Below are 72089 nucleotides of genomic sequence, written 5' to 3'. Positions count from 1 at the left end.
ATGGGAGGACATAAGTATAGATTTTATTATTGGTCTACCCAAGACATTAAAGGGATTTGATTCAGTATGGGTTATTGTAGATTGACTAACCAAATCAGCACATTTTCTTCCAGTCCAGAATACATATCCCACTATACGGTATGCCAAGATGTATTTAGAGCGAATTGTGAGTCTCCATGGAGTACCCAAGACTATTGTGTCAGATAGGGGTACACAGTTTGTCTCCAACTTTTGGAAACAATTGCATTCTTCATTGGGTACCAAACTTCTGTATAGTACAGCTTATCATCCATAGACTGATGGACAGACTGAAAGAGTCAATCAAGTACTTGAAGATATGTTAAGGTGTTGTGTCCTTAACTATTCCAATAAGTGGGATGAGTGCTTACCTTTGGCTGAGTTCTCATACAACAATAGTTATCAGGAAAGCATTAGAATGGCTCCATTTGAAGCACTCTATGGTCGTAGATGCAGAACATCATTGAGTTGGTCTGAGCCGGGAGAGAGAAGATTCTTTGGAGTTGACCTTGTGAAAGAAACAGAAGACAAGGTTAGGCAAATACAGAGTAATCTAAAGATAGCTCAGTCCCGCCAAAAGAGTTATGCGGATAGACGGCGGAGACCATTGGTATTCAACAAAGGAGATTTTGTATATCTGAAAGTATCACCAATGAAGGGAGTTAACCGTTTTGGTGTTAAAGGAAAGTTGGCACCCCGATACATTGGACCATATCAAATTTTGAAGAGGTATGGAAAAGTGGCATATCGCTTGAAATTACCTAAACATCTCGCAGCTGTGCATGATGTGTTCCATGTTTCTCAATTAAAAAAGTGTCTCCGAGTGCCTGAACAGAATGTTGAAGTTGAAGGAGTGCAACTAGAACCGGATTTAACTTATTCCGAATATCCTATCCAAGTGTTAGATCAGAAAGATCGTGTTACTCGAAGACGGACAATCAAGTTCTACAAAATACAATGGAATCAACATTCAGAAGAAGAAGCTACTTGGGAATCTGAAGATTACTTGTTAGAAAAATTTCCAGAGTTTCTTGCGGCAATATAGAATAATGTTAGTGTACTATGTTGTTACCAATCAAGTTTGTAAAGGAACCTCAGCTGTTTTATGAACAGATTTTGGATATTTTTGGACTGACACATTTCCTTTTCCATTACTTACCCTATGACTTTGAATCTCGGGACGAGATTTCTTTTAGGGGGAAGGATTGTAACACCTCGGGTGTTTAAATACTAAAACAGGACATGTCATCATATGCATTGCAAAGCATTTGGTTATATGGAAAACTTTGATATGCATTCACTAAAACAAGTCTACATTTATGTTATGAGTGTTGCCTTGTATGGTTTGAATTGAGTTAAAAATTTGGTTTGGATTTTAAATTTTCAAGAAAACCTTGATTTTTTAGTATTTAAAGCCTACCCTAAAAAACTCATTTCAAAATCTAAGCATATTTTGGGGTTGAGCCTAAAAGCAAAAGTGTAGAGCTTGTCAAGTTATACAAAGTTTGTTTTTGGAGTTTTCAAAGTTGTTTAGAAAAATTTGAAGTAATTTGAAAAGGCGAGATTCTTTAAATGTTCCCTTTTCGAATTCAAATTTGCATTTCAAAATGTAGACCAAATTTGGGTATGGTTATAAAAGCAAAGTTGTAGAACTTTAAATTTGGAACAACTTTTATTTTTGTAGATTTTTGAGTTGTTACATAAATTTGGGAGTAATTTGGATTTTTAAATCGAATGGCAGTTTGGTAATTCTGATGAACAGTACCAGCGGAAGCCAAATCACCGTCTACGATCTTCCTTCTGCTTCCAGACGCGACTGTGGCCGTCCTTGGCTTTGTGCTGGCATGGGAAAGGCCCCTGCGTGGCTTCTCTTTGCTTCCTGGCCGTCCTATAAAGCCTGTGCAGTCGTCGTTCTTCGTTTTCCCTTCTCTGTTTTCTCCCGTCGCCATCGCCGCTGCTCTGTCGAGCTTTCACCGTCGATTCAGCGCCGTTGCTGTCCCAGCAAAGCCTGTCCTAGCTTCGCCTGATCCTTGTGCACCCAGCCAGCCAGTTTTGGTTACTTGATTTCGCTAGGAACCCCCGTTCGTTGCTCTTCTTCCTCGCGGCCGGCAACACCGCCGTCGTGAGCGTGTCGCCGTGGCCAGAGCTCTCCGGTGCGTATTTGTCCTTGCTCGGCGTAGCTCCAGCTTTGCCTTGATGCCGTGGTGCTTAATACCTTGTTGCTTGGTAGTTTTGTCCACCGCAGTCGCCGGAGCACCGCCACCGTCGACGTTTTGCTCCGCCGTGGTTGCTCGGATCGTCGACCTGCTTCACCGTTGCTTCTCCAGCCCTGTTCTTTGCTCCATCGAGTTTAGGGTGAGCTACTAGTGCTTCCTGTGCACGTCGAATCATTCATCCATTGCTCTTCCGATCCAGCTTTATGCTCCAGTGCGTTCGGTGTGAGCTCCAGGTTCTTTTCCGAGTTGTTTGTGTGAGCTCCAGGTTCTTTTCCAAGTTGTTTGTGTGAGCTCCAGGTTCTTTTCTGAGTTGTTTGTGTGAGCTCCAGGTTCTTTTCCGAGTTGTTTGTGTGAGCTCCAGGTTCTTTTCCGAGTTGTTTTTGTGAGCTCCAGGTTCTTTTCCGAGTTGTTTGTGTGAGCTCCAGATTCTTTTCCGAGTTGTTTTTGTGAGCTACAGGTTCTTTTCCGAGTTGTTTGTGTGACTCCGGGTTCTTTCCGAGTTGTTTGTGTGAGCGGGTGAGTTCAAAATGGAATTTTTCCTTTTTCAGAAATGATTGAATAGTGCTGTAATTTGTTATTTTTGTGTAGATTTATTTAGAGCTCCAAAAATTATGAAAATTTTTGTGTGACCTCTCTGTGATGTATATTATTTAGAAAAAATATTAAATGTTACTTTTCAGTCATTTTTGAATGTGATAAAAATTGCTCAATTAATTAATAAATGAGTTTTCATGATTTTTCTAGGCTTAATTAATTATCCAAAAATTATGAAAATTGTTTTGCCACTTAGTTATCATGTGATGAACTTTTACAAAAAAAAAATTTTAAGTTCAATTGAAATAAGTTTTATGAATATGTTTAATTAGTTGTTAATTGGCATCCATCATCGAGCATCATATTTTGTATCTCACATCATGTTAAACATGGCAATGTTACTACGTGTAGTGAACGAAGGTGAGCACGTGGTAGTTAATCAAGTTGTGGAGGAGGTTAATCCGTCTGTTGAGGTGGGATCGAATACTTGTGTAACGTCGCAGGAGCCGGACTTTTCCATCAACGAAGGCAAGCCCCGGATGCATACAACCCTACCTTGTGTTTTACAAATTAAATTCGCTTTTGCTTTCCGTTACTGCATTAAGTGATTAGGAGTTAAGTGGAAACCTAATTGGTGCATTACCAACCTTGTTTTTCCATATCTACCTTGTTACCAGTTTTAATTTGAAAATGACTAGATATGCTTAGTCATGCTTAGCCAGGTGATTACCTATCACCTGTAGGTTTTAAATGGATCTTTGGTTACTTATGTTATCATGAAATATGAGCATGTGGAGTAATAAATCTAGACCGGGTGGACTCGGTGTGTGTGAGCCACAAGACATGGAGGTCTTGTGAGCGGGTTCTTTCCGCCTGGGTCGATTAAGGCACGTCCGTTGTTGAACTGTGTGCGGTGAGACTTTGTAGTCCTAACCACATACTTTGGTAAGCCTGAACTTGGCGATTCTATTACGAGAATGGCTACTCGCGCACTGGGAGTGGAGAGATGGCGGGAATAGCATGTACCCACGTGGCAATGGGCTGGATTGGTGGAGTACTGTATTCTCGGGTGGCGCGGACCCGTTCTTGTTTAGAGGATCTGAGGGTAGGTTGGTATATGTAGGTCGGGGACCTGCATATATCGTGTGGTCTGGAATCCCCAGCTGGGTTTTAATCGGTTTGAATCGTCGTTGCTCCTCGGTTATGGAGACTCACTTCTCTGTTCATCATCGTAGTATTAATAACTGGAACTCGAATAAGGCTTGTGAAGGTGTTGGATATGAAGTTTCATGATCTCAACATGGATCATGTCAGCTTTGTATATGTTTTTATGAAGTTTTCTATATGAAGAATTTTGTTAAAGAGCTTTTACGCAAAAGAACTTTGATTATTGTTAAAGCTATACCTTGAATCCCTGAGCCTGCATTCCTAAGTCTTCTCAATTTTGTTTCGATTAAGTCTTGTTGAGTACTTTTGTACTCAGGGTTCGTTGACCCCTTGTTGCAGGTGAGCCTCATGAGCAGATCTGTTTTGGATCGTGCTGCATGACTATCGTTCGTTCTGACGATGAGAAGTAAAATGTGTGATCCTTGGGTAGGATGTTTATTTTGTGTGTTATGTATATATTAATTATGCCGCTCCACTACTACTATGGTTTGTAATAATTATCGAACTTAGTTTGTAAGGTTTGAAACAACTGGTTTGTAAACTATGCTATCGTAAGACTTCCGCTGTTTTTACTCTGGTATTGATACTTGAATAAATGTTGTAATACTGCAATGACTCTGTAACGTGATGCTGCTCGGAAATCGTGGATGATTCGGGGTTCCCCGAGGACACCCGACAGTCTTTTTAAGTTAATGGAAACATATGCATAAAATGTCAAAGGTCGTCGGACAGTGACAGGTGCATGTGGGCCCGATAACTTAGGAGGTTCTGCCACGAGGAGGAGGAGGAGGACATACCTCGTCGGCGCCACTAGATCTGCCCGAAGCCGTGTCATCCATGGCCACTGACGCCGGGTCCTCCCAAAGCCGCGTCGTCCATGGCGCGGTGGGGCGCTATCGGTGTTTCGAGTAAACACCAACGAGTAAATTTCTAATATTGCGTGTCTGGCTCGGATGATGTGCTAAAAGGACATGAGGTTTATACTGGCTCAGATGGTGTGCTAAAAGGAGACGAGGTTTATACCACATCTGGTGGGTGGCGCGGCGAACCAGCGTGCCGACCAGCGGCCGTATAGGTAGTAGGCAGCATAGTGATCGCATGTCCGTCACTGTGGGCAATGTGAGTTCCCTAGAATGACAAGTCGCAGGGATGGATTGTGTTGGGACGTGACCGCTCCCTCCACGGTGGTCCAATCGATACGGATGTGGTATTCATCGTAGAATCGGAGGAACTTCTTTCTAGTGAATTGTGTGCCGTTATTCGTGATGATGGAGTTCGGGACCCCAAAGCGAAGGACGAGATCGACCGAACCTCTATCCACTTTGTAAACTTATCTACGGTGACAAGCAAGTGGGTATAGCCCTCGAGCGTTCTTTTGAGAGGTCTGACCAGATCGAGCCCCCAGACCACGAATGGCCATGTGAAGGGGATCGTCTTGAGTGCTTGGGCCGGTAGGGCGGTGTGTCTGCCAAGCATAGTACTAACACCCTTCGTAGGTGCACACGATATGCTCAGCATCGGCCACCGCAGGCAGCCAGTAGAAGCCCTGTCAGAACATGTTTCTGACAAGGGTTCTGGGCACAGCATGATGATCGCAAACCCTATCGTGGGTATCGCTCAGCAACCGCTTCCCCTGTTCGGTGCGGATGCAGCATTGTAGGATCCCGGTATGGCTTCACTTGTAGAGTTTGCCCTCAACAAGGACAAAGGACTTAGTGCGATGCATGAGCCACCGAGCCTCTGTCTTGTCCATCGGCAGCGCGTCATGGAGGAGGTAGTTGAGGTAAGGCGCCCTCCAGTTAACCAAAGGGTCGGGCTTTGTTTCTAGATCCTCGTCGAGCTCCATGACTTTGGGGTTGGATGGAGCTGATGGCTGGTTAGCTTCTGAGCTCAGGGCTGGCGGTCCGCCACCGGCTTGTTTCGGCTCCTCGTAGCGGACCGAGGGCCGGTGCTGATCACTGGCGAAGACGCTGGTCGACATCGGCTCTCGGCCAGACACTGCTTTCACCAGCACATCGGCCGCCTCATTGAGACACCTCAGGATGTGGTTGAGTTTGAGGCCGTCGAACTTGTCTTCCAGCTGGCAGACTTCTTGGTAGTATACAGCCATCTTGGCATTGTGGTAGCTTGACTCCTTCATGACTGGGTTGATGACCAGCTGGGAGTCACCCTAGACATCGAGGCGTCGCATTCCGAGCTCGATGGTGATGCGTGGACCGTTGATGAGTGCCTCGTATTCGGCCACATTGTTGGAGGAGGGAAAATGGATGTGAACCATGTACCTCATGCGTACTCCGTGAGGCAAAATAAAGACTAGCCCTATGCTGGCGCCTTTCTTCATCAACAATCCATCGAAGTACATCATTCAGTACTCCTGGTCGATGACTACTGGCGGCATTTGGACCTCGGTCCACTCCACAACGAACTTAGCCAGCACCTAGGACTTGATGGTCGTTCGGGAGGCATACGAAATATCCTGACCCATCAGCTTGAGCGCCCACTTTGCAATTCTTCCTATGGCGTTCTAGTTTTGGATGACCTCGCTGAGGGGAAAGACATCACGATCATCAATGGATGTGACTCGAAGTAGTGGCATAGCTTTCTCTTGTTGATGAGGACGGCGTACGAGAGCTTCTGGATTTAGGGGTAGCGGGTCTTGGAATCAGACAAGACCTCACTACTGAAGTACATGGGATGCTGTACTTTGAGGGCATGGCCCTCTTCCTCTCGCTCCACTACCAGGGTGGTGCTAACCACTTGCATGGTGGCCGCAATGTAGAGCAGAAGTGGTTCTCTGTCGGTCGATGGGACCAGGATCGGGGCCTTTGTCAGAAGCTGCTTGACCATGTCAAGTGCCTCCTAGGCCTCGAACGTCCATTCAAAGTGGTCGGCCCTCTTCAGAAGTCGATAAAGGGGGGGGACCTCATTCGCTAAGACACGAGATGAAGCGGCTGAGCACAGTGAGGCACCCGGTAACTTGATGTACCCCCTTTACATTCTAAATCGGGCCCATCCTTGTGACGGTCGAGATCTTCTCCAGGTTGGCTTTGATGCCACGCTCGGAGACGATGAAACCAAGCAGCATACCCCTCAGGACCCTAAAAACTTTTCTTGGGGTTGAGCTTAATGCTGTTTGCTAGGGGTCTTGAGAAGGTCTGTTACAGGTTGGCTATGAGTTGGTTAGGCCATTTGGACTCGACCATGATGTTGTCCACATGGGCCTCAACAGTCCATCCGATGAGGTCCCCGAAACACTTGAGCATACAATGCCGGTACGTAGCCCTAGCGTTCTTCAGACCGAATGGCATTGTGACATAGCAGAACGATCCGAACGGGGTGATGAAAGACGTCGCGAGCTGGTCGGACTCTTTCATCATGATCTGATGGTACCTAGAGTACGCATTGAGGAAGCAAAGGGTTTTGCACCCTAAGGTGGAGTCGACTACTTAGTCTATGCATGGCAAAGGAAACAGTTCCTTTTGGCACACTTTGTTGAGACTCGTATAGTCAACACACATCCTCTATTTCCCACTCTTTGTTTATACAAGAACATGATTTGCTAACCACTTAGGGAGGTACACTTCCTTGATGAACCTGGCCGCTAAAAGCTTCACGATCTCCTCACCGATGGCTCTATGCTTTCCCTCATCGAAGCGACACAAGCATTGTTTTACCATCTTGGAGCCTAGCTTGATCTCCATGGCATGCTCGGCCACTTCCCTCAGAATGCCTGGCATGTCCGAGGGATTCCACGCAAAGATACCTTTATTGGCGCAAAGGAAGTCGATGAGCGTGCTTTCCTATTCGGAGGAAAGCGTAGTGCCAATGTGCACCACCTTGCTCTTGGAGCCGCTGGGGTCTATGAGGACCTCCTTAGCGCCCTTCGCCGGCTCAAAAGACCCGATCAACCGCTTGGGGTTGGGTGCTTGTTTGGTGACCTCCTTCCTGATGGCCGCAAGCTCCTTGGAGGCGACAATTGCCTTGGCGTGATCGTAGCACTCGACCTCACACTCGTAGGCACGCTGGAAGGAGGTGCTGATAGTGATGACTCTGCCTGGGCCTGGCATCTTTAGCTTTTGGTAGGTATAGTTGGGGACGACCATGAACTTCATGTAGCATGGACTTCCTAGGATGGCATGGTAGGTTCCATGGAACCCCACCACCTCGAAGGTGAGGGTCCCCATCCTATAATTGGATAGATCCCCAAAGGTGATGGGTAGATCGATTTGCCCAAATGGCATGGTCTGCTTTCTAGGTACGATGCCGTGGAAAGGTGATCCGGTCGGCCAGATGCATGATTAGGCAATGCCCATGGCGTCGAGGGTCTTGACGTACATGATGTTGAGGCCGCTGCCTCCATCCATTAGTACCTTAGAGACCTGCTTCATGCCGATGATCGGGTGGACCACGAATGGGTACCTCCCTGGTTGTGGAACGATGTCCGGGTGGTCGGTCCGATCAAAGGTTATGGTGGACTCCGACCACTGAGGGAAGGTAGGCGTAGCTGGCTTAGCCGTATAGACCTCGAGGCGCGTGAGCTTCTGATGATGCTTGGAGTCATAGGCTATCGACCCCCCTAAAGATCAAGAGGCAGCCATCTAGCATTGAAAAGCCACCACCCTTCCCCTCGGCGTCATCTATGGTCGGGTCGGGGTCCTTCCCATGCTCCCCCTATTGGAGCCTCTGGACAAGAACCACTTCATGAGGCCACGGTCCTTGTATAGATGCTTGATGGGGAAGGCATGGTTCAGGCATGGCCCCTTGAGCAGCTTCTCAAAGTGGTTCGGAGTACCCTCCGTGGGTTTTTGACCCCCTCTATGGTCGGCAGTGGCCACGAGCGAGCCCCCATGCTGCTGCTTGTTCTTCTTTTTGAAGGGACGGTTGGAGGCGCCCTCGCCGGTGTCCTTGTCCCGCTTCGCCCTACCTTTGAGGTGGTCGAAGATCGCTCCGACCGCCTCCTCGCCTGAGGCATGGATGGTGGCAATGTCGAGGAGCTCCTTAGTGGTTCCTGGGCCCTTGTGTCCTAGCTTGTGAACCAGGGACTCACAGGTGGTCCTAGACAGGAAAGCTCCTATAACGTTGGTGTCGACGACATTAGGCAGCTCGTTGCACTGTCGGGAGAAGCGCTGTATGTACCCACAGAGGGTTTCTCTGGCCTTCTATCAGTAGTTTTTGAGATCCTAGGGGTTCCTAGGATGCTTGTACATGCCCTGAAAGTTCCTCATGAAGATCTCTTTCAGGTCCGTCCAACTTTGGATTCTGTTGGGCGGAAGGTGTTCCAACCATGTTCACGCCAAATTGGCTAGGAACAATGGAGGGTTATGGATAATGAAATCGTCATTATCTGCTCCATCGGCTTGGAAGACATTTCAATAATCCTCGAGCCACAGTCCGATGTTTGTTTCCCTAGAGTATTTTAGGATGTTGGTTGGTGGTCGGTACCTTGGAGGAAAGGCAGCATTGAGGATGTGTCGGTTGAAGGCCTAAGGTCCCAGTAGGCCAGGGCTCGGGCTTTGGTCCTCGCCGCTATCATAGCAGCCGGCACGTTGAGGGTGGTAGCCGTGGCTGGCCCCCTCCTCCGCATCGCTGTTGAAAGGATCAAGATGCCCAAGAGGGGGGGTGAATTGGGCAAATTCTAAATTTTCTTGCAATAATCAAATCCTACGGATAGCCCAATTAACCCCTTGTGCCTAGAAAAGTGTTTCTATCAAATCAACGCATAAAACACTTGCAACCTATGTTCCAAACTTACTCTAGCATAGCAATTCTATGAATGTAAAGATAAGTATTGAATTGCTCAAAGTAAATACTTAAAGTAAATGCTCAAAGTAAATGGAGAGAGGAACACGGCGATGTTTTGCCGAGGTATCGGAGAGTCGCCACTCTCCACTAGTCCTCGTTGGAGCACCCGCGCAAGGGTGTAGCTCCCCCTTGATCCGCGCAAGGATCAAGTGCTCTCTACGGGTTGATTCTTCGATACTCTGTCGCGGCGAATCACCCAAAACCGCTCACAACTTGAGTTGGGTCACCCACAAGCTCTACCGGGTGATCACCAAGCTCCCAATCACCACCAAGCCATCTAGGTGATGGCGATCACCAAGAGTAACAAGCACGAACTCTCACTTGACCACACGAAGCCTAATGAGAAGATGGATGCACACTTGTCTACTCTTGATTCACTAATGAGGTTTCACTCTTGGATTCTCGAATCACAAACACCTCACTAGGACCTTGCTCTTCTTGGCACTCACAAACATGTTTCTTAGCTGTTGAAATGAGCAAAAGTGACTCCACTCACGAGTGGAGCTTCTATTTATAAGGTAGCCTGAAAAACGAACCGTTATGAGCTTCTGTGGGGAGACCGAACGCTCCGATCGTTTTGACCAGACACTCCGGTCAGTTCAACCCGCACAACAGTTTTCACATGATGACCGGACGCTATCAAGGTCTGGTCAGTACTGACCGGATGCGTCCGGTCGCTCTTGGATGCTTACTGTAAATGACCGGACGCTGGATACTCAGGGTCCGGTCACCATTGACCGGATGCGTCCGGTCGCACTTTCTCAAGTCTGGACCCTTACTGGAGTCGACCGGACGCTGGCCCTCAGTGTCTGGTCACACGACCTTCCAGCGTCCGGTCACACCAGACTTATTCTTCACGGTCAAATGAACTGACCGAACCCTGCGGCCAGCGTCCGATCGCACTGGAGCCAGCGTCCGGTCAGTATTTGACCCTCCATTCACTTCCAACTCTCGATCATATGTGAATGAAGTTTGCTCCAAAGGATCTTAGGCATTCATAGGAGCTACCTAGAGCTAGTTTTAACAAGTGTGCACCACACCTAACTCACTAGACTCAACTAGGTCAAGCTACCTGTTCATACCCCCCTTAATAGTACAACCAAAGGAAAAAACAAAGTCCTAAACTACTCTAAGTGTCTCTCCAACTTTAATTGACACTTAGAACTAGTTATCCTTAACCTTGTCGTCCATCCTTTGAAAACCAAAACGATTTCCATCGTAGGGGCATGACAACCTCAATTGCCCAATCGATCTCCATTACCATGACCTAACTTAATTGCCTCTGCAAAACACACGTTAGTCATAGTAATCTTGTATTGACATTAATCACCGAAATCCACTTAGGGGCCTAGATGCTTTCAATCTCCCCCTTTTTGGTGATTGATGACAATACCACCTCGAGTATGTTAAAGAGTGAGGTTTTTGAAGGGCTTGGTTCATATAAGCTTTTGTCGATAAGAGCAAAAGAGTTAGGCAAGCTTATATGACCCAAGCCAACACAATGTACTCAAAGAATATGAAATAAGCATGAGTACGAGTAACAAAGCTCATTTGCTTCGAAGGATAAACGCGGAAGCAAAAACAAATGAGCATCACAAATGATATGACATAGAGATAATGCAAAGTAGAAATCACACATGTCAAATATCACAATCACGTAGATAGCACTATCACATATATATAATAGTATGCATAAAAGTAAACACACGAATGCATAAGTAATAGTGTATCACACAAATAAAACTCCAAATGTATATAATAAGCTAATACTATATAACTAGCTCCCCCTAAATGTAGCTCCCCCTGAGACTACATACTCGAACACCCTCTCCCCCTTTGGCGTCAAACACCAAAACCTAGGGGTCGATCGGCGGGGCTGCAGCGGACGAGCCGGGCGCTGAAGAACATGGGGCAAGCTGGAACTGGGCACCATCATCATCTGACCCTCTGTGGCAGGAAGTGTCACTGAAGCGGTCTGGGTCTGAGCTGGGGCTGGTGCTGCCTGTGAAGCAGAGGGATTGCAGCCACTGAGGAGGAGGAGCTAGAGGCACAGCAGGAGATGAGCGAGTACAGTGACAGCTCTGATGATGACTACCAGCCTATACCTCAGATGCCGCCACGCAGACACGATGCAGAGGCCGGTAGCTCCAGCTCTGATACCAATTGAAAGGATCAAGATGCCCAAGAGGGGGGTGAATTGGGCAAATTCTAAATTTGCTTGCAATAATCAAATCCTACGGATAGCCCAATTAACCCCTTGTGCCTAGAAAAGTGTTTCTATCAAATCAACGCACAAAACACTTGCAACCTATGTTCCAAACTTACTCTAGCATAGCAATTCTATGAATGTAAAGACAAGTATTGAATTGCTCAAAGTAAATACTTAAAGTAAATGCTCAAAGTAAATGGAGAGAGGAATGCGGTGATGTTTTGCCGAGGTATCGGAGAGTCGCCACTCTCCACTAGTCCTCGTTGGAGCACCCGCGCAAGGGTGTAGCTCTCCCTTGATCCGTGCAAGGATCAAGTGCTCTCTACGGGTTGATTCTTCGACACTCCGTCGCGGCGAATCACCCAAAACCGCTCACAACTTGAGTTGAGTCACCCACAAGCTCCGCCGGGTGATCACCAAGCTCCCAATCACCACCAAGCCATCTAGGTGATGGCAATCACCAAGAGTAACAAGCACAAACTCTCACTTGACCACGCGAAGCCTAATGAGAAGATGGATGCACACTTGTCTACTCTTGATTCACTAATGAGGTTTCACTCTTGGATTCTCGAATCACAAACACCTCACTAGGACCTTGCTCTTCTTGGCACTCACAAACGTGTTTCTCAGCTATTGGAATGAGCAAAAGTGACTCCACTCACGAGTGGATCTTCTATTTATAAGGCAGCCTAAAAAATGAACCGTTATGAGCTTCTGTGGGGAGACCGAACGCTCCGATCATTTTGACCGGACGCTCCGGTCAGTTCAACCCGCACAACAGTTTTCACGTGATGACTGGACGCTGTCAGGGTCCGGTCAGTACTGACCACGTTCGGTCGCTCTTAGATGCTTACTGTAAATGACCGGACGCTGGATACTCAGGGTCCGGTCACCACTGACCGGACGCGTCTGGTCGCACTTTCTCAAGTTTGGACCCTTACTGGAGTCGACCGGACGCTGGCCCTTAGCATTCGGTCACACGACCTTCCAGCGTCCGGTCACACCAGACTTGTTCTTCACGGTCAAATGAACTGACCGGACCCTGCGGCCAACGTCTGGTCGCACCGGAGCCAGCGTCCGGTCAGTATTTGACCCTCCATTCACTTCCAACTCTCGATCATATGTGAATGAAGTTTGCTCCAAAGGATCTTAGGCATTCATAGGAGCTACCTAGAGCTAGTTTTAACAAGTGTGCACCACACCTAACTCACTAGACTCAACTAGGTCAAGCTACCCGTTCATACCCCCCTTAATAGTACGGCCAAAGGAAAAAACAAAGTCCTAAACTACTCTAAGTGTCTCTCCAACTTCAATTGACACTTAGAACTAGTTATCCTTAACCTTGTCGTCCATCCTTTGAAAACCGAAATGATTTCCATCGTAGGGGCATGACAACCTCAATTGCCCAATCGATCTCCATTACCATGACCTAACTTAATTGCCTCTGCAAAACACACGTTAGTCATAGTAATCTTGTATTGACATTAATCACCGAAATCCACTTAGGGGCCTAGATGCTTTCAGCTATGAGCATCGAGCGTGTCACGCGTGTCACGGTTGCAGCCAAGGCGCTCATACATCAGAACCATGATACATGGCCTGCCGCCTTGCGGTGCCTAGTGGACTGATGCATCCTTGTTAGGTCGCTCTGAGGGCGTGCATTGGCTGGCGTCAAGCTTGCATCACCGAGACAGCGATCTCTTAGCCTACTACGTCGCTGCACGCTTGAGCATCGTGCGAATCTCATGATGGGCCGATGCTCATCGGGCGTCGTGGCCCCCGAAAGCCCACGGATCAAGGCTACCGCAGCAGTGATGTTTTGGCTCACTCGGGCAAAATGTGGGAGGGCTTTATCATCTCGATGATCCTCTGGTTCACGTTGTGAGCCATGGTGTGTGCGCGCCCACTATCTCCATGGCGCTCGATCTCATGATCGAGCTCTACGCATTCCTGCTCGTGCTGGAGTCGTGCTTCCTCGAGCTCTCGATGCCAGGCCTTTAGCTGCTCCACCCATAGGCGGGGTGGGGCCCTTGCATCATCCTTGACCTTGTCGTCGAGGTCGTTTGTCGGGGTAGCCTCCTTCTCACAGACGCTTTTGACGTGTCCTTCGGAGGTACCTGCCATGAAGCATTCACGAGAGGGGTGATCGCTTCCCCTACTAGAGTTAGAGCCGGAGGGTGACTCCGTTTCTCCCACGAGGAGGTCATGGAAATATTCTGTGATGTATTTGGTCACCCCCATGAACTCGTTGTTCGTGGGGGATGGAGGCATGCGTGGCACCACAAGGTGGTCAATGGTCTCTGCGACATTGCGGAGACCGAACGAGAGCATTGTCGGGGCACTCCGGATGAGGTATTCTGGGGAGAGGGGCTCTCCCCCAGTGAGCTGTGCCATGACATTGGTGAACGAGAATGTGAGGTGGCGTAGGTCCTCCTGAGACGGTCGGAGTCCCAAGAAGGCGCCGAGCTGGCGCTCTAGCTTTCTGTAGTCAAAGCCAAGGAGCTGGCTACTTCCGGGGGCGTGGGCCTTCGATGCGTGTAGCCGCAGCTCCTCAAGCGTCTCGATGATCGAGTCAAGGCCGGTGGAGTGAAGAGGCTGAATGACAACGGGTGCCCGTGCCAGCTCTCCCTCCATCATGATGATGAAGTCTAGATCCCCGAAACACACGTGCGCTCTTGGGACCTAGGTGATGTCGTGACTAGCCATCCGAGGCCTGGTGTTGATGTCGAGACGCGTAAAAGGCCCCTACCTGGCACGCTAACTGTCGGTGTTTTGAGTAAACACCAATGAGTAAATTTCTAATATTGCGCATCTAGCTCGAATGGTATGCTAAAAGGACACGAAGTTTATACTGGTTTAGGCAGAATGTCCCTATATCTAGTTCGTTGCTGCTGCTCATGTTACTAGCACTGAAAAGTTCATAGTAGGGGTTACAAACGGGCGAGAGAGAGACAGGTCCCAAGTCTCTGGTGGAAAAGAATGAAGGAGTACCGAGAGCTCGGTAGCTGCTCGGCTATCTGTTCGAGGCTCGATGCTAGTGATTTTGATCTGATGCGGTGCGATGCTATGTGATCTTGTCTGATGCCCCTTAATGGGACGCTCTGCTTCCCCTTTTATAGGCCAAGGGAAAGCATGGGTTACAACGAGAGAAAAGAGGAGAGCGAGAGGGAGAGGAAGTCCTTCAGGGTCGTCGAACCTTTCCTTTCCTTTATGCGGGCCCTACTGACACAGCAGGTGGTGACAGGGACAGCTCTACGTCGAGCGCCTGTCCGCCGATGACGCCATGCCCTGGCATTGTCAACTAGTCATAACGTCCCACTCCACCTTGGCGGGTAACGTGACGAACCAACATGCTGACCAGCGGCCGTACAGGGAGTAGGCAGCATAGTGACCGCGCGTCCGTCACTGTGGACGATGTGAGTTCCCTGGAATGACAAGTCGTGGGGACGGATCGTGTTGGGACGTGACCGCTCCCTGCACGATGCCAGAAGTTTGACATTGAGTTGTACTTTCTGGTCCGTAGTGGTTGGCGGCGGCGTGAGCTTCCGTTAGGAGCCGTGCCCGAGGGATCGGGTGAGGCGGAGCCCGCACTCAGATGTCGGGCGAGGCGGAACCCGCCCTCAGACGTCGGGCGAGGCGGAGCCCATCCCCAGAGGTCGGGCGAGGCGGAGCCCGCGGCCTCGGTGTCAGTTGGAGCTGTAGTCGCACCTTTGACTGTCTGGATGGATTAACGTATAACAACCATTAGCCCCTCCTCTTCAGGTACCCTAGTATTGGTCCCCGACAGGCGCAGGCATGGCCGCCGGGGAGAAGGTCGCCAGAGAGAAAGAGGGGGGGGGGGGGGAGAGGACGAGGAGAGAGGGCGCGTGATGGAGAGGATCTGGGTGTGTGGGGCGTTAAATGCCTGCACGCTCGTAACAAAGACAATGCCTAATTTAATGTGTGGAATTTCTTTCAAAAATTAATATGTGGGATTTGCATTTTTTGTGTTTGCAAACAAAAATCTTTCCTACCATTGAAAATTGTAATTTTGGTTAATTCCTTATTTGTTTTTTTAAGGTTCAACGGGGAAAATCCCCACCTGATTTTATTTGCATTTCAATAATTCCTTATCTGTCATTGTCAGCGATACATGTGTAGAGCCCACGTCTCATGCATCGAGAAAGCTGTAATGGCAAATACGGAATTGACTAATAATATCCCTTTGCAGAACAACTGTTCTCTCTCTAGCTAGCTAGTGCACCCTCATATACACCTTGATTAATCACCACTTGTTAGAGAATTGTGAATGACAAGGGAAAGCACCCGTCATGATGCGTCGTGGCGTGTAATCCATGCATATATACGCATGCCGTTTTCATTTAAAGCTAACTAACAGCAGCTTTCCAGCACTTCATCTATCATGACGGGGAACAAAGTCGAACAAGTTGCGCAATTTTGGCATGTACTCCAGTATAGTATAGATGCAATTGTAATGGCAACAAGTCCAATCACTATATATGATTAATTATTTTGGTTTGGATTTTGATCGGATCAAGAAGAATATATTTTTATATATTAATAATTATATTATGCTACTAGTAACAGTACAAATAAAGGAAAATGCTTGGAACAGTTTGTATTGTTCCTCCCTTTCTTTAGCCAATCTGCGCGGCCAGCCACATGCAAGTGGACTACTTGCGTTGCATTGTGCTTGTGCTTTCCTCCTCGTGCTGCTGGTGCTGGTGGGGCGCTGACTTTTGCTTTGCGCTTTGAATATTGAGGCGGCTTGCTTTCTCCAAATGCAAGCAAAGCATCTGCTACTGCTACTAGTAGTTGACTAGTAGCGTTGGACTTTTGGGTAGGTCGTCCGAACCATCCTTCCTTCCTCCCGAAGCCGAAGCCGAAGCAGCTCTACTACTGGTACTGAAACGCTCTTGTCCAATCCAACCCACTTTGACTTTTGGAACGAAACAAACACTTGGTGGGTGCATGCATTCACACGTACTCGCACATACGCACACGTACCCCCGATGGTGAAATGGTAATGGATTATTCATTGTTGCTATTTCGACGTCATTGGTGGGTGCATGCATGCATGTCGCCACACGTGTGCGACCGAAAGCAAGTCAAAGTACGGCCCGGGGTCAGCGGTTTCAGTTCATTACGTGTAGCCATCGACAGCAGTTGCAACGATCGAGCTAGGATGGAGTAGATACGTACAAGGCTTTACCTCCATTCATTCATATCTGAACGTCAACCTCCACTAATCCACTACCATGGTTTGGCGTGCCAAACCCAAGCTACCACGTCTGCTACTACGTACTCCTACATACTGTACCACCCAAGTCCCCAACCGGCCAGTCTCACGGGACGACCACCAGTTTCCTTGTTCCTTGAAATTAAAAAAAAAATCTCAAATCGTGGCCAGGCATGCATGCGACCTCCTAACTTGAGATCTCTTGGCGAGCTAACTTACGAGATCGCACGCACGTACATACCATGTGGGCGAGTATGTACATCCATTTAGAGTAAGCACAATAATTTGCTTAAAGCCAAGCAAATGCTGATGCGAAGAAAAAAAAGAGACGAGAGAGCCTGGCTCTCGGAGCAAGTTTTAAAAGCTTGGGACCTGTTCGCTTCAGAGACAAGCGTTATAAACAAATGATACAGCTTGTGTCTTTTTACAATTAAAATATTCCTTCTTTTATTAAATGTGCCCTACACATCACTATTTTTTATTTACATGTTGCACCCGGTTTTTCTTCTTCTCTCTCATGTTTGCACATCCATTCAAGCTGCCCTTAATACCTAGCTATATATCTCAAAGACAAACTTTGCACATGTAATTATATTTTTTAGAGGTAGATGACGTAGAGAACCATTTTCAACGGTGGCGATCCATTAACTCATTGGCCTGTGTGAATATGTCCAAGGCCCCATATTAGTGCTACAGTTGGCCATTTGGCCCTGGCACAATGGGCCGGCCCAAGCACGGCACTAATTAGCATTGCCCAGGAACGGCCCCGCCCGACAGCCTTCGTGCCAGTGCTTGGCATGGCCCGGGCACGACACGCTATATGGGCCGGCCCGGCAGCGGCACGGCTCGCTCGTAGGTGGCCGTTGGATCCTCGGCCTCGCTCCCATCGGACCGTTGGATCCAGCCGTTGGAATCGGGGGGTATAAAACCGCCCGGCCGCGTCTCCCTCCGTTGCCCTAATTTATTTGCTCTCACTCTCTGTCTTTCTCGCCTCGCTCTCGGCTCTCCCCCGCAGCGCCGTCTCGCCCGCTCCTCTCTCGCCTCGCTCTCCTCTCTCGGCTAGTCGGCGTTGCCGCGTCGGCGACTCGCTCTCCTCTCTCGCCTCCGACTTCCTCTCTTCTTCTTGCTCTCTGGTGGCCTTTGGAGCCACCGCTGGTCGGCACTGGCACAATCCCTAACCCTAACCCTTGCTCAATCCCTATCCCTAACCCTAACCCTTGATCTCGCTTCGTCCTTGCCGGATCCGTCGTCGGCCTCACCGGATCCATCGGTTTCCTCGCCGGATCCGTCGGATCTCCAGCCTCGCTCCCATCGGACCGTTGGATCTGGCCGTTGGAAAACAGGGTATAAAAACCGTCCCAACGGGCCGGTTGCATCTCGCTCTGTCACAGCGTCGCCCTAATTCATTTGCTCTCCTCTCTCGGCAAGTCGGTATCGCCGCGTCGGCGACTTGCTCTCCTCTCTCACCTCCAACTTCCTCTCTTCTTCTCGCTCTCCGGTGGCCTCTGGAGCCACCGCTGGCTGGCACTGGCACAATCCCTAACCCTAACCCTTACTCAATCCCTAACCCTAACCCTTGATCTCGCTTTGTCCTCGCTGGATCCGTCGTCGACCTCGCTGGATCCGTCCCTCGTCATCTATGCTCGCCGGATCTGTGCCTCGTCGACCTCACCGGCGACTCCGGTGCTCCAGCTTTGAAGGTAAGTCACCATCGACCTAACCCTTGCTCAATCCCTAACCCTAACCCTCAATCTCTACTAACCCTTGCTCTGTTTTGTCTGAAGCTGTTGAGGGACCGAGGTGCCGACGAGTGGCGATGGCTGGATCCGACGACGAGATGCTTGAGGTCGGTTCCAACCAAGAGAGGCGGTTGTGCGGGTTGGCCAGAGATGATGATGAGGACGACCTGTGCGAGGACATCGCGGAGCTGTTCGGCCGTAACGTTCAAGCTCCCATCGTCCTCGAGCCCTGCGATGATCAAGCAGTGGATGGGGAAGAGAATAACGACAAGCGATCACGTCCCTCTACCTCGGCAGTGTGGCTTGATTTCAAGAAACTCTTCAAAACAGTGAATGGTAAGAAGGTCAGGTATGGAGCTAAGTGCATCCATTGCTCTAAGGAATACTCTGGGCTCTCTAGTGGTGGCACTGGTCACCTCACCCCGGCATAGGGATAAATGCCCTAGGAGGCATGAAAAAACTTGCATGTCTCAGTCACATATCTCTTTTAATCCTGATGGTAGTATGCGCAATTGGGAGTATTGTCCTATTGTTGCTCGTACTCAACTGGTTTGATTGCTTGCTAGGCTTGATGTTCCTATCTCTTTGGGAGAATCATATGCATTTGAAGAATACATTAGAACTACTCATAATCCTAAATTTGTTTCAGTCTCTAGGCAAACCACCACTAGAGACATGCTTAAATACTTCTCTGATTGGAAGGCTAAGCTTGTTGAGACTATTAGTTCTGCTAGTGTTAATTGTGTGTGTCTAACCTCTGATATTTGGTCTAGTAATGCCAAAGAGGGCTACCTTAGTGTTGTTGCTTACTACATAAACTCTGATTGGCAATAGAGAAGAGAATGCTTGGTCTTAGGCTTATTGATTGTTCCCACAATGGATAAAAACATTGCTGATCTTGTTGCATCTGTGCTTGCTAATTATGGTTTGACTAGAAAAGTATTTGCTGTTACTTTGGACAATGCATCATCTAATGTATCAACCATGCAAAAACTTAGACCTGTTCTTTCTAAATATCTTGGTATTGAAGTTGTGGTCAATGCATCATCTAATGATAGTGATGATTTAGACAATGCCGTTAATTGTATGTTCTTGCAACAACGTTGTGCATGTCACATTATCAATCTGATTGTTAAGGAGGCCCTAACTGCTCTTAATCCTTTGATTGAAAAATTTAGAATTGCAATATCTTTCTTAAACTCATCTAACTAGAGAATTGCTGCATATAAAAGTTACTGCATTGCCACTGGTGTTAAGCCTAGAAAGTTTCAACTGGACATGGAAGTTAGGTGGAATTCTACATACCTAATGCTTAAGCATTTGTTTTCACATAAGGTCTCATTCACTACTTTCATCCATGCTCAATATTCTAGGGCTGAAGGTGGCCAGTTGCTTTTAACTGATGACCATTGGGCTATGGCAGAAAAAGTGCTTAAATTTCTTGAACTATTTTGTGATGCTATAGTTACATTGTCTGGTGTGTACTATCCTATATCTCCACTCATGATTCATTATCTTGTTAAGATTGCTATGCACCTAAAGAATTATGCTAATGATAATCACATCAGACCTGTGGTTCAACCTATGATAGACAAATATAATAAATACTGGAGGGACATACCTTTGCTTTATTCTTTTGCATTCATCCTAGACCCTAGAGCTAAAATGAAAGGTTTCATTAGAGTGTTTAGGAGGTTGGGTACCCTTACTAGTACAGATTATACTGCTTACCAGGTTGGCACTAGAGCTCGACTTACTGATGTCTACAATAAGTATGAGAAGAAATCTGGAGGTGTTAGGTTAAGGAGGACTGCCCCTCCTAACCTATCTGGTAAAAAAAGGTCTGCTTGGGACGAAATTTATGATGATGATGGTGATGTTGGTGGTTGTGGTGGTATGCATACTACAGCTGCAACTCTAATCATGGCTAGAGATACATCTACAACTGCCCTGCTGCAGGCTGTAAGTTCTTCAGGTTCTAATATTTCTGAACTTATTTCTTACTTGGACTATGACACTGTGAACCATTTAGATGATAATTTTAACATCTTGGACTAGTGGCATCAGCACAAACTCATATATCCAGTGTTGTCAATCATGGCTAAAGATATTTTAACTGTTCCTGTTTCAACCATATCTTCAGAATCCACTTTTAGTATGATTGGTAGGATCATCGAGGAGCAGCGGAGGAAGCTAAAGCCTGAAATGGTGGAGATGCTTACTTGCATCAAAGATTGAGAGGCTGCTAAAGCTCGGCTGCAACACATGGTGGAGGACAAGGAGCTTGAAGAAGCATTTGAAGAACTTTATCTTGATTAGTTATCATTTATGTAATAGGACTGTAATATTATGGACTATGGACTAGACTTTGATGAACTTTATAATTAGAGCTGGGTTGTTGAAGGGTCGAGATGGCGACTAGAGGGGGGGGGGGTGAATAGTCTTTTCTAAAACTTAATCGCGTCGGCTAACCGATACAAATGCGGAATTAAAACTATCGGTCTAGCCAAGACTATACCCCACTATATATGTTCACTAGCACCTTGCAAAGATAACAATTATGCAACAAAGGTGCCGGGCTAGATAGAGCTCTCCTAACCAATTCTAGAAGCAAGGTCACACAAACATATGCCGCTAGTACTTTAAGCAACAAGGGAGCTCCTACACATGCTAGTAAGCAAAAGCACAAAGCTAACTAAGCTCACTAGCAATGCTCAATAACAAGACGACCAATGCCAAATTAGAGAGCGCAATTACTTAGCTACACAAACTAAGTAATGTGACTAACAAGGTTACACAAACCAAATTAGCCACGCAAGGGAGCTACTTCTATGCTACACAAGCAAGAAGGTAATTAGCAAGCTACACAAGCTATCTAATTACAAGAGCAACTACACAAGCTTAATATGTATAAAAGTAATTGCAAGCTTGTGTAACGGGGATGCAAACCAACGGGAAGAATAAGGTTGACACGATGATTTTTCTCCCGAGGTTCACGTGTTTGCCAACATGCTAGTCCCCGTTGTGTCGACCGCTCACTTGGTGGTTCGGCGGCTAATTAGCATCACCCGCTAAGCCCACACGTCGGGCGCTGCAAGAACCTACCCCTTGAGTGAGGGTAGCTCAATGACACGCTTTACTAGAGTTGCTCTTCGCGGCTCCCGCGGGGCGAGCACAATGCCCCTCACAAGCACTTCTCCGGAGCGCCGCACAAGCTTCTTGCGCGCTTCGACGGAGACCACCACCAAGCCGTCTAGGAGGTGGCAACCTCCAAGAGTAACAAGCACCACCGGCTTGCAACTCGATCACCTAGTGCCACTCGATGCAACCTCACGATGCAATCGCACTAGAATCGCTCACTCACACAATCAAATGATCACTATCAAGTATATGTGTGATGGAGGGCTCCCAAGCACTCACAAGCATGGACACTATGTTCCTTGAGGTGCTCCACACCAGCCATGGCCGAAGGCCACTTCTATTTATAGCCCCAGGGGCTAAACTAGCCGTTACCCCTTCACTGGGCAACGGTCGGGCCGACCGGACGCTCCGGTCGTGTTGACCGGACGCTGGACCTCAGCGTCCGGTCGTCCATAGACGACCACGTGTCCCGGTTCCAACGGTCACTTGACCTGACCGGACGCTCCAGCTTCAACTGACCGGACGCTGGACCCTCAGCGTCCGGTCGTTTCCAGTAAGCTCCCGAGCATGACCGGACGCGTCCGGTCGAACGCGATCGGACGCAGCCAGCATCCGGTCACTCTCCAGCTACTGCTACACTCCACATCAGCGCGACCGGACGCAGCCTGCCAGTGTCCGGTGCATTCAGATCCAGCGTCCGGTTAGTTGACCGACGCCAGCATCTTCTCCATTCTCTTCACCCTTGCTCTAGTGTGCTAACCACAAGAATTTGCATCCGGCGCAATAGAAAATAGGCATTCCATTTTCCACAAGAGAGGGACCCAAGCCCATCTCAACCCTGCAAACACCACCGCCTTTGTAAATGTGCCAACACCACCAAGTGTACACCACCATGTGTATGTGTGTTAGCATTTTCATAATCATTTCTCAAAGGATGTTAGCCACTCAACTTGCCACGCCACTCGATCCTAGCGTCAATGCAAAGTTAGATCACTCGAGTGGCACTAGATGACCGATATGCAAACAAGTTTGCCCCTCTTGATAGTATGGCCATCTATCCTAAACTCGGTCATAAACTTCTCTACACACCTATGACCGGTGAAATGAAATGCCCTAGGTTATACCTTTGCCTTGCGCATTCCATTCCATCTCCTCCAATGTTGATGCAACACATGCACCAACATGATCAACAATGATATGATCCACTTCATATCATCATGTGATCATATTGGTTCATCGATCTTGACTCTACTTGCTCTTCACCGTTGCCATCGTCCATCGGCGCCAAGTCTTGCTCAAGCTTCACCGCCACGCGGTCCATCACTCCAAAGCCTTCGACTTGCCCTTCACGCTTGCAACCGGTCCATCAAGCCAATTCTTGTCTTGATCTTCTTCACCTTGATCACATGACTCAATGTCATGTCTCATGTGCATTTAAGCTCCTTCATCATCACATGTGTGAGCTTTGCAACATCTCCAAGCCATTTTCACCTTCATGGCATATGTTGCTCACACACATGTACTTGTGGACTAATCATCTGTGTATCTCACATAAACACAATTAGTCCACCTAAGTTGTCACTCAATTACCAAAACCAAACAAGGACCTTTCAGTTGTACTCTTTTTTCTAGTCTAAGGTTTCTCACAAGAGTGAGTTTTACTTAGACATGTTTTTAATGAGGCAGCCATTGCACTAAAGCTCCTAATAAAATGTTATTTTGTTCTCTGCCTGTGCTTGTGTGATTATGTGACTTTGAGTCTTTGATAAGTTCTCTGAACATATAACTTTGAGTCTTTGATAAGTTCTCTGAACTTGTAACTTAAGATTGAGATGATGAAGTTATTGTCCCTGATATTCTGATCAGTTTGAGGTGTTGGGCACTTATTGTGCCAGTGCCGGCACGAGCACTGCTGGGCCGCCATGCCCAGTGACACGGCACGGCTAAGACCTGTTAGTGCCGTGTCTGGGCCGGCACCTCGACACGGCGGTACTAACTGGCATGGCACGGCTAGTCTACCATGCTGCGTAGTGCCGTGCCTAGCCGAGGCGTGCCTGGCCGTGCCTGTGCTAGTGCCATGTCGGGCGGCCCGTTTGGCCAACTATAATTAGTGCATCTCATTCTCATAATATATGTTGACCCAAACCAGCCTAAAGCCCTCTCCTTCCCTCCACACGGTCGTCCCTGAGGGGGTGCGGTGGGTGCAACCGAGGGCCCAGCACAAAGGAGGGGCCTAGACCTAGACATGTAGACCCCTATAAACCCTAGTCTATCTATCAACAACAAGAGTCTTGGAAGGTAAATTGACGTCGGTTGAGTTTCCAAAATAAACGAGTCCGGTCTCTAGCTCGAGAGGATCTCAAATTAAAGAAGGCCTGCCGCCTCAAGGCACGGTCACATATTTTATTCAAAGAAGAAACAATTGGTCGTCCTGTGAGACTGATCGGTTGGGGTGGTGTGTAGGAGAAGTAGTTGCGGTTTTCCGTAATGATATGGACCGGGCGTCTAGGCGGCCGGACGCCCAGTCCATATCCCGCTCCCCCGCACTCGCTCTTCCCTCGCTCCGCCCGCACTCGCTTCCCCCCCGCTCCGCTCACCCGCTCTTCGGGCCATCCTCGGGACAGGGACGTCTCGCCCGCGCTCAAGCTCGCTACGCGCCTCGCCCACCCGTGCTCCCTCCCTCCATCCCTCGCCCCTCCGCGATCTCCATGCAACCCCGCGCTCACCAGCGTTCCAGCTCCCGTTCCCCCAATCGGAGACGAGGACGACAGTGGCGGCTCCGACAAGGTAGGTCGGTCCTTTTCTAGATCTAAGCCCTCCTCCTCCTCCTCTAGATTTGAGGGGACACGGCGGTGGCTAGGGTTCCGGCGAGCACTGGGATTCTATTCCCTCCTCCCTCCGGTGAGCTCGAGGTAACAGGCCATGGGCTGTTTTGTACGCTTTTTTTTTTTGTTGTTTCTCCCGTGTTGCAATGTTTTTTTTGGATGTTGCAACAGATAATTTCCTAATGTTGCAAAGGGATTTTTAGGTCGTTGCAACAGATATTTTTGCGATGTTGCAGTACATATTTTTTTATGTCGTAGCACATCATTTTCAATATTGTAGTATATTTTTTTTGATGTTGCAGTACATGTTTTTCGATGTTGCAGTGCATATTATTTTGATGTTGCAGTACATATTTTTTCGATGTTGCAGTACATAATTTTCGTTGTTGCAGTACATATTTTTCGTTGTTGCAGTACATGTTTTTCAATGTTGCACTACCTATTTTTTGATGTTGTGGTATTTATGTACCGATGTTGCACTACATAATTTCTCCATATGTTTGCAATGTTGCACTTGAAGTATTTCGTGCTCTTTTTTGGGATAGGGGTGTAGTGGGAGAACGGGGGACAGGGGCGCAGTTGGGAGCTGAGGACAAGGGCGGGTTCTGTTCTATACTTAGGGGGTGGGGCAGGTTCCGTTCTATTTCTGCACGGGAGGCGGGCAAGTTTGGGAAGGGGCCGACGTCCGGACGTACTCGCGCACCGGATGTCTCGGCGCTAGAATCACAAGAAGAAACTGTTGTCGTCCTGTGAGACTGATTTGTTGGGTGATACTTTGAGACTGACCGGTTTGGGGTGGTACGTAGGAGAAGTAGTTTCGGTTTTAGGCTTTTAGCACGTGTACATAAATATTATGTACTCGTCCATTCAGTACGATGTGAACGAGTACATAAATACTCCGCCGGAGCGAGGACTTGGAATTGAATGAGTAGTAGGACGACCACAGGACTGAGCAGCAGGTCAGTAATGGTGGAAGGCCAGCCGATCTTTGCAGCTCCTCCTACCCGGCAGTAATGGCGGCGGACTGACCACCAGAGACTACGTGAATGTGATGCAGGGAGCCAGGGAGAGGGAGGCAGTTGGGCGTTGAAGACGACGCTGTGCACGCCGTGGGTACCTTGTTCATTCATTAAGACCAGAGAAAAATGGCGGCAACAGAAAAAAAAAAAAAACTAAACGGAGAAAAAACAGGTGACGGGCGCTCGTACTCGATCAGACACATGCACCTTGCTCGTCACTGCCCGGGCGTTTGATGTTTTCATGTTGAGTGTGAGGAAAAAAAAACACCCAAAGGTCGCTTGGTTGCCGGCCACTACCAGCCCCACGCAGCTGTGACGCTGAAAATGGCCGCCACAGTCTATGACAAGATTCTCGCGTCTTTTAAACTATGGGTTCGTGTGACTGCCTACGTTTAAGTTACCTATCAAACAGCCGCTTCAATATCTGTGGCGAACCGCCACTGTGCCGTGGCTGACTGTGCCGCCGGTGAACCAAACATCCCCAGTCATTTCAAAAGAGAGAAGCAGCTAAGCTAGCTTTTCCTGCTTTGGTTTGTCCCCTGTCACTGATGCTTGCACGGACACTGTAGTACGTATAAATCAAGGTGCTTAATTTTGAACGAATACTAATGTGGCTGGTTGGCTGCCCTACCGCTGCGGGATATATCGTCGATCGCACTGTTTACCAAATCTCTGGTTGCAATTGCAAAGCACGCCGACGGCAGCCGGCAGCGTGGTGGACGATCGAGTCCGGTCGTCCAGCCGCCAAAGTATAATACTTCATCAGGCAACAAAAATATTACACTGACGATGAACAACGCAAAATTATCTTCAGAGAGGCTTTTCCAGCATGCTGGACTGGGGGAGCTGTGGGCACCCACAATTTCGCCATGCAAAAGTAACACAGGTACTTGAGTTGTCCTAAGTCATTTTTTTTTGTTTAACCGATTTTAATTATAGAAAAAGCACGTACATTTATGACACTAAATAAGCGCACTACAAAAATATATTTTATAGTGTACCTAGTGAAACCGGTTTACTATTATAAATATTTACGCTCTTTCTATAGATCTTTTAGTTAAAGTAAAAAAATTGATTCAAGATAACTATAGGAATTAATTTATTTAGTATTAGACAAGCGAAAACAAAAAAGTATGGATGAGCCGGGTCCAAAATCAAAACTATGGATCTGTTTGGTACAGCTCAGCTTCACCAATAAAATAATTTTTTAGTTCCACAAAACAGCTTTACCAGTAAAGGTAAAGTTGTTCAAAAAACATTTGGCAAAACTTCTTAGAGAAGATGGTAGAGAGAAAGCTAGGAAAAGCTACTATTTTCAGCTTCATCTAAGAATCTGTCCATGCAGAGAGGAGCTGAAAAACGGTTTCTAGGAAGATGTTGATTTATGAGGACTTATTTGGTAGGAGAAGCTAAAAAAACAACTTTGTAAAGCCGGTGCAAAAGCTATATCAAACCCACCTTAAGAAGACACCGAATATACGAGGCAGAGGGGACATTAAGAAAAAACCACGGCAACCATATAACACAACTTATACAAGGATGACCATAACGTGTGACCCGTCGGCGTTTGGGAAACACGTGATCCCGCCGCTGCCACCGCCATGGCCATGGTCCCCTGCCCTAACCCTGTCCGGCCACCTCCTCCTCTGCCTCGCTGTCGTCTCTCCCAACTCCACCGCTAGCTTGCCTACCTCCCCCAAACCCCTTTCTAAGCCCGCTAGAGATGGAGAAGAAGAGAGAGACCGGTCACGAAGGGGCGTCGCGTGCTGACGACATCACGTAATAGAGTTTGCGCTTATATAGCCCCATAAGAACTAGAAAAAACGACTAGAAAGCTCAGAAGGAACTGAGCTAGGTCACGTGGCAATATGGAACTGCTGCATGCCATCTTTGCAAAGCAGTGTGACTTACTTTGGTTTCACATTTTTCTGTTAAAAGCTTCTTTTGTTTGGCTATTTCCAAATATTTCATCATAAATAAATCAAAACACCGTCAAAAGTCCTCTGATTTCTATCGATCTTGGCCTAACATTTGCGCCAATACACGTAGAGTGAACCCAGGCTAGTCAACTAAGCCAGGGCAACACAAGCCTGCCTCTACCAATGTAAGGGGCCGTTGTTTGGTTCACTTGTCTTAGCTAAGCCGAGTTTACTCAGATCATATTTGGTTTCCTGGTTAGCTCCAATACAATTAAGGATGAAAATGGAACGAAAATATCCCGAACCGAACCGCATCGTTTTTTATATTTAATCCGATCGAATTCGTATTTTCTTGTCCGACTTTACCGTTTTCGCTTTCGCATTTCAGATGTTTCGTATTTCAAATGTAAAAGTAGAAAACGGTTTAGACATTTTTCGACCGTTTTCTACTTTTCTACTTTTAATTTGAAATATTCCGAATTGAAAATTCGGTTTAAAACCGAATTTGGCCAACTGCACAGGTCATACAACCCAATTATAGGTTGTTCACCACGCAGCTGCGTTCTTTCTACTGGTGGTCAGCTGTCCTCTCTTATAGACGACGCCCAGCCTCATCTCTCTTCACCTCACGAGATGGTGCTAAATGTCAGGAAACCAGCAGCATCTACACGAAAGCCCACCTGGACCATAGCCCATCAAGCTCATCGGTTTAACCCCCACCTGCAAAGTCAATCATTTGATAGTTTTTGCATCAGCCGAATAAATCTTTGTTACTCAAAAGAAAAATCTGAATAAATCTTTAAAATAAAATACTACATCTATTCTAAAAAGATTAATAAAATTATTCTGACTCAATTCGAGTTCATGTTTCTATAATATGCACTTGTTAATTATTATATGTACTTGAACTAGATCATGTATGCACTTAGTCATACACTTGGTATACGGGTCGGTATTCCGTATTGAGTTTTCGTTCGACATAAATCCGCTCGAATTGGTTTGTTTTCGAAATTCTTGATAATTCGTAAGTTCGCGTTCGTTTTCGTGTCCGGTTTTACCGTTTTTGCTTTCGTTTTCGTATTTCAAATGTAAAAGTAGAAAACAATTTAGGAGTTTTTCGACCGTTTCCGAACGTTTTCATCCTTAAATATAGGGATGAAAACGGTACGGATATTTTCTGACTGTATTCGAAACCGAATCCGTTTAGAGGGGTTGAGATCTGTGCGTATTCGAGTCCGGATATCCAACATCCGATACCGTATCTGTATCTGAATACTCAAATCGCATATTTATGATGTCGACATCCAATCGTATTCTATCCGACATAGTTGACACTATCTGTATTCGAATCCGAATCCGGACAGAAATATGAAAACAAATGTAATATCGGTGATATCCGTCCGTATCCGATCCATTTTTATCCCTACTTAAATACAATCCCCTCGTTCTCATTCATGTAAGGCTACCTCATTGAGCATTCAGCCTGTTCGCTTGTTGATTTTAGCCAGCCCAAACCAGCGAGTCAACAGCGAAGATACTCTGCTCATCGTGGGCCTCACCTTCGGCTGGAACTGCACGCACCACTGCGCACTTCTCTGATGCCAGGGGAGCTCGCGGGCGCCGCCACCGGAGGACACGCAGGAGCCGGCAGGGGAGCGCGTGGGCGCCGCCACCGAAGGCCGCGCAAGAGCCGGCAGGGGAGCGCGCGGGCGCCGCCACCGGAGCCCACGCAGGAGTCGCCAGGGCGCCACAGGAGCCCGCGCAGAAAGTCGCCAGAGCTGCAAGGAGGTGAGGAGCTCGCCTGGGTGGGAAGTGAGGAGCTCGCCGGGGTGGGATCCAGCTCGTCGGGGTTGGTGGTGTGGACATCGGAGAGGTGAGGACGGATCCAGCTCGCCGAGGTTGGAGGTGAGGACATCGGAGAGGTGAGGACGGATCCAGCTCGCCGGGGTTAGAGGTGAGGAGCTCGCCGGGGTGGGAAGTGAGGAGCTCGACGGGGCGGGAGGTGAGACGGCGCCGGGGTGGGAGGGTGTGGAGCTCGCCGGGGTTGGAGGTGAGGAGCTCGCCGGGGCGGGTGATGAGGTGGCGCCGGGGCAAGAGGTGACGAGTTCTGGTGCTCGGCGCGGGAGGTGAGACGAGCCAGACGAGCGCCAAGCCAAGCCAAGCCTGGCTCCACGGGAACGACCCCTCCCCTCGTTTCCAGTAAGCCAGGCTAGAAGGCCTTTACAGGCAACCAAACAGGAGCCTGACCATGAGGTAAAGTAGGAAACCAAACAGCCCATATAGTAATGTTGCCATCTAGATCTGCTATGTGTAACACATCCACAATGCATCCAGATCATGTATTTTCTGCTAGATTGGCATGTATTAGGTGCATCCCTAGGAATTGCCGGGGTTAATTGACTTAAACTGAGCCGGGTGAGAGAATGATACTAGATTTTGGTGGATTAACCTATTATAGGTGGGTCCTTACCGTTTGTTAGAGAAACCTTGAAACACTAGTGATACACTGATACGGCCAGCCAGTGCCTTCTTGAGATAAGCAGTGGCTCTAGCAGAGATGAGATTGCATGGCCACAGAATTGTAGAGAAAAAAAAAGAGAACAAAACAAGGAGACAATAATAGCTTCAAGGCAAGAAATTGGTCCGAGTTTGCGCGTGCATGGAGAAAAATTACAGTAAACAGTAAACAAAATAATTTAGAAAAGAAAAGAAAAGAAAAACCATAAATGTTACAATGAAAACAAGCTGCCTACCCGTGCTATTAGCACGGACCACCCTTCAGAATTCAGAATGCTCCCTCCTTGCCAATGACAGGCGCACCACTGTGATAATGATCCAATCCCATTATTTGAAGGCTTCAACTGGGACCACTTGCAACAGATACATCATTCCCCGTGTCAGTTCACCACTTCGATATCACCATCAGGATGAAAATCCCAGAGTTCCTTTAGGTTCTTTTTGCCAAATAATCTAAATTTACATGATCTGATGACTATCTCTTCAATCCAGGGTGCTGTTTTCTCCTCAAATTTCACCACCTGCAAGTTGGGTAATCCTACAAGGTCCAGCCGTTTGAGCCCTACAAAGCCTCCTGCATAAAAGACCATCTTCTCACAAGCATAAGAACCATCCAGAAGAGCAAGATTTTTCAAGCTGTGCATTCGCTCCATGAGTTTAATATCATTTTGCTTCAGATTAGTCCTGAACAGTTTTACCACGGAAACTGTGATTGAACGAAAAATCCACTCTGGCACTGTTCCAATACGACCATCCAGTTTTATGGTGCGCAGGCATGGGAACTCTAGGGATGCCTTCTCCGTGGGCAGATAGCAGAGTGTCCCATTGTTTTGACATGCTCCAAGATACAAGTATTTCAAGGAAGGGGCAAGCTTTTTCAGGGTAATGGAAACTTTGGCACTATTCTTCTTTGTAAGACCTGTCAATCCCAGGGACTTCAACCAAGTAAGCTTCCCCAAAGCTTTCATTGCCATGTAAGAGCTGCCTTCAACATCCACTACTTCCAACCCTTCTATGGCCTCCAGGTTATCGATACCTTTAGGTACTGTTACACCCTCTGATGTATATGAGCATTGTTGGTTTCTGTGATGACATGAGTCTTGTTTTTTCCTACTAGCATGAAGGATCCGCAGCCTCTTGAGTTGGGTGATCTCACTAGGAAGGCTTGTGATCTGTGTCTTTCTCACATTTAGCACTTGAAGGAATGGTAGCATACCAATTGAGGAAGGAAGCTCACCAATACTTGATTTGCAAAGATTTAGGTACCTCAAGTGGCACAGATCTCCAATGTGCCTGATGTCTTGCTGAGTAATTAGAAAGCTGGAACTTGAGAAATCTAGAACACGTAGCGTCTTCATTTGGGAGGAGCAAATTAGTGAAGTATCTGATTCTGAGGGTCTGTTTAACACTGTGAGTGATCTGATGCCTGAAAGATCCACAAATGTATCTAACTTTCTGTCACTCTGACCATCCAAACTTAGGTGGCGAAATCTCTTTGCTTGGACAATGGAGCCATTATTTTTATCAACTTTAATTGAGAATTTCTCCTCTTGTGCAATCATGATCAGGATATCTCGCATAATTGGATGAATCCGACAGGTCTTAATAAATGACCTGCGTCTTGACAATTGGGACACCATGATCATGTTTCGATCATAGAGCTCCAGCAAATACCGTCTTGCAACCTGTTGAGCACTCAGCCCAGTCATCTCCCTCACAAGGCCTTCGGCCACCCATCTGTCCACAACAGTTCCTACCTTGATGTCACAATCCTCTGGGAAAATACTGAGGTATAGCAAGCATGGCTTAAGATAAGGTCGTAGACATTTATAGCTCCGAGTCACCACTCTCTTTATTTCCTCAAGACCTGGGCTATTGTATAGCATTGAAGGAAAAGATTGACATAGCCTTTCACACTGCTCAACCCATCGATGTGGCTTCTTTGAGGCAAGTAATTTTGCTACAGTTTTAATTGCTAGTTTCATACCCCTGCATTTCCTCAGTATTTTTGTAATTGTGTTGAATGGTGGTTCTTCTTGATCCTTGAGGCTGTATAGGTCCAGCTCTTGGAAGTCTTGTCTGTCTTCAGGGCTCATTTTTCCATTCTCTGATTTAAGAATTTCATCTTTTAGAAACTCAAATGGTTTCCGTCCCCTTAATAGTGGGAGGTTGAGAATATCATCAGGGCCCTCTGTGCAGCCCTTTGCAACCTCATGGATCTCTGTCGTCACAATGACCAAACTCCCACCTAAGCTTAGATCTGGCAGTGCCATCTTGATGCGAAACCATTCATGCAATTTCCATAAACCAACAAACACAATCAAGAACCGTGTCTCTTTTAGGTTCTCTCGAATATGATGTGCTACACACTCTTCTTCTCCACTTGAAGGAACAAGCGAGAGTTGCTTAATCATATCCCTAAAGACCTTTGTGACATTCACATCCTGATGCAATTGAATACATGCATGATAATTATAATGTTGCTTTTTGTCATCATATATGTCACGAGCCCAATCACTCTTGCCTGATCCACACATGCCAGTTATCACAACCACCTTGGGAGCTCCTTTCTTGTCTTCTTCGAGTGATGCAGATGCTTTGGAAGCTTTGATCCGTGAATCCACCAGTGTCTTCATATCATTGGAGTTAGTATCATTTTGATTACTTTCTTTAAATTGAGACCGCTGCCAGTGGTCCAAAAACACTTCAATATTCACATAACTTGAAATGGAATAAGTAGAGACAATATCATCATAGCGCTTATTTCTCTCGCTCACAGTAACAATCCTGGATCTCATAACACATAGCTTTTCAGCAAAGTGACGCAGAGCTTTGTGATTATTGAGTATCTTCTGCGACCAACCTGAATTACGGATACGGATAATCGTATGTTCCTCAAGGCAGTCCTCTATGTCATAAACCAAATCTTTCACTTGATCTGCCCAGGGTTTCACCATTCGATATTTCGGATGACTCTCTGGCATCTCTTCAGCGACACCAAGGAACGCGCCAATTGTTTCCAGCTCATCCTTAACACACCTGCCAAAAGATATTGGAAAAAAATATTTTTTTTGTAAGGTTTACCACAGGAAAATTAAATGTTAGGCTGAAGCGAAAGGGTAAAATATATTATTAAGTACTACAAGACTCCTAATATATGACACCCTCCATCCCAAAATACTTTATGTTTTAGGATTTTTCAGATAGATTAGTGTATAGGTGAACTATCAACACCTGCAATTACAGTGCATTACATGCAGCCATGCAGATTTGTTGCAGTATGGTACGGGGATGTTAATATGGGCCCAACCTAGTGTTCAAGACCTAAAGTTTTATGAGACAATTTTTTAATCTTAAAGTATCAAGTTTTCTGGGATGGAGATAGTACTACCTTTATCATGAAATATAATAGATTTTGAGTTGTTCTAAGTCAAACTCAAACGAGTGTTAAAATTTACTATTTACGACGTTAAAAGGGCCAATTTTAATAATGTATTCAACAATTTATCTAACAGTGCTCGTAATATCATAAATATTATTGTTCTTTTCTATAAACTTGATCATTCTTAGGTATATTTTGCATCAAACGAAACATGGTACTAAACATGAACTAACACAAATTTGTACGGTAACATTAATATCCCTATCACATAGGGCCACTATATCTAGAATTCCACTTAAATTGAAGCCAAATATAGTGGTATTTAATTGAGATGGCACCAGTATCACGACTACTTTCCTTTTTCTTTTTCAGTTCACAAGCATTTCAATGTAATCCCTGTTATCCAATAGGGCTGGGTGCTTTCAGACTGATCTAGGTATGACACTTGGAACGAAATATTACTATTGCTAATTACAAACTCCGTTGGGAGCCTTATGTTATCCTCACAAGATAGACTAGAAGAAAGTATAAATCCTAGAAATTCTCACAAAAATAAACATCTAGCGATCTATTCATTAGAATTTAATCATCATTGACAATAGTAACCATAGGATCTGTTATCCTTTCTATTATTCTACATACCTATAAAAATATTCTAAATTAATCCTCTAAATCTATATCTATATTACCTATGTTTCCCATGAAAAGTAACATAAAGTAACCCTGAATCTTCATCTAAATTAACTACATCTACAATTAAGAAAAGTAATACGGAGTAACCACTCAAATTTGCATCTAAGTGCCATTTTGAAAAAGAATATGACGTGACCCTATACATTTTCAACTAAATTATCCCTCTACTATTATTTAAATAAACAGGGCTTTTGTGTTCATGCCACCTATTTTGTAGATCAATGGTGATTTTGCCCTCATTTTTTCAACTTTGTATTTTTGCCCCTGTTATTTGAAATCAAAGGCAGACTTTACCCCTATTTTGCTGTCATTCTAACGGTGTTAATTCACAGATGAAATGACTACTTTGCACATGTCGATTTGCCCTTACTTTTGTTGGTTCATTTTGATTTTACCTGTAACACCCCAGGTGTTAGTCATAAGTTAAGCAGCGAGTTTGGACTCAAGTAAGTTATGCCAAGTGATGATTGAGAGCTCTAGTCTAAAATTTTTGAAGTGGTGATGGAAGTGCTGAGGTCAAATCTATGAAATTGAGTCCTAACTTGAACTTGGACAATACACCTTGCTTACATGTTGACCCTTTTCAAATGTAAGCTTGAGTAATGTGGAAGGTGCCCCTTTTCATGTGCCTCACATATATTTCCATCTACATTGACTATTGGAAAAGTTTCATGAAGTTGGGAGCCAAGAAGTCACTTGAAATGATAAGTTATAATCTTTCTTGAATTGCTTCATCCGGTGAATGGGAACATGGGATGTCGACCAAACCTTGCTACCTTGTCCAAATGACTCTAATTGAACTCTACAATAAAAGTCATGAAGGGTTTGTATTGAGCAATTGTCAAGAAAATGCCTTAATTGGTCGAAAACCCTAATTCCAGGGTTTAACGAGGTGCTGCTTTGACCAAGATGAAACTATGATTTGGGGACCAGATATGAAGTTTGACCTTTAATAAAAGTTGAAGTTTGAGTGGAGTACAACAAACTTTATTTTTGGACCAAGCCCTGATTCAACTCCTAAGTGGCTCAAACAGTGGCCTCAGGTTTAAATGTAGTGCTCTTTTGGGCTCTCAGAAATCTTTCTTAGTCCCTGATCGGCAACAGCGAGTTGACATGTTGTGACATTTTTATCTTCCAAATTCATATGGTAACTCAACTGGATTACTTAATATGAGTTGGAGTACATTGTGTGGAGGAAACAACTAAATAAGTCTCATCACTTTTGGAGCTCGTTTGGATATTCACATTGAATTTCAAAAATAGAACCTCGCACTGTTTGGTCCCTGTTTGGAATGAATGTCTGAACCCTGAATTTCAGTTTCGGGTACTACACTTTGGAGCCTTGTATCTATCCAACCAATCCAAATCAGTCCATGATCCTTTAAGCAAAGTTGTAGAGCAAGATGTGTACAACAAACTTTGTTCAAATACCCAATCCTAAATCACCCTTTAAGTTTGTCAAACAGAGGCTCGAAGATTGAATCTGTGGCTGTTTTTAGACTTAGAAATATTCTAAGTAAGGGATTAGTAACCACTTAATTGACATGCCGCGTTCTCATGTTTTTGTTAAGCAACTCAAGTTGAGCCAAAAATGAAAGTTGGCATATATGTTTTGGAGAAGAGCATATAAAAAGTTGGACTAAGTTTGACTCCATTTTGGTCGTCAATCTTGGGTTTATTTAACCACTATCAACACATTGACACAACCACTTTGGAGCTTAATTACCCGTTAATCCATTTCTCTAATGACTCGGTGCCCTTAATGAAATTTGTAGAGCAGTTCGTGGGCTTCAACTTTGCTTCAAGGTCCATGTCTGAATTTGGACCAGAAGCGGCCTAGAATCGGCACCCACCTTACCAACTTTGGCGCCCGCCACCTGCTTGATGTTATGGATGTGTGGTCACCATGCACGAGCTGAGCGCCCCACCTCCATTGCCATGCGCCCTACCCTCTCCTTGCCTCAATATGGAGCACCAGAGCGCCCTCATTCACTCTCTGCTCCCTCTCGCGCTCGCCCATGCTCTCCGAGCACTCGTCCTCGCTCCGCTCAACGCTGGAGCTCGCGTCTGCCATGGTCACCGTCAGCTCGAGCTCCATGGCCACCGCTGTTCCTTCTCTACCTAGCGCCTGCCAGCCCTGCACCACTGCAGGCACCTTTCTACCTCGTGCTGTCTCTCCTGCTGTCTACAGCCGGCCACCGCCGAAGCTGCTCCATGGCCACCACACACGCTCGCTGTCGAGCCGCGGCCTCACGAGGCTAAGCCACCTTGGGCCACTCTGCGCTGCGCCAAGGGCGCCAGTGGGTGCGCACTGGCACTAGGCCGCTATGTCGCCCCTGCCTCCTCCACTGCCGCCAGCTACCCACCGACCGAGATCAGTCGGCCCCCAACGTCCTCTGCTCCGGCTACATGAAGAAGAAGGGTGAAAAAGAAAATAGAAACTCTTTGCAAGGTTCCTGATGCAAAACACCTAGAGAGAAAGGATTTACATTTGTAGGCTTAGTTGATGTGTGAAAAGTCCTAGGAGTTATAGATTTTACAAGTTTGCTGTCAAGTTTTGCATGTCCTCTGAACAGATCTGAATGATTGTATTGTTTGGCTTACTTAAACATGGAATCATGTATTGTTGATAATAGAATAGTTGTAGTGATTTTGTTAAGCTTTCGAAAATGTCCGAGAACACCCTTTTTGGTGGCCTAGAACTCCGGTTATAGCTGTTCAAAGTGGAATGATAGGTTCTGTCCAAATCTGAATAGAGATGCATTCTTGATATTGTTTAACCTTGTTAGCTGTAAAATCATCTTAAGATGGTAATAAGAAAGTTATAGATAACTTAATAAGATTTCCATAAAGTTAAGAATCATGTTTGTTGGATGATTAAAACTCCAATTATGCATTTCTGAAGTTCATGTCAGTTTTCTGTCCTAGTTTGTGCAGATCTGCTTGTTTGTTTTTTTTCCAACCTTGTTAACCTTTGAATCAGTTCTAGGTGTAAATAACAAAGTTGTAGACAATTTCCTAAGCTTTGTAGAAAGTCTACGACCACTTTTGTTGGATAATTATATCTCTAGTTATGGTTAAAACAAGTTGCTATTGTGCTGCTGCCCAGAATCTGATCATGTACCTAAAGTTGTTTGCTTCACTTGGCATTGCTTTGTATACTTGTTAGTGTTATCTCATGACCCTACTAGAGTTAAATTAATCTACCTGAGGTATCTTATAAATGTGTTATATAATGATTGGTCAACCACGTAACTATTAAATGGTCATGTATGCATGTTGCCACAAAATGATCTTGATGCATGTTTTGCTAGAGCTTTAATTATGTTGGTGTCGTTCACCGCTGCCCTAGTTCTTATGTGATGCTAGGCTTAATTAGTTCTTGATTGTTAAATGCTTGTGATAGTTTGACTTGAGTTAACTGGTGTGCCATGCTTGTTATGCTTGCTATTCCTGTGCTAGACTTGAGTGACAGTTAGTTAAATGACTGCTCTCTAAGTGCATATGTCTTGAGGTGTAACCTTATACTTGTCTTGAATGCTTTTATATGATGCATCTCATGTTACCATTCTTCGCATTCATGCACTTGCATTGTTGCATCTCATCTAGGTACGCTAGATGCACAACGCGTGGATGTGAAGCACGTGATGATGGAGTCAAAACAGAAGACGGTGTTGGTGGACCTGTCTCAAAGATGGAGGGACCCTTAGAGTGCATGCCTAGAGTGGAATATGTTTCCCAAGATGGTGCAAGCTAACTGAACTGACTTTGTATTGGATCCCAGGCAAGCCTCGGAGCATTCTAAGCCTCCTATGTTTTATAAAATATCACTTGAGTCCTTTATGTTTGATGCATTAGGTTATAAGAGTTGATTTGGAAACACTTGATGCATAGAACTACCTTATCCAGATATATACTTTAAACCCTGTGTTGGTCCAAGATCGAATATATGCTTAGCCATGCTTAGACCGGTAGAAGTCACATGATTTCCTGTCACTTACGAGATATAGGTGGATACCAGAGCACTGTTGGCTATATTTACTATCGTGGAAAACAACCATGGGATAATGTAACTGGAGACCGGGCAGAGTCTATGTGTAGATTGACTCATGTGATTCCGTCGGTGCCGATTAAGGACCGCATCGTTGGAGGCCCTCTTGTCATTTTGAACGCATGCCTCTCACTTAGCTGGCCGGATAACTCATTCCGACCGCGAAGCCGTGTAGCTCAACTCAGGTCAGGGCCCGTTAAGTGAAAGTGCGCACTCTGGAGGTAGTAAGGATATGCGGGGAGCCAACGTGAGTCCAATGGTGGTTAAAGTCCTGATCGACCTGACATCCAGTAGTGTCCCTGAGGGTGTGGCGCTGATCGGACCCACGAAATGTGTACCTGAGTTGTACGAAAGGTGATCTAAGGCTACCTTGGCACAGGTATATCTGGGTTTGTGTTAGAAATAATTGTCCAGCTGGTTGCAATTGATTCGAATCGCCGTCTCTCCCGGATAGTGAGAAACTTGACGGAGCTTCTTCATCGTAGTAATTGAACTATGGAATTTGATGGTTATGATGAACATGGGAATGTTACACCGGCTATGGTTATTATTGTTATGCTACTTAATCATACATCACATGTTTGACACAGGTTAAATGCTAATCTAGAGATGAATAGCTACAATTAACTTAGAATCGAATTAAAAAATGTATAGCTCAACTAATAGCTTTTTATGCAAAATGTTGTTAAGCTAGCTCCACCTATAAAGCCTTGCATGATCCTTGGTGTCACTTTATTTTGGTTTATGACAGGTAAGTCTAGCTGAGTACATTCGAGTACTCAGGGTTTATCCCACCATGTTGCAGGTGAAGTTCTCGGCCTGCTAAAGATGGTGGCTAACCGCCGGTGGGCTCGACGACTCTATATAGTGTTATTATCTATATGCTTTTATCAGAGGATGTCACGTATGCTAGCAATGTATTTGCAACTTATATTATTGTATCATTTAAAAGCTATGCTGTTTTCACTAATCGGGTTTAAAACCCAAACTTGTATTATTATTTGTGAACTCATTGTAAATATTATTTCCGCTGCAACTCCGTGTATATGATGTGTATTTGCTTAATCATGCGATCTTGGTTATGATGTTGGTTTACCGAGGTCCTTCGTGACACTCGGCGGACTACCGAGTTTATATAAGTGAAAGTATGTGTGAGTCAACATGTTAAACGGGGACGGCCGTACTTGAGCTTGTATGAATGGGGCGGTTCGGTCACATTACCCCTGATTTGGCATCAAAGCTTTAGACATTATTTTCACATAACACAATTTTAATACATTTTAAATCTGAGCAAATTTTGGCAAAAATTGGACAACGCTAGTACCGCCTGATGCCAAAGCTATGTGATGTGTAAGAATACACATGAACAGTAACCTCGTAAATTACCAGCACTATGATTACATCCAAAAAGCTATAATAAAACAGAGATCGACTATCCATAATAAACAGTCAACATGATCAAAACAATAATATTTATCTGCCTGATGATAGTATGTTTGAATGCTATCCAAAATCCAGTTCACCATGATTCAGGCCAAAGCAATTCCTCACCTTCCATCCAGCATCGGCAAGCCTCTTAAACCTGGTCGAACACAGCCTGCACGGCATGGATGCTGTGCTCAACCGCGCAAAGCTCCCTCACCGCAAGGGTCTGACCTAAGGCCGCCGCAGCGACGAGCGCGGACAAGTCCTTGACACCTCCAAATTGACTGGTCCGGCCGGCAGCAGTGGCCCTCCCTCGCACCCGGCCGGGCCCTGCCCGAGCGAACCGCCGCACGCCTTCCTTGCACCTGACCGCCCCTACCCGAGCGAGCTGCCGCGTGAGCAGCTCCGCCTCCGCTCGCCCCCGCCCAGAGCAAGGCGCCTGAAGTGCGGCCGCCGCGAAAGCTGCCGCCGCCGCCGCCCCCATCCCCGTACGAGGTACCCGAGCGACCGCTGTGCAAGCCACCGCCACCGCCCTCGCAGAGCCCAACTGCGGGTCCTTGCCTCAAGGAACCGCCGTCCCCGATCGAGAAAGGGTGAGAGTGTATGAAAGCGTGGAGGGTGAACGATAAGGAAACGGGGTATTCTTGTACTTTCCAGTTATTTCGATGTCTTTTTTATATTGTTGTTTTATATACTCTTTTGTTCTAAATTACTATTTAAAAAAAAATCAAAATGTCTTCTAATTTAGAAGGGAGGAGAGTATATTCATTTAATCAGGCAGCATTCAATGTCCATCAAACAAGAATGAAATTAACATTGAACTTTGCAGGAAGAACAGAAATACCAAATTTTCTATTTAAAATAACCTGAAGTAACTAATAAATTTGCATCTAAATAATCTACCACCATCATTATAAAAGTATCCCAAATTGCTGTTGTGTTCTAAATTATCCACTTTTATCAACATTTATGTTAATAACTAAGAGAAAATTCCTTGTATGACCCTAAAACTTCACATTTGCCTTTTCAGTTTGACACTGTGTTCACGGTTTATATCTTCTCTAGACCTACACATTATCTCTACTCGTGACTTATGTAGTTATGTTAGGTTTATTTCTTATGGTGTACGGATAGTCATCGAATCGAACCTGCACTATTATTCTCATCATTAGAGCCACCTCCACTAACTTAAACCCTACAGCGTTAGCTAACAACTAGACCTAGGCGAATTGGACGATCAATAGATGAATTCGGTCTAGGCTTATGTTTGTTATAGTTTTTAAATAAAACTAAATTTATAACTTTGTTATACATAATCCAATGAGTATGAAATTTTTGTTGGACTCTACATAGTGAACATATGATATGGTATGTTTTAGTGCAATTTTTTTAGCTTTAGATCTATGCTTTTCTGTAATTAATTCATAGGTGCAGTTTTCGCGGTTCAATTATGGTGAAATTTTTATGGTTGGCTAATCATTGCATGATTCAGGTGTACCAAAAATTTCATGCTTATTAGATCATGTATTACTGGGTTCTAGTTCTATCTAGATAAACATAGATAAATCTATAACTCAGTCATATATGATCCAATGAGCATGAAATGTTTACCACAGTGAAAGCATCTAGGTCCCTAGTTGTGTTTCGGTGATTAATGACGACACGAGATTACTGTGACTAACATGTGTTTTGTAGAGGCAACTTGAGTTAGGTCATGGTAATGATGATTGTTTGGGCAATTATGGTTTTCATGCCCCTATTGATGGAAATCGTTTCAGTTTTCAAAGGATGGATGACAAGGTTAAGGACGGACTAGTTCTAAATGTCGTTTGGCGTTGGAGAGACACTTAGAGTAGTTTATGACTTTATTTTTCATTTGGCCATACTATTAAGGGAGGTATGAACTAGTAGCTTGACCTAGGTGAGTCTAATGGGTGAGGTATGGTGCACACTTATCAAACTTAGCACTAGGTAGCTCAGGAATAGCCCAAAGATCAATTGGAGTCAACCTCATTCACAAATGATTTTGAATTGGAAGTGAATGGAGAGTCAAATATTGACTGGAGGTTGTTTTAGTGATGACCGGACTCACAGGTGCCGCGTCCGGTCAGTGATCAGCGCGCACAGCAGAAGCCAAGGAGCGACCGAATGCTGCATAGTGATTGGAACCGGACGCGCCTCTAGTCGTATCTAAAGCAGTAGGGCCTCGCTGTCAAGGAGGACCGGACGCTGAACAATAAATGATCGGACGCTGAGTTTGCAGCGTTAGGTCAACATCAGAGAGGGTCCAGAGATCAAAATTCCTAACTGGACACTGGCCAGCGTTAGGTGACTCCAACAGCCTTCCCTGACAGGCTGACTCCACGTAGCCATTGGCTACTGACCGGACGCGTTCGGTCACCCAGAAAACTACTGAGTTGGATAATAACGGTTATGTTTTAAAGTGGGGAGTATATATACTTCTTCTACTCGTGCAACTTAGCTCTCCTGCCCATTTGTTCAGCTAAAAAACACCTTTGGAGTGCAAAGGAGAGCAAGAGCCTAGTTGGATGATTGAGATTTAATAATCTAAGATTAAGGACCTCATTAGTGCATAGGGAGTAGCAAGTGTGCATCCACCTTTCTCATTAGGCTTGTCCTGGTCAAGTGAGAGTTTGTGCTTGTTACTCTTGGTGATCGCCATCACTTAGACGACTCGGTGGTGATTGGAAACTTGGTGATCATCTGGCGGAGCTTGTGCATGACCCAAGTCATGGTGTGAGCGGTTGTGGGCGATTCACTACAACAGAGTGTCAAAGAATCAACCCATAGAGAGCACTTGATCCTTGCACGGATTAAGGGAGAGCTACACCCTTGTGCAGGTGCTCCAACGAGGACTAGTGGGAAGTGGTGACTCTCCGATACCTCAGAAAAACATCGCCGTGTTCCTCTCCTTCTCTTTACTTTGAGCATTTACATTTAAGCAATACAATTCATGTCTTTACATTCTTAGAATTGCCATGCTAGAGTAGGATTGGAACCTAGGGTGCAAAACTTTTGTGCGGTAGAACAATAGAAACACTTCTAGGCACAAGGGGTGAAATGGGCTAAGTGTAGGGCTTAATTATTGAAAGAAATTTAGAATTAGCCCAATTCACCCCCCTCTTGGGTATCTTGATCCTTTCAATTGGTATCGGAGCCACGTGCTCCTTAAATTAGGCTTAACCGTCTAGAGCAAGATGTTCCACGGGGATGGACCCCCTCCTGTCTTTGAGGAAGATGATTTTCCTTATTGAAAAATTCACATGAAGGCGTACCTAGAGGCTTTAGATGTTGGAGTGCTTAGAGTCACCTCACAAGGCTTCCCAAAACCTAAGGATCTCACCAACCTTCAAGGTGATGAGGTTCACTATGAGAAGTGGAATGCAAGGGCTAGAAACAGTCTTTTTAGTGGCCTTTACAAGAATGTCTTTAACCGTGTGAGGAACCACAAAGACGCCCATTCACTATGGTCTGACATTTGTGCGCTCCATGAGGGAACCAAGAGTGAACATGAGGAACGCTATCACCTTGTGATGAAGAAGCTTAATTCATTTGAAATGCTTCCTAGTGAAAGTGCTAATGAAATATATTCACACTTGAATATTCTTGTAGAGGAGGTCAATGGGCTTAGACTCACTCAATGCAACCATCCAATGTTGTGAGAAAGATCTTGAGTGTCCTCCCCATTGACAAGTATGGGTATATTGTGACAGTGCTTCATCAAGGTGATCTTTCCACCGCTATGCCAACTCAAATATTGGGGAAGATCAATGCACATGAGATGTACATGCACATCACTCCACAAGATAGATCTTCTTCCACCAAGAAGAAAGATTTGGCATTCAAGGCTAGCTAAGAGAAGAGGGGCAAAGCAAAAGTTGATCATGATAGCTCAAGTGATGATGAGATTGATGATGCAAGCCTTGCTCTCATGGTGAGAAGAACCACCAAGATGCTCAAGAAGCTAAACAAGAATGGTGTCAAGTTTGATGGAAAGAAGAAGAATTTTTTCACTAGTAGTAGAAGGAAGCCCATCTTCGAAAGGGATTGCTACAATTGTGGAGATCTTGGTCATCTAGCTCATCAATGCCCCAAACCCAAGAAACACAAGTACACGAAGAAGTACAAGGGCAAGAAAGATGACTCAAGTGATGATAATGATGAGAAGAAGAAGAACAAGCATACAAAAAGAAGGATGATGATAGTAGTGGTGATTGCAATGCTAGTGATGATGAGAATGGTAGTGATAGTGATAGTGATGAAGAATTTGAGTTATCTTCTTATGATGATCTTGTCAAATTGCTAAACCAATACACTAAAATCATTAGAAAGACAAGAGCAAAAAATGAGAAGCTAGAACTTGAGAATGACTCACTCTTAGCAAAGTATGACATAGCCGAAAAAACTAGTGATGAGCTTAGAAAACAAAATAAAATTGTGTCATGCAAACTCAAGGAGATCAAAACCTCTAAAAGGGAGCTTAGAGAAAAACATGATAAACTTGAGGAGATACACAATGAGCTCACCACTAGTTACAACTTGCTAAAAGAAGAGTACACCAATCTCAAGATTAACCATGACAATCTTGTTCTTTCTCATGAGTTATTGTCAAATGAGCCGCATGATGCTACTAACAATGTTGTTAAGATTGATATAGCTACATCATGTGATGACTTGATTGTTGAGAGCATTGAGCAAGGTTCTAGTAGCAAAGACAAGAATATGGTTGAGTCCGACAACTATGATGATTATGTCAAGCTCAAGAATGAAAATGAAAAGCTCAAGAAGAATCTTGAAAAACTATTGACCACAAACACAATTGTGATAGGGAATCTAGAAAATGATCATGATATGGCTCTTGAGAATGAGATGCTTAGAGAAGAGAACAAGAGACTCAAGTTGGAGAAAGAACATCTCAAGACCGGTTTGAATAAGTTCACAAAAGGCCAATATCTCCAAAGTGAGCTACTTATGAACACCATGATGAAGATGGATATAAGTGGTATTGGGTTCTTGGCAAATCAAGAGAAGAAAGCTCAAGCTCAACATCAACAACAATAAAAGTCAAAGCCTAAGCCAAAGAGATGCTTTGAGTGTGGACAATATAACACCCTAAAATTTACATAATTTTAAAATAGGAGAAAATGATTTAATTATGCATTTTGTGAGCATTTAAATTTAGAAAAATAATAACTTTGTTAAAGTTAAAATTAAAAATGAGGTCTACATACATGTTTGTGTATTCATGCTGATGCATATTTATTTTGTGATGCTTGGGTTTGATTAGAATTTGCAAAAGAATTTGAGTTTAATTTGAATTTGGGTTTGTAAATGAAATTTGAAAAAAAGAATTTCTCCCTCTTCCCTCTCTGTTCTCCCGCGCGGCCCAACTCTCCCGCCGCGGCCCAACTCTCTCTCTCTCGGCCTTTTCCTCTGTGTGGCCTAGTCACCCGCAGCAGCCTTCACCGCGTGGCCTACTTCCGTGCTTCAGCCTAGCATCGCCCGTGCCGCCTTGTTTCACTGACTGGTGGGGTCCACATGTTAGTTGTCGTCTTTCTCGCGTATGACCACCCTGGACTCCGTCGCGCCGCCTCTGACTCCGCCGCTGCCATGCCTCATCCTTGGCGTGCGTCCCACATGTAGCTAGGGCCATAAATAGCAGCCGCCCACACCGCGCCTCTCCCCATCCTGTTCTAAGCTGCAGCCGCCTCGCTGAGTCGACGCAGCGCCGCCAAACCCTAGCCGCCTACCTCGCCAAGCACAGCGCCGCCTCCTGTCTACTCCACATCTTGGTAAGATGCTTGGTTGGAGTCGCCATTTCCTTCTCTATCTTTCGGTGCCTTTCCCATGCCATACCGTAGCCCATAGGCCATGATCCATGTGCGTGCTCACCGTCGGCAATGGCGCCACCGTCGGAACTCACCGCCGACACGCCAGCATCTCTTTCCCCGCTCCCATCTAATCAGGAATCGTCAATCTTAAATCCAATGGCCGATATCACGTGATACTGTTTTGGTCAGCCACTTTGCAAAAGAGCCCCCGCAAGTTTCTATGTTCTAATCCGCGGTCCATGACGTATTTCCCAGAATATGTTTTCTATTTTTTTAAAAACATATTTTCCTTTGGATTAGTTACATAATACGTTTTCTCTTTCTAGAAAGCGTAAATTTCCTCTGTTAGATTCAAAATACGCTTTCTTCTTATGAAAACGTAGTTTCTTCGGTTAGATCCAAAATACGCTTTTATCTATTTACAGTTTTGCCACTATTTTATTTAGGCCATAACTTCTCCGTTTTAACTCCGATTTGATCCGTTCAAGTTGCGTTAGATTCATAATTGATTAATCTACATGTTCAAGCTACTGTTAAATATATTTTCAACTTTTGAAATTCGAGGTTAGATTTAATCTATTATTTTATTAAAAGAAATCTTGTTTAATTCATAACTTCTTCATTATAGCTCCGATTAGAGTGCTTTTCGTGTCTGTGTGTTCGTAGCAATACGTAGAACATCTTTAAAACCTTTTTACTTACTGTTTATTATGTTTGGTGTACTGTTCTAATTTAATTCTATTATTTGCTTCATGTATGATTGCATGGATGCTTGTGTGGTGTTCTATGATCATGTCCAGTCGGTGGGCTATACATGGTGAATCCATAAGCAATTCATTATGGGTTTGGACTAGAAGAAGCATCTAAGTTTAAAACAATTATAGCATAGGACCTTCCTTGTTGTCCTATTCACCTTAATATCATTTTAATCATATGCATGTGTCTACCTTGGTAATTGTAGTAATTTTCCTAGCTATTTGATATCTTGGATTCCTTGATTCCTATGGGTTTATGCATTGGGTAGTATGATGCTAGTGCTCAACTGAAACTATGATCTTGTAACTTGACTAATGATATATGTAATAAACACTAAAAGATGCTTTTTAGCAACATGGAATTAGGGGGCTAGAGCATTGGGCTATTTTTATGGTGCTATAGATTTCTCTCCCTAAGGACTTATCTGTAAGTGATCATCCGGGACTTACTGTAGAACTGTGAGGGCTACATGGCTCTGGCTTTAGCTCAGTATGAGGACCTTTTCTAGCTTGTTAGTGGTTACCTTTATGGCACAATAGGGGCTCGGACAGGTATGACCTTTGCCTGACAGGTTGAGTGCATTTTGGTTTCTTGGTCTTTTGTCAGTCACTCCTTGGAGGGGAGTTCATGCTTATTGATGGGGAAACCTAGCGGCCCTAACTTATTAGACAAACCTTTGAAAGGCTTCATAGTGAACCCTGCCGACCTTCCTTGATAGTGGGTCAAGAGGTTGGTCACCTCGGGCGAAAGGGTAAATCATGACTCACAATGAAAGTGTACAACCTCACAGAGTGTAAAACTGGTATATCAGCCGTGTTTATGGTCACGAGTGGCCTTGGACCCTTATGGAATAGATGATGAACACTAATGATACTGATGATAAAAATGCTCATTAATGGTTAATTGTCTATGCTATTCATTATTCACGTTTACCTGATCATGTGTTTATATGGGCTTATGAGTAAACTTGTTGCCACCAAATGCTAAAAGATGACTCATTAAAAGCTAATCACAGTTAAACCAGTGTCAGCCTTTTGAGCCTCATGAACCCCATATTATATTTGTTGAGTACGACATATACTTACGCTTGCTTTATTTTTCAATTATTTGGAAAAAAATTCTGAATGGGTATTAGATTGCTAGAGATTGGAAGAATTAGGCTTGTGATCAACTAGTCAGTTGTCCCTATGGAATTGGAGTCTTCACCCAAAGATCGGAGTTGTCTTTTCATTGTTTACTATCTAAGGTTATATTCTTTATACTAAGTGCGTTGTATATTGAGTATTGTCTATTGATATTACCCTTGTTTGTAGCTATATGTGAGATTTGACTTTCTAGGCTCACATATGGTGTGTATCTAGTTTTGTTTTTAAAACCAGGTGCTACAGACGAGAAGATCACTTTGCTCATGAGTGTGAAACTCCACCACCACAACCTTGCCCAAGCATGCTAGACCCTTTGCCTTCAATGCTCACTACATGCTTAGAAAAGATTCTAGTGGAAAGATGAAAGTCATGTTCTTAGGTTCACCCAACAAGAATAGGCCTAAGCAAATTTGGGTTGCTAAGTCACTAGTTGAGAAAGTCAAGGGCCCTCATCAAGTTTGGGTCCCTAAACAACAAGCTTGACCTCTTGTGTGTGTTGGTGAACTACAAGACCGGTGCAAGTCATTGGGTTATTGATAGTGGTTGTACTCAACATATGACCGGTGATCCTCGTATGTTCACCACACTAGATGAAGAACTAGATGGTCAAGAATGGATTATATTTGGTGACAATTCAAAGGGCAAAGTATAAGGGTTGGACAAAGTTACAATATCAAATGATCACTCAATATCAAATGTGCTATATGTTGCTTCATTGGGCTTCAACTTGCTATCCATTGGTCAATTGTGTGATCTTGGCTTTCAATATTTGTTCACTGAGAAGGAAGTGGTTGTGTCAAAGAAAGATGATGATCAAGTTATATTCAAGGGTTTAGATACAAAAACCTATATCTAGTGGACTTCACCTTTGAAGATGCAAACTTGAAGACATGCTTATTCACCAAAACATCACTTGGGTGGCTTTGGCATAGAAGACTTGCACATGTTGGGATGAGTTCACTCAAGAAGTTAATGAAAAATGAATTGGTGAGAGGTTTGATGGATGTGAAATTTGAGAAGGACAAGCTTTGTAGTGCATGTCAAACCAGCAAGCAAGTTGCAAACACTCATCCAACCAAAGCTTACATGTCAACAGCAAGAGTGCTAGAGCTTCTCCACATGGATCTATTTGGACCAACATTTACAAGAGTTTGGGAGGCAACCTCTATTGTCTTGTGATAGTTGATGACTACTCTAGATACACTTGGGTATTCTTCCTTCATGACAAGACTGAAGTGGCTGCATGTTTCAAGAAGTTTGCCAAAAGAGCACAAAATGAATTTGAAGTGAAGCTTAAAAATATAAGAAGTGACAATGGGAAAGAATTCGACAACACAAATATTGAAGCATATTGTGATGAAGTTGGGATCAAGCATGAGGTCTCCGCAACCTACACTCCTCAACAAAATGGAGTAGCAGAGAGAAAGAACCAGACACTAATCACCCTTGCAAGAACAATGCTTGATGAGTACAATACACCTTAAGATCTCTGGGTGGAAGCCATCAACACCGCATGCTATGCATCCAAAAGTTTATTGGCAAGACCCCTTATGAGTTGCCCAATGGAAAGAAGCCAGACATCTCATTCTTTTAGGTGTTTGGTTGCAAATGCTACATCTACAAGAAGCGGCAACACCTAGGGAAGTTCCAAAGATGTTGTGATATTGCTTTTTCTTGTTGGATACTTATCAAAGTCCAAAGCATATCAAGTATTTAATCATGCCACCAGCTTGGTTGAAGAAACATATGATGTGGAATTTGATGAATCTAATGGCTCCCAAGGAGCACATGAGAATCTTGATGATGTAGGTGATGAACCATTGAGGGAGGCCATGAAAAACATTCTGGTTGGAGACATCAGGCCCAAAGATGATGAAGATGATGTTCAAGTGTTTGATCCACCCTCTTCATCAAATGTGCCATAAGATGATGATAAAGATGGGAGAGTAGAAAATGAAGATACTCATGTCTTTCATGATTAAATGGTGGCACAAGCTCAAGATGTTGATGCTCCACAACCTCCGCCTCAAGTGGTTGATAGAAGAAACTCTCCTATACTTCAAGCACATCCACAAGACCTCATCATAGGGAGTCCTTCAAAGGGTGTAATGACTTATTCTCAAAAACTTGCTTCATTTATTTAACATCACTCGTTTGTTTCTTGCGTTGAGCCTAAGAATGTAGAAGAAGCTCTTCAAGTGCCGGATTGGATAAATGCCATGCATGAAGAATTGAACAACTTTATCCGTAATGAAGTTTGGACACTTGAATAGCGATCACAAGATGTAAGAGTCATTGGAACAAAGTGGGTGTTCCACAATAAGCAAGATGATCAAGGCATCGTTGTGAGGTATAAGGCAAGGCTAGTTTCAAAGGGGTTCTCTCAAGTTGAAGGGTTAGATTTTGGAGAGACCTTTGCACTGGTTGCAAGACTTGAAGCCATTCATATCCTTTTTGCCTATGCATCTCATCATGAAATGAAATTATATCAAATGGATGTTAAAAGTATATTTTTAAATGGCTTCATAAATGAACTAGTCTATGTTGATCAACCTCCCGGGTTCGAAGACCCTAGATATCCTAATCATGTTTATAGGTTGTCCAAGGAGCTATATGGGCTAAAGCAAGCCCCAAGAGCTTGGTATGAGCGCCTTTAAGGCTTCCTCATTAAGAAGGGTTTCATCATTGGGAAGGTCGACACCACACTATTCACCAAGAAGCTTGATGGAGAGATCTTCATTTGTCAAGTATATATTGACGATATCATATTTGGCTCATCAAATAAAGACTATTGTAAAGAGTTTGGTGAATTGATGTCGAAGGAGTTTGAGATGTCTATGATTAGAGAGCTTACATTCTTTCTTGGTTTTCAAGTCAAGCAAATGAGAGAAGGGATTTTTATCTCTCAAGAAAAATATACCAAGGATCTTCTCAAGAGGTTTAAAATGGATGAATGTAAGACAATCAAGACACCAATGCCATCTAATGGACATCTCGACCTAGATGAGGGAGGTAAATTGGTTGATCAAACTCTCTACCATTCTATGATTCGTAGCTTGTTATACTTGACCACATCTAGGTCTGACATCATGTTTAGTGTGTGTATGTGTGCTCGATTTCAAGCTAATCCTAAGGAGGCTCACATGGTTGCCGTTAAAAGATTCCTTAGGTACCTTAAGCACACACCAAGCATTGGTCTTTGGTATCCCAAAGGAGCTGGATTCCAACTAGTTGGCTATTCCGATTCAAATTATGCCAGTTGCAAAATTGATAGAAAAAGCACATCCGGAGGGTGCCATTCGCTTGGTAGTTCACTAGTGTCTTGGACCTCTAAGAAGCAAAATAGTGTGGCTTTGTCCACCACCGAGGCACAATACATTGCAGCGGGTGCTTGTTGTGCATAAATCCTTTACATGAAGCAAACTCTTCTAGATTATGGTGTAGTTCTAGAAAAGGTACCTCTTTTATGTGACAATGAGAGCTCGGTAAAACTTGCTAATAACCCAGTTTAACACTCTCGCTCCAAGCACATAGATATTCGTCGTCACTTTCTTAGAGATCATGTTGCTAAAAATGATATATCACTAGAAGGTGTAAGGACCGAGGATCAATTGGCAGATATCTTCACCAAATAGATAGATGAGGCTACTTTTTGTTGGTTGAGGAATGAGTTCAATGTGCTTGACCTAAGTAACTTCACTAAAAAAAGAGCTTGTGTTGTCCCTTGCATTGCATTGTAATATAAAACATGTTTAATTTTTAGTAATGCACTTAGGGCTTGTCTAACATGGTTAAGATAACCGCCGAAAAGCATGTGAAAAACTTAACCTTGGATCAAACTTGACAAGCAACTAGATTTTCTTTCAAGTATTGCATTACATATGCATGTGTGTTGCTTTGTTGTTTCTTTTCGGTTATCTTTTGAGCATCCGCTATGTTCGTCAACAAATAGGGAGAGCATTTGAAGCTCCTATTGGTTATAAACCCTATTGAGTTGCCACATGTTGCTCCTTGACTCTCTTGTTGCCTTTTTCTAGAAAGAACTATAGCCGAAAGCAAATTATTTAAATTTTTTTTGAGGGTTTGAGAGAGGTCTCTCATATCTATCCCAATTGGTTTTTATTTTGGTCTTATCAAAGTTGGGACTTGATTGGGAGAAAGCGTCGCAGAGAAAGGAGGAGAAACTGCAGCTGAAGAGGGACCGGACGTAGGGAACATACTCACCCTTTGCAACGTCTGGTCAGTACATCAGGAGGATTTGCAGTTGCTGAAGAAAGATCGGACGATGAACAGTGCTCCACACACGTCTGGTGACAACTTGAATCCAAGTCCGGCTAGTGCGAGTTGGATCACAGGATTGACCGGACTTGGCTCTACGTTCGGTCATGAGAAATTGGGCACATCTGATCATAGTTTAAGACTTTCTGGACCTTTTTGGACCTTTCTATACTCGGTCGGACTCTAGGGCTACAGCGTTAGGTCATTTTCATCTATGCGTTCGATCACGACAGTGCTCGCACGATCTATTTCAAAACTCTAACTATCACATGGGGCCCGCACCACCTCTTCTCCATTCGGCAACTACCTAAGCCTGATTTCTCGCACATCCGTATGCCGTGCCGCCCTTGAAACTCTACGCCATGCCACCATCAGCCACCACCTTGTCACCGGCTTAGGCCACCTCTTGCTCGCACCACCATGACCACCTACGCCCGTGCGCGCACGCTCGCATTGCCGCGCCTTGACTTTGCCATGGACACACCATCAGTGCCACCGCCGCCTAACCCTAGCCACCATGCATCATCACTGACTTCGGCTGCCTCATCCATGCACCTACGCATAGCACCACCACCGTGGCCACCCGCTCACCCTGCACTTACGCCACCCTCGCCTCGCCGTCGCGCCGTGTTCACTCGGATAGTGCTCGCCAGCGCCACCGCTGGAGGCCACAGAACTAATCTTGTCGTAAGCTTTCTTAGCTCAAGCAACCTCGCAGGCTATCCTCCTGGTGTCCAGTGCTCTCCTGCGCAAGTCCCTTGGTCAGCTGTTGTCCCAACCAAGCGGTGACGTGCCAGCCCTTGTGACTTCTTTCCTGTGCTGATTGGTCATCGGTCCATCGTTGTCTGGTAGCCAGCCATGCCATTCACTCTCTTACCCCATATGCTTTGCTTCCAGTAGGGCTTCACTTACCTCTAGAATATATTGTTGCTTATGTATACTTCCTATTCTATCTTGTGCAGCGAGTTGTGTAGTGAGGCAGTGGCAATTGAGCAGTGACAAATAAACTCGGGGCCAAGCCCACGAGTAAGGATTGAGGCCAAGCCTCAGCAAGTGTCAGTTGGGTAGTGATTCTCAGTGCTAGGGGGAGTTAGTGATAGTTGTCCTTTGTCAGTGGTAGTGGTCCTTTGCCAGTCAGTTGAGTTCTTTGCAGTGTCAGTTATGGCTCATTTCAAGAATGTCAGTGATGATGAGAGGCGTCTGTCTCGCTTGACAGAGCAAGAAAAGGGAAAGTAGCCAAAGAAGACCACTACAAAGAAGAAGCACAAGAGAGGTGCCATAGAGGTAGAGAGAGCAGCAGTAGTGGCTGTCGCCGTAGAGCATGCTAAGAGAGGTGGCAGAGGCTGTGGTATTCGCATTGGCGATCAATTGTCAACAGCTCAGAGGACTGCAGTCTAGCAGCTTGAGGCCAGTCTTGGTAGTCCACATGGTACTATCATGCTTGGAGGTCAGTGTGTATCTCTGGAGGATGCACCAGATGGTGCTCGGGTGGAGGAGATTGAGCCTCAGGACGAGACGGAGCAGCACCAGGAGCAGGTAGAGCAACCATGACTTCGATGTTCCAGTCATACTCGCACCCAGGTGTCACCGAGGCCTAAGACACAGAGACGTGGTTCTCATCCACCTCCTAGACCATAGGGTCCACCTCCAGTGGTACACTTGGACTTGTGGATAGCCACAGCTAGACAGGTGCAACAGCTCCGTTTTATGGAGTTTGAGCAGTGGTTTCCGTCGAGGCAGGATGAGAGTGCTTCAAAGCAGTTCTACATAGTGCTATAGAAGGACTTCTACAATGCCTACCTCAACAGTGGTGTGGCATTCAGATCTTAGAGAGTATGCTCCTTAGAGGCTATAGTTGTGGTTGCAGGAGAGCAGATATGTCCCCACCTCAGCTACCTGCCAGGTTTGGTAGATCTCCTAGGACAGACTAGTCGGTACGTTCCGTCATGGGTTAGAGAGTTCTATGCTTCTTTGTGGATTGACCCGAGGCATAGGTACATTCACTTTGCCTTCAAATGCCATGACTATAGGCTACAAAGCTCGAGGGCTAGAGTGATATTGAGGATTCTGGAGTCTCCAATTTGGATTCACAAGATCTATTGTGGAGAGACAGAGCCACCGAGATGCCCTCATGGTGGACTAGTACCACCCACAGACTTGGTCAGAGCTTGCTTCACTAAGCCATTTGGAGGGGGATTAAGCCACACACCGCGTGACCTTACACCTATAGCTTGTATCCTTGATGTAGTCATGAGGAGGTCTTTGCTCCCGAGGAGTGGCTATCGTGAGGGGTAGGCATGTATTTAGCTTTGGCTAGTCCACCACTTCATCTCTCAGACTATGTTTGATATTTTGGATGTGATGCTCTTAGAGATGGAGGACACCTTAGCAGAGGGTTTTAGAGGCCATCGTCAGTTGCCATATGCTCACTGGATCACATTTCTTATCTTACAAGTAATTTCATAGATGTCCCCAGAGACAGTGGCTGAGTGGAGTGGTGCTACTACAGATTTACCATAGAATGACATGAACCGCTATTATGTCATAGTCATGGGGAGGACTCCTAGACAGCTGAGCCATAGACCAGAGGTGCCAGAGACTGCAACTGAGCAGGACGAGGCCATTAGGGCCATTGCTGAGACTGAGTTAGAGCATCTAGAGGCACAGCAGGAGGACGTGGTCATGAGCAAGCTGACTAACAGCTCAGATGAGGACTACCAGCCCATCCCACATATGCCACCACATGCACACGACAGAGAGGCCGATGGCTCTAGCTCAGCTCCACCATAGCCATAGCCACCGTAGATAGACCCCGCCTTGCTAGCTATACTTGAGCGTGTGCGGCAGGACTAGGCTCATCAGACACAGGAGACAACAGCTACCATTGCTTAGGTGCAGGCATGTTAGGATCAGTTCTAGCAGTAGCAGCAGGCCATGCAGCAACAACAACTAGTCATTCAGCAGTAGCTTCTTGGTTTCATGCAGCATGTTTTTTTGGCTACAGGGATTGCTCCTCACCAGCCCACATTGTAGCTCGGTCAGCTTGCTACTACTACCCTAGTGACTCTTGCTATACAACCTAATGGGCTTTAGTGTCAGGAATAGTCAACTACATAGTTTTGCCTCACCTATAGAGCAGGTGTCTCAGTGGTTTGCTTCACTAGGGATAGAGTAGGTTTAGTACTTCACTCCTATAGTCACAGGCTTCACTCCTACTTAGTCCACGTTAGTGCTAGTGATGGACACCCCTATCTCTAGGAGTCTGGGTGCTCAGTGAGCTCATAGGATAGCCTACACTGCCTGAGTTCTGAGTCCTTGCTCCTACCACAACTGCTCCGGTCACAGGGACTACTGAGACGATCCAGTCTTGTGTTGCTTTATCCAAGCCACCTCTAACAGTCACTCCCACCCTTGAGGTTTCAACAACAGTGACAGCGGCAGTGTTGGCTCTACTTCCTATAGTGACATCTTCTAAGCCATAGGGTTAGGCTACTACCATAGCTTCAGTGTTACCACAGTCCGACCTAGCTATTGAGTCCATCAAGCAAACCTAGACCGCTTCACATCCACTTCTAGTGATAGAGGGTCCAACCGCTCAGAGTTCAGGATGATGCAGCTCAGTTTTACATCTCTCACCGCACCTCAGCGCCCGACTCGTCTGCTTCTACCCCGTCATCCGACCCTTAGGTTTTGGTGCTTGACGCCAAAGGGGGAGAGGGAGCAAGTATGTTAGATCTAGGGGGATCTTGTGAGATGGACTCGATCTTTTGTGTGTGATACTTCATGCATTCACGTTTACTCTCATGCATTGTGTTATATGTGATATATGTGTGATTGTGAAACTTACGTGACATGTGTGCTGTCTACTTTGATATATATGTCATGTCACTTTGTTATTCTCATTTGCTTTGCTTTCGCATTTTACTCCAATATAAATGAGCTTTACTTTGTGTACTCATATGTATTTCATATCTTGTGAGTATATTGCGTTGGCTTGGATCATATAAGCATGCCTAACCCCCTTTGTTCTTATTGTCAACTGCTTATATGTACCAAGCACATTGAAAACCTCAATCATCTCTTATACATACTCAAGGTTGTGTTGTCATCAATCACTAAAAAGGGAGAGATTGAAAGCATCTAGGCCTCTAGTTGGGTTTCAGTGATTAATGACGACACGAGATTACTGTGACTAACGTGTGTTTTGTAGAGGCAACTCAAGTTAGGTCATGGTAATGATGATTGTTTGGTCAATTATGGCTTTCATGCTCCTATCAATGGAACTCGTTTCATTTTTTAAAGGATGGACGACAATGTTAAGGACAGACTAGTTCAAAGTGTCATTTGGCGTTGGAGAGACACTTAGAGTAGTTTAAGGACTTTATTTTTATTTGGCCATACTATTAAGGGTGGTATGAACTAGTAGCTTGACCTAGGTGTGTCTAATCGGTTAGGTGTGGTGCACACTTATCAAACTTAGCACTAGGTAGCTCAGGAATAGCCCAAAGATCAATTGGAGTCAACCTCATTCACAAAGGATTTTGAATTGAAAGTGAATGGAGGGTCAAATGTTGACCGAACGTTGTTTTGGTGATGACTGGACTCACAGGTGCTGTGTCCGGTCAATGATCAGCATGCACAGCAGAAGCCAGGGAGCGACCGGACGCTGCACAATGATTGGAACCGGACTTGCCTCTAGTTGTATCTTTAAAAGTAGGGCCTCGCTGTCACGGAGGACAAGATGCTGAATAGTAAACGACTGGATGCTGAGTTTGTAGCGTCAGGTCAACATCAGAGAGGGTCTAGAGACCAAAATTCCTGACTGGATGCATGTGATGGATGTTGAACGGACGCTAGCCAGTGTTAGGTCACTCAAACAACCTTCTTTGATAGGCTGACGCCACGTAGCCATTGGCTACTGACCAGACGCGTCTAGTCACTTCAACCGATGCGTTTGGTCACCCCGAAAACTGATGTGATGGACAATAATGGTTATGTTTTAAAGTGGGAAGTATATATACTTCTCCTACTCATCCAACTTAGCTCTCTTGCCTATTTGTTCCACTAAGAAACACCTTTGGAGTGCAAGGGAGAGCAAGAGCCTAGTGGGGTGATTGAGATTTGATAATCTAAGATTAAGGACCTCATTAGTGCATATGCAGTAGCAAGTGTGCATACACCTTTCTCATTAGGCTTGTCTTGTTCAAGTGGGAAGTTTATGCTTGTTACTCTTGGAATCGTCATCACCTAGATAGCTCGGTGGTGATTGGAAACATGGTGATCATCCAGCGGAGCTTGTGGATGACCCAAGTCATGGTGTGAGGGGTTATGAGCGATTCACCGTGACTAAGTGCCAAAGAATCAGCCCGTAGAGAGCACTTGAACCTTGCACGGATCAAAGGATAGCTACACCCTTGTGCGGGTGCTCCAACGAGGACTAGTGGAGAGTGGCGACTCTCCGATACCACGGAAAATATCGCCGCGCTCCTATCTTTCTCTTTACTTTGAGCATTTACATTTGAACAATTCAATTTATGTCTTTACATTCTTAGAATTGCCATGCTAGAGTATGATTGGAACCTAGGGTGCAAAACATTTGTGCGGTAGAATAATAGAAACACTTCTAGGTACAAGGGGGTGAAATGGGCTAAGTGTAGAGCTTAAATATTGAAAGAAATTTAGAATTTGCCCAATTCACCCTCTCTCTTAGGCATCTTGATCCTTTCACACAGCTCAAGCATGCAATGATTAGCCCACCATAAAAATTTCACCATGATTGGATAAGAGAAACTGCAGCTCTGAATTAATTATATAAAAGCATAGATATAAAGTTACAACAAAAACTTTGTATTAAAGCATACTATATCATATGTTCATTGTATAGGTCTATTCATGTGGAGTCCAATGGAATTAGATTTTCCATTTTAATGATTTTTCTATGATTTATTATGATTTTAAATATTTACCCAAAATAAACATAAAAGAAAAAAGAAAAACCACCGAGGAAAACAACCATGGGTCAAGTGATCGGTTTTTTTCTTCTGAAACCTCAAGTGACCGGTTTTGGGAGATGTGGGAGGAGTTATTTCTGGTTTTAGAGTTGAGGGAGGAAAAGCTGACTTTTACGATAGTTGAGGGAGGCAAATTAGATCTTTTTCTTATTTGAATTTGAACTCGATACTTTTTTAGAATTCGAAATTAGAAATAGAAAAACCGTCACTTATTCTTTTTCCTCCAACCCACCGTTTCGGCCCACTAACAAAAGCAGCCTGCTCGAGCACCTTCAACTCACTTCCCATTGCGCACCTTTCTTCACTAGCTAGAACTTGGCCCGTTAGCCACCCCAAGCTACAACCATGTACCGACACAAAAAAAAGTTTTTTTTATCCTCCGTAGCTTTTGCAATTCGGTAACGCTATAGAACATACATCATAATTAGATGTTTTGCTTTGCGCCCGCTCTAGCACAGCGTCGGTCCAACAGGTCTATCTACGCTCTCTTCTCTATCTACTCCATATACACTGCGACAGTCTTGTTCCATCCCCCACCGCGGCCACTCCGCCTTGTCGCGCTGTGCGTGGTCCCCGCCACTGCATGTCGTGCCCCGTCCGACCCCACATCGAGGTACCGCCGACGCCACTGTTCCCCACTAGAAGGTCGTGGCCACTATTGAGGCCAACGCCGCCGTGACGCTCGACCTCAGCTCGCGACATCACGAGATCCGGAGTGGCCAGACTCGGAGCGGGCTTCTCAGCTGCACCTCGCGCTCCCTTCCTTCCTCGGATGTTGTAAGCTTGTGTTACAAGTGTATGTTTCAAGTGTTTCATATGCATTTGCAAGTGTTTTATGTGGATGTGTCAAAAGTAGATCGGGATGTTGCATATGTTGAATGGCTATACATATATGTTGCAAGCATCTGTTCAAAATGTTTCAGCTGTTTTATATGGATGTTACACGTGTTTTATCCGGGTGTTGCATATGTTTCACAATTATGTTGCAAGTATTTTATTTAGGTGTTCATATATTTTAACACATATGTTGCAATTGTTTTATCTAGACGTTCATATGTTTTGCAATGGCTACACACATGTTTTCCTCGTGTTTTAGACATATGTTGCAAGTGTAAAGTGTTTGAACTGTTTCGGACGTATCTTACAAATGTTTCCTCTTGAAGTTATAAAAGTAGATCTGGTGTTACACATATTTTGTAATGGATCCCATCTGCAGCAGCTGCCTGGGCCCACCTACATACACATGGGTGTGAATGGGGCGCGAGCCCAGACGTGGGAAACCATGTGGATGTAGATCGAGACAGAGCGGGCGTCGACACGGAGCTGTGTGAGACACGGAGCGGCGCGGGACCCCACGTGAAGCAGGCGTGTGGCACGGGTATCCGGACGCTTGCCCCCATCCAGACGTTCAGGTGCTAGCCTTTTCCTTTGCATTGTCTGATTTGCCCGCCCATCAATAAAATCTATTTTTTTCACTCCTCCCTCCCATCAACTTTTAAAATTGTTTATTTGCACTATAGATGGTTGAAAATTTTAACGATTGTTTTGTTGACATGACGCCACGTCAAAAGAGATAAATAAAACTAAGTTAAAAGCTCAGTGAGCTAAATTAGACTATAAATATTTAAAAAATAATATAAAATCCATCATTATCTAAAAATCTAAAAAAATATTTTCTCTAAAATTTGTACAAATATTTTTACATGAAAAAATAATGCAATTAAAATCCTAAAATCTGATTTAATCTTAGAAAGTTCATAGAAATTTTATTTTAGTTTGAAAAATTATGAAACTAGTTTCAAATCTTTTCTAAAATCATGCTCTATTTTATGATGGTTAGCTTGAAATTGTTCGAATCTGAATGGACTTATTTTGAAGCATATTTGTTAGTATCTCGTTATATCTATTATAATTAGTTGGCATGGATCGACTGCACTAAGTAGCGCTAGTGAAGCGTCTTTATGACCATATAGTAGGTGTTGGTTCCATGTCTTACATAAATTTTCAAAGTAGTTGTGTTAGCCTTCGTAATTACATGCACCATCACTTTAATATACTTAGTTAAATTTTACAAAGTATTGAATTTAATTAAGTTTTAATACAATGAATTATGGAAAGTAGTATGGTAGGAAAATTCAAATGGTAGCACATGGCCATAATATTTAAACACATCGGATCAAGTGATCGGAGCAAACATCAAGACTCATGTGCTACCTGTACAAACATCAAACCCGTATGCTACCATCTAGATTTTCTTGCTGCGCTACAATCCATAATTCATTGCAGCAAAACTTAATTAAATTTAATACTTTGTAAAATTTAACTAAATATGTAAAAAGAAAGGTGCATGCATACATACATGCAATAAAGGTGCATATAGCCATATAGGCTAACACAATTATTTTAAAAATTTATCTAAGACGGAAACTAGCAACCACTATAATCCTAACAGCTCCACGAGTGGGTGGTCACGGCTGGCTCCTTTATAAGGCACATTTTAACATGACACGGTCTTACAAATGACACTTTGGCCATCTATTTATTTTATTTTATTTTATATTATTTATATCTAAAAACTTATGATACTTGGATAGTAAATTTAATTGCAAATCAAACCATATCATGTTTCCATTATAATAATTAAAAATTGTTAGTAAAAATATTGGTCAAAGATTTTTTTCATCCTAAACCATTCAGAGATACATGTTACATTGAGAATTGGGATTCTTCCTACTGCTACAGAGTTGCTGGTTTTGGAGAACAAAAAAAAAGGTGACCCTTCTAGCCAGCATTCCCAGAACTAGGAAGAAGATCAGAGCAGCTAAAAGATAGCGACCTTTCTAGAGGGCTATGTGATTGACTAGTATGTAATGGAAGACCCGATTTTTTTGTCTACATTAAGACATTGTCATTGAAAGCATTGGGATTAAAGATATCAGCCTTTCGATGGTTAATTATTTATCTCAGTGAAAGCATCTAGGCCCCTAATTTAGTTTTGGCGATTATTGATGACACAATTAATCATTAGGACTAATGTGTGTTTTGCAGCGGCATTACTTTAGTGAGGCCACAATGATGTTGGTTGATGGGCAACCATGGTTTACATGCCCCTAGTTGATGGTATTCGTTTCGGCTTTCAAAGGATGAGCGCGAAGAATAAGGATCAACTAGTTCTAAGTGTTAATGGTGTTGAGGGACACTTGGAATAGTGATAGGATCTTTGTTTTTCCTTCGAACGTACTATAAAGGGGTTATGAACGGGTAGCTTGATCAAGTTGAGTCTAGTGAGTGGATGTGGTGAACACTTGGAAAAACTAGTGCTTGGTAGCTCAGATGAAGCCCAAGCATAATTGGAATTAAAACCCAACTCAAAAGGTGTTTGAATTGGATGAGTTGGTGGTGCTCTATATGCATCAGACCTATTCAGGGGGCACAGGACAGGTGCACAGGACCTGCACAGTGCTAAGTTTTTCTGTTGAAAATAGGGCCGACATATTGGTGTTCGGTGTGCACCGGACTTGGTGCACCGACAGGTGGTCCAGAGATGAAGTTAGGTGGGTCACAGTGCTAATGAACTCACCGGATGTGTCCGATAGTGCACCGGACCGGTGCACAACACCATTCGACCAGAGAGGTCTACAATCGGCAGATCGGTGGCTTGCATTCAATGAACATGTCCTAACAGCTAGTTTCAGAACTAGCCGTTGGAGCTTCACCGGAGCTATCCGATGCCGAGGTTTGAAATGCACCGGACATGTCCGGTGCATGCGTTTCTACTGAGTGGAGGGCAGCTAACAGCTAATTTCTTGGCTTGGGGGTGATAAATACTCCTTCATCTCATGCATTAAGACCTTCTTGGCATTCTGAAGTGTTGCACATTTATAAGGGCATAAGTGGTCATTCTCTTGCATTTCCTGGATCTCAAGCTGTACTGCCAGCCAAACTACTCCATTTGAGAGTGCAGATCCATGGTGGAGCTGTTCTAGGATAGAGCTAGTGCTCTGTATATGTGTTTTTAGAGCTGAAGCTCTCCCAAACAGGCTTATGTACAAAGTGACTATGCGGTTCTATCGCTATTTGCAAACTACATATTCCTTTGTACAGAAAAAAATCACCATTTACATATTCTCTTATTTCATATTTTCATCCACTTTATGAAGATCCGCTGCAATGCACAAGGAATCCACCTAGTAAACTAGGAAAAGAGCACCCTAATTAAGAGGGTGTTGTAATCTTCATTTTGCAATTGTTTGTGGACCTGCTAGATTTTGGGAGCAAAAGACTTTAGGTGCATTATGATAACATGTGTGATAACACACAACACGCGTCCTTGTTCATTTCGCAGAAAAGCAGGTTGAAAAGTACTGTTTGTTGATTTGTTGTGAGAGAAAAATATTGTACCATAGCTGATAACCTAAGCTGATAAGTTCAAGCGAACGGGGAGAGAACAAGGCCAGCCAGAATACTTCAACTATGATTATGTGGGGACACCTATGAGGCCTAAGAAGAATCAAGACTGAATCAATATTTTGGTTTGAAGTGCGTTGAAAGATCGAAGACCGTGAGGCACATGGACAACTTTGTAATGACCGTGATGAGCATACGTGGCTAATCCATGGGCAATGTATTTCTCTTTACTTTCATATGTTTACGTGAATTTGTAATGCTAATTTAAATAGAATTCTAAATTATTGTTTAAACTGTTTTTAAATTATGTATGTGGTAGAATCATAAAAGTTTGCATTTTTTACATTGAAATAAGGTTTACACTAGGGTTCCTTATGGTGAAATCTACCCACCTGGTTTAAGTCCTCGACTTAGCATGGGTGCTCGCATTTTTCTAGAATTTATTCCAGTATTTAACGACGCTACGTTTTCAATGGTAGGCAACGTCCCTGTCAATAGCGAGGAGCTTGTGGTGATTTCGTGAATCTTGAGATCTGTCGGCTCAGTCCTTCGGAGGTGCTCATAAGGGTAGGATTCGCGTACGTGTGTTCATAGGGGTGAGTGTGCGTGCGTGTTGTGGACGCTCATAGGGATAGGGTTCAGTGTACATATGTGTTGTGAGCGTCGACATTGTATTATGTAATTCTCCGATAGAGAAGAAACGGGGAAATGTAATATAGGGGGATGCAATTTTTTCAATCTACTGGAGCAGTCATCCCCTTTAATTAGGAATCATTTTTTCTCAATCCCTTTTAACCAGTTATAAGGGATTATTTTTTCTCTATCCAGTGGAGTTACTCTTAGCTAGCGATACAGTAGGCATATAGGTCACGATACGACTTCTGTTTTTGACAGGAGAGTAACTCGGTTTTGGGATTTCGGGGAAATCTTTATATGGATACTTGTACAATGAATCTTGTGAACACATCATCAAAGCAATAAAGATTAATTCTCTTATATCGATGGGTTGCTGATCTCATTCCTCAATGCCGCTCTATTCTTTGTTTAACAAGCCTAACTTTCGGTTTTAGATTGATTTTTTAGTCTTAAATTTAGACTCATTTTGATCCATTTAAAACTATGATAGGGAGTCGAGTTATTAATTTTAGAAGTTTCATGGATTATTTTTCATAGATTTTGGTTAATCATGAAATAACACCGCATGCTTGGTTATTTTACAATTCAAGTTTTAGACTCCGATTGATGTGATTCTAGTTGCCTTAATTTGAAGTTTATTAGTTTACGCTAGCAAAGTTTGAAGTCAATTGGAGTTACGGTTTTGACTGGATCAAGTTTTAGTGACGAGTCAGTGTCGTGTCAAGAATGCAGAACGAGATGCAATTAGGTTTTGTGTTTAGGGAGAAGTTTTAGAAAGTTTATTTTTAGCTTTCACAGTCATTTAACCCCTCTAATTGTCTATCTTAACCTGAATTTCTTTTTTTGAAATCTATCTTAACCTGAATTGTTTTACAATCCCCTCTAATTGTCTATCTTAATGTGAATTGTCTTGCAATCCGATTTGCACAGACCATATCATAAAGGTGGGTATCAAGGTAAGCTAATCACTGTTAGGAGGGTTTTTCCTCACCCATTCTTCGTGGAAGTGTTTATGACAGGGGCGTGTGTATCTGAACGAAAGGAATGCCTTGATCTTTGATGGCAGGATCCCAAATTTCAGTTCCAGGAAGACTGCGTTCAAGGAGGAAGTAACTGACGCTCGTCTCTTCAAGATCAGGCAATGTGTTTCCATCATTCTGTTCGGTTGTGGCTGAATGCCTTGTAATTAGTTTTCTTCTTTCTTCTTCTTTTCTTCGAGTTTGTGCCTTTGCTCTGTCTAACCGCTGGTTAGGCATTTAGCTGGAAGTTGTAAGTTGTAAGCTCTCCCTTTAATTAATTAAGCCACCGGAGGGGTTTATACCCCATGGTTTTCAGTTAAAAGAAAAGGTCGCCTCTGAAAACTGCTTCCGCCCATCTCTCAAGTTAGAGCAACTCCAAGAGACTTTCTATATCCTTTCTAATTGCTAGGAATGGAGATTTTGTTGAAAAGATACTGTCTAACAACTTCTTTATTTGATTGTCCAATAGATTTCTTGCTAGTCAAACATTGAAAACAAGAATGAGTATCTAGAGTGCATACAAGATATAGAAAAACTGTTGTAGAGTAGAAACATATAGAAAATGATTTTTATGTAAATGACTCTCTAAGTGAAGATTTAGATAGTGAGTTTTAAAAAGCTCTTGAAGATGCTCTTAGATATCGTAGTAATAATGCGAACCAAACACAGCAGCATGGATGTGATACACCTATAACCCGACATAGCTAGAACACACACGACAGCCTAAATTGGGTTCCAATCGGTTTATGGTTGGACATCGTGAGTTACAAAGTTAGATGAATTGGATCACCCCCGAACACATCAAAAGTCTTACGGGGGTTCATAGTAGGACTGCATTAGAACATATGCTAATTAATTGTGCAAAATGCAGTGAGGCTAACTCTAGTGGCATCTTAAAGTCGAGGAATAATGGAAACCAGAGAGTTTGAACATTGAAACCAGAGAGTGAGAGAGACAAGTAATAGAAGGGGATGGGGGTGGCACCTGGTGTTCTCCGGTACGTCGCGCAGCAAGGCCGCCTCCTTCTCAGCTGCCATGAACATCTCCTGGAGTATACGCGCGGAGATCTCTCCAACCAAGCGCATAGCCAAACTGAGTGCAATCTCCGCCATTTTTACTTGCGGCGATTGATCGAACTCAGCACGCACCCGATAAGAAACTCCAGTAAGATGCTTCCTGGCAGGTCGTGTGCTTCTCCTAGCTGGAGCTAGGTTGATTTGCTTTAAGGCGTTGCAAACTCAAGTTTGAAGTTCAAATACACCTTCAAAGGAGAGTGGATAGAGTACAAATGATTAGGTTAATTGTTGGACAAATATCACAAAATCAGATCCAAAGAGGGGCTCTACTCAATAATCGGGACAGTAGGGGCTTGATTGCACAACGTATAGATCTAAGTAGTCTTTTCAAAACTTGTGACAACTTTAAGTGGTTAGGTAGTGCAAGTTTTTAAAGATTACATTTGTAGTACAATTTTACTAAAATTGGGCATCCACATGATTACTCAGTTTTGAAAGCATGGTCAACGTGAAGGAACCAATTATCCAACTATTTTTGTTTGCAATGATTAGGTGATCCGAACAAGTTGCCACATGATTACTTAGTATTGTTAGTATGGTCAACATGAAGCAACCAATTATCAGCTAGATGATCTAGCTATTATGGTTTTCTTTGATTAGGGCTGTATAATTGACGCTGCATTATAATTTAGGTGTCTGAACACGTCGCCACATGATTACTCAGTTTTGTTAGTATCATCAACATTAAGTAACCAATTTATGAGCAAAGATGATCTACTCCGTGATCTGATCATAGATCAATTGGTTGGGTTCCTTATGGTGGAATCTTCCCACCCGGGTTCAAGTGCACGACTTAGCACGGGTGCTCGCATTTTCTGGATTTATTTTAGGATTTAATGGCGATATGTTTTCAGGGGTAAGCGACGTCCCCGTCGACAGCAAGGCGCCTGTGGTGACTTCGTGAATCTCGAGATATGCCGGCTCAGTCCTTCGGAGGTGCTCATGCATAGGGGTAGAGTTTGCGTACGCGTGTTTATAGGGGTAAGTGTGCGTGCGTGTTATGGACGTCTTCGTTGTACTGTGTAATGCTAAAAAAAAGATGATCTACTCCTTTTGGTTTTCAAATACTTACATTTTGGACTATGACACAGCCTCCATAGCATAGTTTTGACAACTACTATCTTCTATTTCTATTTTAGAATATAAATGAACATCTTAAGAATTTAGAATTTTATGAAAACATTTTTCAAAACAAATATATGCATGTGATCTAAGTCAAGCTTTTAAACTAAACACTACTTTACAATATGTTTGTAACTAAAGTTTTTGAAGTTCGATTCACACCTTGGACGTCAAGTATTTGCAAATGGGAGGGAGTCTACATTGGTTTGCCATAAAGGTGGCTGTATAAATGGCTCTGCATTTATGATTTATTTAGGTTATATCATTTCTTGTGATATATTGGCCCCGTTGGCTTCGCTGAAAAAACAAGCCGAAACACTGTTCCGGCGGTTTTGTTGTGAGAGAAAAGCACTGTTCCAGCTGAAAAAACAAGCTGAAAAGTACGGATTATAAAAGAAGCGAACATGGCCATTAATCTAACGATGTCGTTGGGTATGAATACCCGTTACCCTGTATCCACACCCAAACCCGTGTAGAATGGATAGGGTATGGAAGTACCGATTTCTATTGGGCAGGGGACGGGTATAGAGTCATGAAGTGGAAATACTTCCTGCATCGGCGTCCGGACGCGGCTCCTCAGGAGCAGGCCCCAAACAAAAAACAAATCCTCAATGCCTTGTGCTTATCAGTCCGTCCATCTTGAGCATGCACCCAACTCCTTCGTGCTTGTCCGCCCATCCCTAAAACAACGTCGTTGCTCATCCGTTCGCCCCCTTCTCCAGCGCGCGCTCGTCGAGCTGCCATGCCGTTTCTTTCCCCATCGCTGGCAGTGCTGGATGCCCTTGCTCCCTGCGCCGCTCACCTGTGTGGCAGCCACCTGCGTTGCTCGGCGTGGCTGCTCATCCATCCGCCCCTTCCTCAACGCGCGCTTGTCGGGCTGTAGCGTCGTGCCCTTCCCCTATCGCCGGCCGCGCCACGCGCTCTCGCACCCTGCACTGCTCACCTACATGGCACTCACCTGTATCGCTCGCTCCCTTGTCATCGTCCATCGCCTTAGGTAGTGCAAGTTTTTAAAGATTACATTTGTAGTACAATTTTACTAGAGACTTTGGCATTTCACCCATCATCGAAAACTGGTTTTGCACTTTTACCATCCCGCAAAATGGTTTCGCTAGTTTGCCATTATGAAATATGTGTAACCCGCCAGAATGCCATTTGGTGACTTTAGATCTAAAAAAATAAAGTTTTCTTCCACTCTTGCCCCTGCCCTGCTTTCTCCTTATACGTCACCATTCCGTGTTTGTGGTCAAAATGGATCGACGCAGCAGGTGACACCGTGCGGCACCTCCTCGGTGATGGCATCTTCGGAGCCGACACCAAGGTGTGGAGGAGGCAGCGCAAGGCGGCCAGCCTTGAGTTCCACTCGGCCGAGTTCCGCCCGCTCACGGCCAGCTCGCTCATCGAGCTCGTGCACCACCGGCTGCTCCCGTGCTGGCCGACGCGGATGCGTGACGAAGATGGACCCGCTTCCCCTCTATGATCCGTGGCCATCGCGCTCGGCTCGCCTTCCAGCGGGGGAAGTTGCGGCATCGGCACACCTGAACCTCACGTGCGGGGCTTGTCGGGTCAGGGCGACGACGGTGCTACTCGTGCCGTGGGAGCACATCTGCCTCTGCGGGCACTACCTGATGTGCCGTGGCGTCGTCGGCACATGGCTCGCCGAGGCCGCCCCTCGCTGATGGCCCTCGGTCTCACCGTGCCCGTTCGTGACCGAGTCGATGGGCAGGCCCATGAATAGCCTGGCCGGGGCTAGGTCGTCCACCTCGCGACTCTTGTTGCTGTGCTCGCCGGCGCCGATGAAGCGGCCTACGAGCCCGGCGGCCCCAAGGTCCCTGCTGCAGCCACCATGCCTCGCTGGTCGGAACACGACTCTGCATGGCGAAGGCGAGCGGGCGGTGCTGCCGTGGGGGGCGGGCGGGCATCGCTGGAGGCCCGCGGCGCTGCCGTGGGGGTGCGCCTCGCCGAGGCCGCGCTCGGACGCATCGTGGTGAGGGAACAGGGGAGGTAGAGTGGAGCATGCTCGTGGTGGCGGGCCGAGGGAGACGGCGAGAGGGCGAGGCCGGCGGCTAAGGTTCCTGGCGAGGTGCACCGGTGTCCGGGCCGTGGATGTGATGGCTAGCACGACGTGGCGTGGGGGATCGGGATGCGTGGCTTGGAACGTTCAAGAAGGGGAGCTGGTCGCGGGCACGGTCAATGTCACGGAGCGTGGTTCGGTGGGCCGGGGTGGCGTGCGTGGCCTTCACGCCGGCGGAAGGAAGCAGCGCGACCTCCTCTGTTCGAGCAGAAAAGCAGAGGAGCGGCTCGCATACGGAGAAAGGAGACGACGCGGATTGACGAACGGAAACGGAGAGGTGGCAGGCCTTAGCTAGCGGCGTGGTGGCAGGCCTGTGCCTCGCTCGATCCGTTTCTCCTCCCTCAGTTCCGTCCGTCCGTGTGCTCTCACATGAAAGAAGAAGGAAATGGCAAGGGGTAAATGTGGAAGAAAACTTCGTTTTTCATTTTTTTGAGATTTAAAGTCACCAAATGGCATTCCGGCGGGTTGCACATGTTTCATAATGGCAAACTAGCAAAACCATTTTGCGGGATGGTAAAAGTGCGAAACCATTTTTCGATGATGGATGAAATGCCAAAGTGTAATTTTACTAAAATTGGGCATCCACATGATTACTCAGTTTTGAAAGCATGGTCAACGTGAAGGAACCAATTATCCAACTATTTTTGTTTGCAATGATTAGGGGATCCGAACAAGTTGCCACATGATTACTTAGTATTGTTAGTATGGTCAACATGAAGCAACCAATTATCAGCTAGATGATCTAGCTATTATGGTTTTCTTTGATTAGGGCTGTATAAGTGACGCTGCATTATAATTTAGGTGTCTGAACACGTCGCCACATGATTACTCAGTTTTGTTAGTATCATCAACATTAAGTAACCAATTTATGAGCAAAGATGATCTACTCCGTGATCTGATCATAGATCAATTGGTTGGGTTCCTTATGGTGGAATCTTCTCACCCGGGAAGTGCTCGACTTAGCACGGGTGCTCGCATTTTCTGGATTTATTTTAGGATTTAATGGCGATATGTTTTCAGGGGTAAGAGACGTCCCCGTCGACAGCGAGGCGCCTGTGGTGACTTCGTGAATCTCGAGATCTGCCGGCTCAATCCTTCGGAGGTGCTCATGCATAGGGGTAGAGTTTGCGTACGCGTGTTCATAGGGGTAAGTGTGCGTGCGTGTTATGGACGTCTTCGTTGTACTGTGTAATGCTAAAAAAAAGATGATCTACTCCTTTTGGTTTTCAAATACTTACATTTTGGACTATGACACAGCCTCCATAGCGTAGTTTTGACTACGACTATCTTCTATTTCTATTTTAGAATATAAATGAACATATTAAGAATTTAGAATTTTATGAAAACATTTTTCAAAACAAATATATGCATGTGATCTAAGTCAAGCTTTTAAACTAAATACTACTTTACAATATGTTTGTAACTAAAGTTTTTGAAGTTCGATTCACACCTTGGACGTCAAGTCTTTGCAAATGGGATGGAGTAACTACATTGCTTTGCCATAAAGGTGGCTGTATAAATGGCTCTACATTTATGATTTATTTAGGTTATATCATTTCTCGTGATATATTGGCCCCGTTCGCTTCGCTGAATAACAAGTCGAAATACTGTTCCGGCTGATTTGTTGTGAGAGGAAAATACTGTTCCAGCTGAAAAACAAGCTGAAAAGTACGGATTATAAGCGAAGCGAACAGGGCCATTAATCTAACGATGTTGTTGGGTATGAATACCCGTTATCCTGTATCCACACCCACACCCGTGTGAAACGGATAGGGTATGGGGTAGGGGATGGGTATAGAGTCATGAAGTGGAAATACTCCCTGCATCTGCACCCGGCCCCAAACAAAAACAAATCCTCATTGCCTTGTGCTTATCTGTCCGTCCATCTCGAGCCTGCACCCAACTCCATCGTGTTTGTCTGCCCATCCCTAATACAGCGTCGCTGCTCATCCGTCCGCCCCCTTCTCCAGCGCGCTCATCGAGCTGCCGTGCTGTTTCTTTCCCCATCGCTGGCAGTGCCGCATGCCCTTCCTCCCTGCGCCGCTCACCTATGTGGCAGCCACCTGCGTCGCTCTGCGTGGCTGCTCATCCATCCGCCCCTTCCTCAGCGCGCGCTTGTCGGGCTGCAGCGTTGAGCCCTTCCCCTATCGCCGGCCGCGCCACACGCTCTCGCACCCTGCACCGCTCACCTACATGGCAGTCACCTGTATCGCTCGCTCCCTTGCCATCGTCCATCGCCTTAGGTAGTGCAAGTTTTTAAAGATTACATTTGTAGTACAATTTTACTAAAATTGTGCATCCACATGATTACTCAGTTTTGAAAGCATGGTCAACGTGAAGGAACCAATTATCCAACTATTTTTGTTTGCAATGATTAGGTGATCCGAACAAGTTGCCACATGATTACTTAGTATTGTTAGTATGGTCAACATGAAGCAACCAATTATCAGCTAGACGATCTAGCTATTATGGTTTTCTTTGATTAGGGCTGTATAAGTGACGCTGCATTATAATTTAGGTGTCTGATCACGTCGCCACATGATTACTCAGTTTTGTTAGTATCATCAACATTAAGTAACCAATTTATGAGCAAAGATGATTTACTCCGTGATCTGATCATAGATCAATTGGTTGGGTTCCTTATGGTGGAAACTACCCACCCGGGTTCAAGTGCTCGACTTAGCACGGGTGCTTGTATTTTTCTGGATTTATTTTAGAATTTAACGGCGCTATGTTTTCAGTGATAGGCGACGTCCCCGTCGACAGCGAGGTGCCTGTGGTGACTTCGTGAATCTCGATATCTGCTGGCTCAGTCCTTCAGAGGTGCTCATGCATAGGGGTAGGGTTTGCGTACGCGTGTTCATAGAGGTAAGTGTGCGTGCATGTTGTGGACGTCTTCGTTGTACTGTGTAATGCTAAAAAAAGATGATCTACTCCTTTGGGTTATCAAATACTTACATTTTGGACTATGACACAGCCTCCATAGCATAGTTTTGACTACTACTATCTTCTATTTCTATTTTAGAATATAAATGAACATCTTAAGAATTTAGAATTTTATGAAAACATTTTTCAAAACAAATATATGCATGTGATCTAAGTCAAGCTTTTAAACTAAATACTACTTTACAATATATTTGTAACTAAATTTTTTGAAGTTCGATTCACACCTTGGACTTCAAGTATCTGCAAATGGGAGGGAGTAGCTACATTGGTTTGCCATAAAGGTGGCTGTATAAATGGCTCTGCAATTATGATTTATTTAGGTTGTATCATTTCTCGTGATATATTGGCCCCGTTCGCTGCGCTGAAAAAATAAGCCAAAACACTGTTCGGGTTGATTTGTTGTGAGAGAAAACACAATTTCGGCTGAAAAAACAAGCTGAAAAGTACGGATTATAAGAGAAGCGAACAGGGCCATTAATCTAACGATGTTGTTGGGTATGAATACCCGTTACCCTGTATCCACACCCACACCCGTGTAGAACGGATAGGGTATGGAAGTACCAATTTCTATCGGGTAGGGGACGGGTATAGAGTCATGAAGTGGAAATACTTCTTGCATCGGCGTCCGGACGCGGCTCCTCAGGAGCAGGCCCCAAACAAATAACAAATCCTCATTGCCTTGTGCTTATCCGTCCATCTCGAGCCTGCACCCAACTCCTTCGTGCTTGTCCGTCCATCCCTAAAACAACGTCGCTGCTCATCCATCCGCCCCCTTCTCCAGCGCGCGCTCGTCGAGCTGCCGTGCCGTTTCTTTCCCCATCGCTGGCAGTGCTGCATGCCCTTGCTCCCTGCGCCGCTCACCTATGTGGCA

The 72089-nt window shown here is 44.8% G+C and overlaps 1 protein-coding gene and 1 long non-coding RNA gene across 2 annotated transcripts; one reads left to right on the top strand and one right to left on the bottom strand.

Annotated features, from left to right (window-relative positions):
- The first annotated feature begins 29254 nt into the window (after nucleotides 1-29254).
- Nucleotides 29255-31848, top strand: LOC136502160 (uncharacterized). Its single transcript, XR_010770437.1, has 3 exons — nucleotides 29255-29616; nucleotides 30838-31387; nucleotides 31463-31848. It is a non-coding gene; the product is annotated as an uncharacterized lncRNA (long non-coding RNA).
- A 150-nt stretch (nucleotides 31849-31998) lies between these two features.
- Nucleotides 31999-36518, bottom strand: LOC136499692 (disease resistance protein RGA5-like). Its single transcript, XM_066495255.1, has 3 exons — nucleotides 36370-36518; nucleotides 32190-33384; nucleotides 31999-32082 (listed from the first exon to the last, which is right to left on the bottom strand). The coding sequence occupies exons 1-3, from the start codon at nucleotides 36516-36518 to the stop codon at nucleotides 31999-32001; spliced, it is 1428 nt and encodes a 475-aa protein (XP_066351352.1).
- Between the last annotated feature and the right edge of the window lie 35571 nt (nucleotides 36519-72089).

Source organism: Miscanthus floridulus, chromosome 13 (assembly GCF_019320115.1).
Source record: "Miscanthus floridulus cultivar M001 chromosome 13, ASM1932011v1, whole genome shotgun sequence".
NCBI lineage: Eukaryota > Viridiplantae > Streptophyta > Magnoliopsida > Poales > Poaceae > Miscanthus > Miscanthus floridulus.
Note: the sequence above shows the minus strand (reverse complement) of the source record. Positions and strands in the feature narration are given on the sequence as shown.

Coding starts and splice junctions, on each gene's coding strand:
- LOC136499692 (XM_066495255.1), bottom strand. CDS start 36,518: ATGGAGCTCGAGCTGACGGTGACCATGGCAGACGCGAGCTCCAGCGTT. Junction 33,385..36,369: donor CATATTGAGGCAAGGAGAGG/GTAGGGCGCATG, acceptor ATCTTTTGGCAG/GTGTGTTAAGGATGAGCTGG. Junction 32,083..32,189: donor TTGAGGAAATAAAGAGAGTG/GTGACTCGGAGC, acceptor TGTTGTGGACAG/ATGGGTGGCCGAAGGCCTTG.